Consider the following 72,089-nt stretch of genomic DNA (forward strand, 5'->3'; position numbering starts at 1 on the left):
ATACAAAAAAACTGTATGGGACTAAAAATAACTGCATGCATGTGCCGTTGGGGCAAATTCTGGCCCCAAAAGATACAAAAGAGACTTAAAAAAAAACTGCCACTTTGGAAGAGCCTGGAGGAAAAACACCGTGTTAGGAACAAAAGCAGGGTATTGCGCAAGCCCCCCTTGCAGACATCACCGCAGAGGTGAGCAAAGCACCTAAGCCACCCCTCTGGCCCAACCAATAGACACACCTCTACCCTCAAGCTTGTGCCCCTCAGGGAGCAAGCAAGGAAGGGAACATGTTGCTGGCTGTCACTGTAACCCCTTCTGTAGCAGGGCCACAGGTAAAGCCTTGCCTGAAGTTCTTGTCTGCCCTCTAGTCAATTAGTCCATTTCTGTTGACTGGGGAAGGCCAAGAACCCTGGTTGGTAATAGAGTTTGAGCCGTAGTCTGTTCCTCCGGGGCAACAGAGGCTGCCAGGAATTTCCATTTCTAGAGAGAATGAGAAATCAGGCATGTAACCAAAGACATGTGCATGTGTGCTTTAAACATGGAGAGTCTGCCGGAGAGGAGAAAAGTTATCTATCTAAATTTATGCCTGTGCCTAGGGAATGAAGGTGGTTGAAAATAAAGTCATAATGATGAAGCAACAGCTCTCACCTGTTAATATACTCAGGGATCAAGCATGATGTGGCAGAAAAGCAGTGATTTATTTCTGGATCTGTCACTCATCAGCTGTGATAATGAGCTAATGACTTTAACCCCTTGAACCTTTCATGCTTCACTTGTAAACTGGGAACATTTGCTATTTCATGGGATGGTTGTTAGAATTATATTAGAATGGGAGGGCACTCAGAAAGGAACATCATATAGTTTAGTTCAATTCAGTCATTCAGTCGTTTCCGACTCTTTGCGACCCCATGAACCGCAGCACGCCAGGCATCCCTCTCCATCACCAACTCTCAGAGTCCACCCAAACCCATGTCCACTGAGTCAGTGATGCCATCCAACCATCTCATCCTCTGTCGTCCCCTTCTCCTCCTTTCTTCAATCTTTCCCAGCATCAGGGTCTTTCCAATAGTAGGCTCTTTGCATGAGGTGGCCAAAGTATTGGAGTTTAAGCTTCAGCATCAGTCCTTCCAATGAACACCCAGGACTGATCTCCTTTAGGATGGATTGGTTGGATCTTCTTGCAGTCCAAGGGACTCTCAAGAGTCTTCTCCAACACCAGTTTAAAAGCATCAATTCTGTGCTCAGCGTTCTTTATAGCCCAACTCTCACATCCATACATGACCACCGGAAAAACCATAGCCTTGACTAGACAGACCTTTGTTGGCAAAGTAATGTCTCTGCCGTTTAATATGCTATCTAGGTTGGTCATAACTTTCCTTCCAAGGAGTAAGTGTCTTTTAATTTCATGGCTGCAATCACCAACTGCAGTGATTTTGGAGCCCAAAAAAAGTCTGACACTGTTTCCACTGTTTCCCCATCTATTTGCCATGAAGTGATGGGACCAGATGCCATGATCTTAGTTTTCTGAAAAGTTGAGCTTTAAGCCAACTTTTTCACTTTATCAGCTCCGTACATGCTCCCCCTTTCCAATAAGATATTGAGAACAGGCTTCAGTGATCTGCCTGGACTTCTCTGCATTGTCCTTCCACATGCCACACTTCCTCCACCACTCAGAGTCAGAGTTTGGCATCTTTTAAAATAAAAATTTTTATTTTGGGATACATTTAGATTTACAGAAAAGTTACAAAGATAGTGTAGAGAATTTCCATACACCCTTCAACCAGTCTCCTTAATGTTAACATAATACATAAACACGGTACATTTGTCAAAGCTAAGGGACCGATATCGGTACATTACTATTAACAAAAGCTCACAGATTTTATTTGGATTTAACTAGTTTTCTCACTAGTGTCTGGTTTCTGTTTCAGGACTCAATGTAGGTAACCACATTGCAATTAGTCATCCTATCTCCTTAGTCTCTTCTGGTCTGTGATGGTTTCTCAATTTTCCCTTGGTTTTCATGACCAAGAGTCTTGAGATTGTTGGATAGTTATTTTGTAGAACTACCTCCATTCCCTCTTCCTTTCTCTTCAGTGTGGAGAGAAGACAATGTAGAGGTGACAGACTACACTGCTGGATGTTCTAACTCCTTTTTTAGTTAAATGTTTTTTTATTTTTTATACAATTTTTAAAGGTTAGTTTCCATTTACTGTTACTGCAAAATATTATCTCTATTCCCCATGTTGTACAATACACTCTTGAGGCTATCTTTACCCGATAGTTTATACTCCTCCATTCTCTTACTGAGTCCAAGCTTGCTCTGCTCGCCACACAACAGGCCAGTAAATCTAAGAGATGAAGTATTGAGGCAAGGAATATGACTGACCCAGAAGATGGCAGACTAATGTCTCAAAACAATCATCTTATCTGGTTCTGGATGCCAGCTTCTTTAGTAGAACTGAGATGGGGGAAGGTGAGGGAATTTTTTTTAAAAGGCTATTTATCTTGCAAAGGTTCTCTAGAATGGCAAGCCTTAGGGAGAGGATGTGTTAATTTCTTCCTTCCTGCCATCCACAGTTGGACAGGGTCCTGAACAAAGGTACTTTGGGTTAATATTCAGACAGAGGGTCAGGTTTCCCCAAGGCAGGCCATTATGTACAAACAGTATCCTTTTGTGAAAAATAATAATGAGAAGCAAAAGTTAAAGAAACAGCAGATCAACATGGGCTCAATTCTTCCCTGTAATAATTCCCCCACCTCTATACTGCCCCCCCCACCCCCACAATCACTAGTTCTCTACATCTGTGAGTCCTGACTCCTCTTTATTCTACTCCAGGTTCCAGTGTTTCCTGCAAATCAGAGAACAGGATATTTCCAGATTCTTCCTGCTTGAGGCTGTTAGCAGTTCCTGGGGTTTTCCAGGTGGTTCTTTCAACCAGGACACCAGTCTCTGTCCTCAATGGGTTGAAGCCCAATATAAGCTTTCCCATACCTATCATACACCCTTTTTTCATTCATTGAAATTTTAAAATTTTTGGAGGTTCTTATCATATTTCAGTTTCTAGGGGTAAAGAAATCACTTTTTAATGGATTCTTAGCTGTTTGTTGAAATATTCACATTCTCTGATGAAATGCTTTCTTTAGCTTTTCTAGCATCTAATTCTAAAATGCTTTCTTTGCTTTAAAAGTAATAAATATGGCTAATACCAGATCATCTCTCAAATCAGGGATGGGATAGAAAATGATAAATGGTAGTAAGCAGGTAAAATTTCATTCTGTATGCTTAGGAGAGATTGCTCCCCATTCAACTCATTCTAAAATCTAAATTATCCAAGAGTCTTTGAGGCAGGAGGCAGATGACCCCCCACACCACCCCCAGAGTAAAGCAATTGGAGATTCATTCTCTACTGACCAAAACTCCAAGACAAGAATAGCAGGACAGTTACAGAAGGAGGCTGGGCCCTGTTCAGACACATATTTCTCAATCCAAAGTCAAGAGACTTCCCCAATGACACATGCACAGAAAAGGCTCCTTGCAGGCCAAAGGGGTAGCAATGTCAAGGGATGCTCTAACAAGACACCTCTTTGGAAGGATCCATCTTGGCTAAGAGATCCATGTGCACACGTGGAAGGATCCTGAGATATACCAAATATAGACTGTGAACCAGGCAAATTATAATGATTTGCCAAAGGAAAACCAAGAGAAATATCCCATAAAAGTAATTCAAACTGCCACGAGGGTGCAACTCAGGGACTCTCCCTCTGAGTCTGCCCCCGTGTGTCTATCCACACGTACTATACTCTTTTTCTTCTTAATAAGTACTTTACTTGCTTCACTACTTTCCATCTTTGTGGAAATTCTTTCCTACAAAGCCAAAGGGCCTGGACCCTTGTCACTGACCACTGGTCTAGTGGTTAGGATTTGGTGCTTTCACTGCCTCAACCAGGCCCCAATCTCTGACTGGGAACCCAAGCCCCACTCCAAACCTTTGCAGGCCAAGGCCACCCAAAATCATATCCGCTCACAAAATTAGGGTTCATTTACTCACAGTGTTTTACCCAGGGATTAATTAGGTACCAATCCTATCCTCTAGTAGTTTATGCCTCTAAACAAGAGTGCACACTCAGTCATGCCTGACTCTTTGCCACTCCATGGACTGTAGCCCACCAGACTCCTCTGTCAATGGGATTATCCTGGCAAGAATACTGGAGTGGGTTGCCATTTCCTCCTCCACAGGATCTTACCGGCCCAAGGATTGAAACTATCTCCTGAGGCTCATCCATTGGCAAGTGTATTATTTAGTAAAAGTGCCTAAAAACTAAAGTGGTATATTATTCTCTACTTTAGCAGACAAGAAGAAAGAAGAAATGTTTCATATAAAAGAGGATGGTGTTTGAGTTGAGACTTTAAGGATAAGTTGGCCTTATATATATATATATATATATATATATATATATTTTAAAGCCTGCCTGGATTATAGTTAAGATCATTGTATATGGAATCAAGCAGAACTTAGTTAAACTCCTTACTTTTAAACTAGGTACCTTGTACTAGGTACCTGGACTTTAAATGCATCAGCATCCACTCTACAAAATTGAAATGACAAGACTATCTAGAGAGGTATAAATGAGATGACATATATAAAACACTGAGCCAGTCATTTGCTCTCGAATATATCCCTTCATTGCAAGAGGTTAATTCCTGAATGCTGGGTTTCCAAGGCTCCCTTGTGACCTGGTTTCTAACTGAGTTTGCTGCTGCTGCTGCCGTCACTCCAGTCGTGTCCAAATCTGTGTGACCCCAGAGATGGCAGCCCATCAGGCTCTCCTGCCCCTGGGATTCTCCAGGCAAGAGCACTGGAGTGGGTTGCCATTTCCTTCTCCAATGCATGAAAATGAAAAGTCAAAGTGAAGTCGCTCAGTTGTGTCGGACTCCTAATGACCCCATGGACTGCAGCCTACCAGGCTCCTCCATCCATGGGATTTTCCAGGCAAGAGTACTGGAGTGGGGTGCCATTGCCTTCTCTGTCTAACTCGGTTTAGGCATTGCAAATATTGAAGAAAGATTGACCAGATCCTCTAGATGAGCTGAGGTATGATTAAATTAGTGATCTTTATTCATTAGGCAATGAGAGTAAGAAAAAAAGAAGCAAGACAATCAGCCTTGGAAAAAAGGGAAGTGAGGCAAGGAAAAACACAAAACAATGCAATACATGATCACACTGGATGACATTCACAATAAGTTTCAAAAATATAGGACAAGCCCCTCAGTCAGTGGGTTTTCTCATTAGAACTACAAGGAGGAACCTCACCTTGAAATAGTCCATGGGAGAAAAATGAAGGGAATTTATCTTTCCCACTCTCTTTTTGGGCTTGTGCCATTTGCTTATAACAACTGCTCAGAAATCTGGATCCCATGCCCTATATGTGATGTCTCATCAAATCCAAAAGTGTGTGTACAGAACAGTAACCAGCACTGGTAGGGTGCTGACTGTGAGAATAAGAAGGGTTCATGAGAATCGGAGATGGTGCACAAGATTAGTATCCAATACACATCACCCTGAAAGACAATGGTGATGGAAACTCTTCCCAGTGTACAGAACTTGAAGCAAGAACTTGTCCATTTTGCTTGAAACCAAAGATAAATTGATATATATGATGTATATGCACCACCTGATTTTGTCTTACAGATTAGCCTGTAGGTCCAGGGCTGGAAAAAAGATTGAAAGATTGATGACAACGAGTTATGGGTAGAAGTATACACTGAACGTCTAGGACAGGGCCCAGAGTGAAAATGTTTTTGTCCTATGTGAATTCCCACCAGAGGACATATAATGCAGAGAAGGCACCCAATAATCAGGTGAATAAGATAACCCATCCTGTCTAGATATTCACTGGAAGGACTGATGCTAAAGCTGAAGCTCCAGTATTTTGGTCATCTGATGCAAGCAGATGACTCATTGGAAAGGTCCCTGATGCAGGGAAAGATTTGAAGGTGAAGGAAAAGAGGGCATCAGAGGATGAGATGGCTGGACGGCATCACCTATGCAATGACCATGAACTTGGGCAAACTTCAGGGGATGATGAGGGACAGGGAGGCCTGTCATGCACGGTCCAGGAGAGCTGCAAAGAGACAGACACAACTAGGCAACTAAACAACAACAATCAGGTAAATAAGATGACCCATCCTCTGGGTGTTGATCAGCCTCTTCTCAGTCACCTGGTGCTTATTCAATGGACTCTTGTGCAAGTGTCTTATCAGTAGTGGTAAATGGATAAACGCATGGAATCCATACTCAGGCAGCGATTGTATTCCTACTGCTATAGACACCTGCACATAAAAGACCAACTCTGAGCCTGATTTTTCCCTATTTCTAAGACAATCTAGACAGTCTTTTAGTGGCATGTTAATGACATTGAAACAACAGCAATTTATCCTCACAAAATAGGTACTATTCCAGAGGCAGATTCATTTGCCATCTTATATTGCTTCTGCCAGCACCACTGTTTTTTGATTTACAACATCAAGTTCTCCAACAACATCACTTACAACCAAGAAACTGATTTTACCGTTGAAAAATTCTGATAATGTGATTGCACTATGGAATGCAGTGTTTTTACAATGTACATCATCAACCAGAAAAAGATGGTCCAATAAAAATATGAGATGCACTGCTGAAGCCTCAGGTATGGCAGCAGTTTGGAAACCCCACTCTGTAATATAAGAACATTGAACCATAAATTCTGGTGCACACCTAAGATCAACAACTAATAGGTGATGGCATTTTTTTTATAACCATTATAAACACACTCCAGAGAATAAAGAAGGGAGGTGGTTGCAGCTCCTATTTCCCTCAAACTAGTAACTCATTTACAAATCATTTTCTTTCCATCCCCCAACATAGGGCTCAGCCTTGTTCTAAGGGTCTAGTAAAGAAAGAAGTTCTTCCACCAGAGTAAAAACTCTGATTCTCATAAATAGGAATTTGCCACTACTCCCTGGCTCGTTGAGGTTTCTTGTGCTTAGTCGCCCAGTTGTGTCCGACCCTTTGAGACTCCATGGACTGTGGTGAAGTACAGAACTGTGAACGTATTTAATGGCACTGAACTACACACTTGAAAACGGTTAAGATGGTAAATGTTATACGTACTTCACCATAATTTAAAATAATAATAAAGCAACCTGAGCAAGTCCTTGGCTCAAGGATAAGTGCACAGTTGGTGCCTCAATAAATGTCAAGTCCCTTCTTACCACTCACTGGTGTGATAATGCCCTGAGGTACTGCAGAATAAATCGCCCTCCCCCTGATGTTAAAAGAATATCAAGTCTCCTGAAAAGGAATTGTTTTTGGAAGTAGGGAACAGAAGGTGGCCTTTAGAGGGGAGCTCTAGGCACCCCTGTCCATCCAAACCTCCTTAAAAGCAGCTCCCACACGAGGGCACAGCACGTAGGCCTGGGGTGATGACCAGCATCAAAGAAAGCAGCGTGGCTCCTCCACGTAGCAGATACGATGCTTCACTCTATTACACAATGAGAACACGGGAGGGAACGCAAAGCAAGGACTAAACTCTGCGGAGCTTTCACTCGCCCCAGCCTCCAAGAAGCTCCAGACTCCAGCGGCACCTCAACCCCTCCGCCTTCCTCCTCCCTTGGCCCCGCCCAGTCTCCTCCCCCTCTGCCCGCCTCCCTTTCAGATTTGCCGTGGACGGGAAATCGAAAGTGAAATAAGGAACTGGCTGCTACCAGTTCCTTATTTCACTTTCCTGGCTGCTCGAAAAGGTGAGTGAACTTAGCTAGACCGAGGTACCCCAACTCTCCCTGGGGGACCTCTCTCCCCTGCCCCGGGTCTGACAAGCCTCATCCAAGCCGTCCCCACCCCTAGAAACTTCGATCTCAGGTTTTCTTTCGCGATAGGTCTTCCTCAACCCTAACCCAGCAGTTCTTCCCCTGCAGCCTGGGAGGAGGCTGGGCTGTAAACCTGACTGGGATGTCCCCTGGAAGGAGCTCGGATTGCCCTGCTTCCGCCAACACCTGAGCTGGGAAGAAAGACCCAGGGAAACTGGGAGAACTAGGATGGCAACCTAGCTCCGGGGTGGTCCAGGGGAGCCCGGTGTGGGGGTAGGTCCGCGATCCCTGAGACTGCTGCTGCTGCTGCTAAGTCGCTTCAGTAGTGTCCGACTCTGTGAGACCCATAGACGGCAGCCCACCAGGCTCCCCTGTCCCTGGGATTCTCCAGGCAAGAATACTGGAGTGGGTTGCCATTTCCTTCTCCAATGCATGAAGGTAAAAAGTGAAAGTGAAGTCGCTCAGTCCTGTCCGACTCTGAGCGACTCCACGGACTGCAGCCTACCGGCCTCCTCCGTCCATGGGATTTTCCAGGCAAGAGTACTGGAGTGGGGTGCCATCGCCTTCTCCGATCCCTGAGATTGCTATCCCCAAAAGGCTCCCTCTGCAGGTGAGAGAGACAGGGTTGCTTAGGATATTAGAAAACTATGGGTCTATGCCCTAGAAGAAACAAAGGCGGTGCCAGATTCAGAGTAGCTGAGAAGAGCCCAGGAAGTTCTTAATAAACCACACGCTTCTGTGTGTATGCACATACATATATATACACACATATACATATGCGTATGTGTGTGTGCTCAGTAGTGTCTGACTTTTGCGACCCCATGGACTGTATGTAGGCCACCAGGCTCCTCTGTCCATGGGATTTCCCAGGTAAGATACTGAAGTGGGTTGCCATTTCCTTCTCCAGGGGATCTTCCCAACTCAGGGATCAAACCTGCTGTCTCCTGTGTCTCCTGCGTCTCCTGCATTAGCAGGTGGATTCTTTACCACTTGCACCACCTAGGAAGCCCATGTACTTAATACGGATATCCTTATAAGAATATGTAAGAATAAATATTCTTATATATATTCATGTTACCGATAATTAGATACCAATAACTCCTACCTATTGCAAAGATTGATGAGAATGTATGTGAAGCACGTAGCACCTGACACATGGAAGGAGCACAGTCAATGGTCGCTACTGTTAAGATTAGCTTCTCAACAGAGTGGAAGACCAGTGGCCTGAGGCAGAAGATCAATAGGTAAAGCCTGGATTCTGAGGGGTTAAGCAGAGATGAACATGATGAAAGTCGAATTGTAAGCAGCTGTCTCTCAGGTTCTCAATAATTTTTGCTCTCTTGGGGACTCAGTGTCCCCTTCTGTCTGACTGGATCAGTGACCCAGACTCTGGAAGAGGAGAGCTTGCTATTCAGGTTGAGGTCCTTGTCTTTTCTTGTTTTCACTCCCTCCAGTTCACCCTCTCTCATGGTTCCCTTTTCTCACCTGGCTCTTCTCTTCCCTCCCTTTCCTCTTCTCCTCCCCTCACCACAAGATCTCCCCAGCACTACTGAAGAGGAGCATCACCCCAATGGCCTCAGCCGTACCCTTGACAATGATGTGGGAGGAGGTCACGTGTTCTATCTGCCTGGATCCCATGGTGGAGCCTATGAGCATTGAATGTGGTCATAGCTTCTGCCAGGAGTGCATCTCTGAGGTCGGGAAAGAAGGGGGTAGCGTCTGTCCTGTGTGCCGACGCCACTTCCTGCTCCAGAATCTCCGGCCCAATCGACAGGTAGCCAACATGGTGGACAACCTTAGAAAAATCAGCCAGGGTGCCAAGGAGAGCCCACACGGGGAGCTGTGTGTGGTGCACAGAGAGAAAATTCACCTCTTCTGTGAGGAAGATGGGAAGGCCCTTTGCTGGGTGTGTTCCCAGTCCCAGAAACACCGTGATCATCCCATGGTCCCTATTGAGGAGGCTGCTCAGGACTACCAGGTGAGGCCTCAGCACAGAGGCAGGAACAGGTAAAAAGGAGATGGGGGCCCTGTTGACGGCTTTGTTCCCCAGAGCTGGGAATGGAAGAGAGTTACCTGTGGGGCTGGAGAAAGGATAGAGGTCTCCTGCCTTCTACGTCTTATTTAAGGGGGAAATGGCAAGCTCAGAACACTTTTCTCATTCTCCTGGAGCAGGGATGTGCTATGGGAAAATGCTTTAAGAATCTTCTTCCCTTGTGGCCTCCTGCTTAATTAGGAACAAGCAGTTTGCCCCCACCCTTTGTACCCCAACCGTGTGGCCCTATTTTGTAAGAAATATCAGGCTTTTTCCAAAACCCTGCCATCCACAGACTTCCTACCCCAAACAGACTACAGTCCTTCCTTGTCCTCTGCACTCAGGCTCTTCTAAGAACCAGTATGATCTTCCCCCCACTTCACACCACTGCACCCTACTTCTTGACCTGACTGGGTATCATCTTGCTTTCGTTCTCTGCAGGAGAAGCTTCAGGTGGCACTAAATAAACTAAGACATAAGCAGGAGTTGGCTGAGAAGCTGGAATTGGACATTGCAATGAAGAAAGCATCCTGGAAGGCAAGAGTCATATCCTGAAGGGAATCTTAGATCCAAAGCCTGGGGAGGGTCCAGCTATGCCAGTCCCTATATCTCATTCCCCAAGAACCAGCTGCCCCATAGGTCTCTTGATGGAGGGGATTAAAAGAGTGTAGAGATCAAAAAGAGCTCCCAGTCAGATGGAGAGAGAGTCTTAGGAGAAGGTGCTGAGGGACAAGATACACCCTAATGCTCCTGCTTCTTAAGCCCAGTCTCTGGAGATGACAGCACAGGGCCTCAGGGTCTGGGACAGAGGAATGCCAGGAGAGATGCCCAATGTCAAGAAATGACAAGTTGTCAAGAAATGACAGTGACTGTGAGGACCAGACTTAAGGGAACCATAAAGGCCTAAGATGGGCTTCCCTGGTGGCTCAGATGGTAAAGAGTCTGCCTGCAGTATCGGAGACCCAGGTTCAATCCCTGGATTGGGAAGATCCCCTGAAGAAGGGAATGGCTACCCACTCCAGTATTCTTGCCTGGAGAATCCCATGGACAAAGGAGCCTGGCGGGCTACAGCCCATAGAGTCACAAAGAGTTGGACATGACTAAGCAACTAACACTTTCACTTTCAAAGGCCTAAGATAGGAAAACCAGTCTGACCAGGTAGGTACTTGACCATGTCCAGCTCACTGGTCCAAAATGTAATGGAGAGCTAAAGCTTGTTCCACCCCAGGGATTAGGAGGTGGGGTGGGTCAGGGACTAGAAAGGAGCAGAAGGAGCTCATGGCCAAGAGATCCCAGAAGAGGAAGACTTGAGACCCAGAAAGCATAAGGCAGGCTGTGGTGGTATTGAGTGACCCTCCAGTTACAAGCAGGAGAGGGCAAGCATAGAATACCTCAAAGACTCCTTTTTCCCAAACTTAGGAACCAGGTTATAAGCCTGGCTTTGCAGGTTTGTTGGAGTAGGGCCAGGTGTTACTCGCTCAGTTACTAAGATATGAAGACAAAGAGGCACATTGAGGGAGCAGGGGTGACTTGAAGGAGGTTGAGGAAATCTCTGATACCACAGGCTGATGCAGCTGTGATAGGAGAGCAACTACGGTGCACCTCCCCACCGCACCCCACCAGTCCCATTCCCCTCAGGCCCAGAAGCCTCACCCACCTCCCTTCCCAGCAAAATTGTGTATGTGTGTATTCCCAGACAGAGCCAGAATGGAGTAGGAGTAGATATAGATACTTCCATTCCCAAATCTTAGGGGATTATGATTAAAAACCACCTCTTTCTTTCCATTGACACCAAAGGAGAAGGTTGAGGCGCACAAATTAAGAATTCATGAAGAGTTTGTAAGGCAGAAAAACTTCCTGGCCGAAGAGGAGCAGAAGCAACTCCAGAAGCTAGAGGAAGAGGAGAGGCAACAGCTGAGAACCCTGGGGGACACAGAGGCTAGGCTGGCCCAGCAGATCCAGGCCCTGCAGGAGCTGATCGCAGAGCTGGAGAGGAGGAGGCGGGGCTCGGCGCTGGAGCTGCTGCAGGTGAGGCCTGAGGACAGCTCCTCTCTGAGATTCAGGGAGTAACTGAAAAAAAACAGTTTTTTGTGTTCTCTGCCTCTTCAGGGCACACAGAAACTTGGTCCCTGGCATTTTCTTAAATAAACTGGAATTCAGACCTATGAGTGGTTTGCATTCAAAGCCTAGAAAGGTACAAATTAGAAAGGAATATTCCATGCAGTAATGAAAAGAAATGGACATCTCTAGTAAGTGTCTGTTCTAACACACAATCAGATTCATGATCTTGAGAACGTACCTTAATCTTTCTGAGGATCAGGTTTCTCCTATGTTAAATGGATATTATAAAATTACATATCTCAGGGCCCCAACCTTGCCACCAATTCCTTCCATAACTCTAAATTAAGTCATTTTCTTTTCCTAGACCTAATTTCTCCATTTGTAAACAAGGGCAGCAGGGAATAGGCTAAATGACAAGCAGTTCCCCAGGCTTTTTAGTTATAAATGTAACATGTTTACACTTCCATGAGCTATATATGTATAACTGTATCACTCTGCCATATACCTGAAACATTGTCAATCAACTGTATTTCAATTTTATAAAAAGAAAAAAAAAGAGGCAGAGAACACAAGGGAACTGTTCTTGGGAGAACCCCATGGGGTCTGCTCGATTTCAGTACATAAATATAAAATGCTTAGAACAGTGCCTGGCACACAGTATGTGGTTGCATAAATATTATTTAATTTTATTATCATTTATGTTATAAAATACCTACTGAATACCTGCCTCTGAGGAGGCCTTAAAAATAGCTGAGAAAAGAAGAGAAGCAAAAGGCAAAGGAGAAAAGGAACGGAGTTTCAAAGAATAGCAAGGAAAGAGAGATAAGAAATAAGAGATAAGAAAGCTTTCCTCAGTGATCAATGCAAAGAAATAGAGGAAAACAATAAAACTGGAAAGACTAGAGATCTTCAAGAAAATTAGAGATACCAAGGGAACATTTCATGCAAAGTGAAAGTAAGTGAAAGTGAAAGTCACTCAGTCGTGCCCAACTCTTTGCAACCCCATGGACTATTCAGTCCGTGGAATTCTCCAGGCCAGAATACTGGAGTGTGTAGCCTTTCCCTTCTATAGGGGATCTTCCCAACCCAGGGATCGAACCCAGGTCTCCCACATTGCAAGTGGATTCTTTACCAGCTGAGCCACAAGGGAAGCCCAAGATGGGCACAATAAAGGACAGAAACAATATGGACCTAACAGAAGCAGAAGATATTAAAAAGAGGTGGCAAGAATACACAGAAGAACTATGCAAAAAAGATCTTTATGACCCAGATAACCACAATGGTGTGATCACTCACCTAGAGCCAGACACCCTGGAATGCAAAGTCAAGTGGGCCTTATGAAGCATCACTACAAACAAAGCTAGCAAAGGTGATGGAATTCCAGTTGAGCTATTTCAAATCCTAAAAGATGATGCTGTGAAAATGGTTTACTCAATATGCCGGCAAATTTGGAAAACTCAGCAGTGACCACAGAACTGCAAAATGTCAGTTTTCATTCCAATTCCTAAAAAACGCAATGCCAAAGAATGCTCAAACTACGACACAATCACACACATCTCACACACTAGCAAAGTAATACTTAAAATTCTCCAAGCCAGGCTTCAACAGTATATGAACCATGAACTTGCAGATGTTCAAGCTGGATTTAGAAAAGGCACAGGAACTAGAGATCAAATTGCCATCATCCATTGGATCATCAAAAAGGCAAGAGAGTTCCAGAAAAACATCTACCTCTGCTTTATTGACTATGCCAAAGTCTTTGTGTAAATCACAATAAACTGTGGAAAATTCTTAAAGATATGGGAATACCAGACCACTTGACCTGCCTCCTGAGAAATCTGTATGCAGGTCAAGAAGCAACAGTTAGAACTGGACATGGGACAACAGACTGGTTCCAAATCAGGAAAGGAGTACATCAAGGCTGTATATTGTCACCCTGTTTATTTAATTTATATGCAGAATACATCATTCAAAATGCCAGGCTGGATGAAGCACAAGCTGGAATCAATTGCCAGGAGAAATATCAGTAACCTCAGATCCATAGATGATACCACCCTTATAGCAGAAAGTGAAGAACTAAAGAGCCTCTTGATGAAAGTGAAAGAGGAGAGTGAAAAAGTTGGCTTAAAGCTCAACATTCAGAAAATTAAGATCATGGCATCCGGTCCCATCACTTCATGGCAAATAGATGTGGAAACAGTGGCAGACTTTATTTTGGGGGGCTCCAAAATCACTGCAGATAGTGACTACACCATGAAATTAAAAGATGCTTGCCCCTTGGAAGAAAAGTTATGACCAACCTAGACAACGTATTAAAAAGCAGAGACATTACTTTACCAACAAAGGTCTGTCTAGTCAAACCTATGGTTTTTCCATTAGTCATGTATGGATGTGAGAGTTGGACCATAAAGAAAGCTGAGCACCTAAGAATTGATGCTTTTGAACTGTGGTGTTGAAGAAGACTCTTGAGAGTCCCTTGGACAACAAGGAGATCCAACCAGTCCATCCTAAAGAAAATCAGTCCTAAATATTCATTGGAAGGACTGATGCTGAAGCTGAAACTCCAGTACTTTCTCCACTTGATGCAAAGAACTGACTCATTTGAAAAGACCCTGATGCTGGGAAAGATTGAAGGCAGGAGGAGAAAGGGAGGAGGGGATGACAGAAGATGAGATGGTTGGATGGCATCACTGACTCAATGGACATGAGTTTGAGAAATCTCTGGGAGTTGGTGATGGACAGGAAAGCCTGACATGCTGCAGTCCATGGGGTCTTAAAAAGTCGGACACGATTGAGTGACTGAACTGAGTGACTGACCTACTGAATATAAAAACAGTAGGTTGGAAATGACAAAATGAAGCTAAAAGTAAAATAACTGAGAAAATAAAATTAAACCTTGTGCATGTTATTTTGCTCTCCCAGGAAAATAAGGACAAAGAAATGAGAATTTTAGAGAAATATTAAAATATGACTTTGTTTCTCCCTTATTTGGCCTAAGCCAGTGTTCTCATTTGGTATTACAGCTTTGATGTATATGCTAATTGCACAGATTATTGAGTTATATAGCCATCCTTGTCATTTTGCTTTTTCTATGCCTGTTTACTAATCTTTAAATGGAATATAAGTAATAGTACTTACCTAATAGGAGCTTATAAATAATTAAACAAGTTATACAAAAAAAAAAAAATCTGTTCTAAGCAATAGTAGCCATGTGTTGTTACTGCTACTTTTCCTAATTTTTGTTTTTTCTTGTTCAGTCACTAAGTTGTATCTGACTCTTAACGATTCCATGAACTGTAGCACACCAGGCTTCCCAAAGTTTGCTCAGATTCATATCCATTGAGTCAGCAATACTATCTAACCATGTCATCCTCTGCATCCCTCTTCTCTTTTTGCCTTCAATCTTTCCCAGCATCAGGGTCTCTTCCAATGAGTCGGCTCTTCGCATCAGGTCGCCAAAGTATTGGAGCTTCAGCATCAGTCCTTCCAATGAATATTCAAGATTGATTTTCTTTCGAATTGACTGATTTGATCTCCTTGCAGTCCAAAGGACTCTGAAGAGTCTTCTTCAGCAACACAATTCTAATTTATTTCATAATACTATAAATAACTGAAAATTCTTAAGTAGCACATAAAATTGTCGGCATTCAGTCCCTCATGACAATGCAATGAAGTGGCTGCTACTATTATTACCCCTATTTCATAGATGAGAGAACTTAAGGTGCAAAGAAGTTAAAAGATTTAGTGATAGACTGAAGCTAAGAAACTTAAACAAGTTCCCCTGAATAAGAGGTATTATCACCTGAGTAAGAGGTATTAAGTAGAACACACATCAATAAATTTATTTTTTAAAGTTTTTTTTGTTTTTTTTTTTTTTAATAAATTCACTGATGTGTGTTCTACTTAAAAATCATCTCACACCCAGCAATGATGAGCTTGCCTCACTTTGGGAAACTTTGGACTACGTGGTCTCAAAAGTCCCTCTGCTGTAGCATTCTGTGGTTCCTCTTTTCCCCATACCTTTTCACTGTCTCTTGGTCAGATACAGTCATGAAAAAATTTGTTTGTGTTCTCCAGTGTTCTAGCCTGGGGAATCCCAGGGACGGTGGAGCCTGGTGGGCTACCGTCTGTGGGGTCGCACAGAGTCTGACACAACTGAAGAGACTTAGCAGCAACAGCAGCAGCTTCCTCCCCCTGATTACAGGTCACACCCATGCTGGGTTTCTGCTTCCTCATCCATTTCAAGGTGGTCAGAGGCATTTTTCAGGCCTTTGTCCAGAGGCTTGGGGCAGAGCAGTGTTCTGTAGACCTCAGGGTGACATCGCTTTACCCACATGACTGAAGTCTCAGTTGTAAACTAGTGTCTCCAGAACTTACTGTCTGTTTCTTGTCTCCTCAGGAGGTGAAAAGTGTCCTGGAAAGGTAAGGAAAGGTTTTCTTCATTAGAGGAGGGGGCAGTATATATCTTAAAAAAGAGTTTTAGTTAGAAAACATGCATTGAAGTCATCCCTATCCTCCTTCCTATTCTCAAAGATCCAGTCCTCCTTAAAATATGTTCTGGTCTCGAAAGGCTAATTAATGGACATCTCAGTTGGTGAATGTCAACCCACTCCAGTATTCTTGCCTGGAAAGTCCCACAGACAGAGGAGGCTGGCGGGCTACAGTCCCTGGGGTCACAAAGAGTTGGACACGACTAAGAAACTGAACACACACGGTTGGTGAGGTGCCCGAAGTAACTGGCATGTCATATCTTCACAAAGTGAAATAACAGACAGGGAAGTTGAGTTTACAGCCTGCTGGGACTCTTTTAAAAAGTATATTACTGGTTTCAAACCTCTCTAAAAGAGCCATGGGTAAGACCCACAGCATGGGCGAGACTCCTTGAGGTTCCTCATGGAGGTGATTCAGCCTGTATCAGACACCTTGAGTTATGAAGTGAAGCAGAAGGTACTTGTGTAATGACCTAAGACCCAGAGAGACATACAGGCTGGCCAGATGACACAGATGCTCATGTAGCCATCAAGGCTTAGATAGAAACAAAATCCTACCTACTTTTGCCCTCCGTCCCTAACACAGATCCTAACACAGATTGTTGTAGTTGTTGTTGTTTAGTTGCTGAGTTGTGTCCAGGTCAGATGGTAAAGAATCCGTCTGCAATGCGGGAGACCTGGGTTCGATCCCTGGGTTGGGAAGATCCCCTGGAGAAGGGAATAGCTACCCACTCCAGTAATTTTGCCTGGAGATTTCCAAGGACAGAGGAGCCTGGCAGGCTACAGTCCATGGGGTCACAAAGAGTTGGACATGACAGCTTTCACTTCACTGTGTCCAACTCTTTGCAACCCCATGGACTGTAGCCCCAGGCTCTTCTGCCCATGGGATTTCCCATACAAGAATACTGGAATGGGTTGCCATTTCCTTCTCCAGGGAATCTTTCTGACCCAAGGGATTGAACCCATGTCTCCTGCATTGGTAAGTGGATTCTTTACCAATGCATCACCTGGGAAGACCCCCTAACACAGGAGCTGTTTGCAAATTTGCATCAGATTAAATTATCAGTCATCCATAAAGGTGGTATAGCCATTGGATTTGGGCAGGATGAGGTAGGAGTTGGAGACAGGGTCTCTAATTCTTTTTCCCCCAGGAGTGAATCCTGGAACCTGAAGGAGTTGGATGTCGCCTCCACAGACCTGAGGAATGTATTCTATGTGCCCGGGATTAAGAAGATGCTGAGGACGTGTGGAGGTGAGCACCAAGGGTGTGGGACTGGCTTGCCAAGGGAGTGAAGGGGATAAGGAGGGTGTCCAGTGCATCCCTGGGTTGGAGAGAGATGGCAGGTTAGAGTAGGTGGGGCAGGTGCAGAAATAGGGAAGGTGGTTCCCTCAAAGGTCAGGGCAGGGGTCAGAGTTGGCCAGGGGTTATCTCCTCACACAGTGAGGCTCAGGGTCACCCCTTCATCCTCATCCCCCCACTGCTGGCACAGGGTTGCTGACTCTGCACAGTCTCCCAGCCTGACTGTGGCCCTCTCTCTGCAGTACACATCACCCTGGATCCACAGACAGCCAATCCGTGGCTCATCCTTTCAGAGAATCGGAGACAAGTGAGGCTTGCAAACACCCGGCAGGAAGTGCCTGAAAATGAGGAGAGATTTGATAGTTACCCCATGGTACTGGGTGCCCAGCGCTTTGACTCCGGGAAAGTTTACTGGGAGGTAGATGTGACGGGAAAGGAAGCCTGGGACCTGGGGGTTTGTAGAGACAATGTGCGGAGGAAGGGACAGTTTTTGCTCAACTCCGACACTGGCTTTTGGATAATCTGGCTATGGAACAAACAAAAATATGAGGCTGGCACCTGCCCCCAGACTCCCCTCCACCTTCAGGTGCCTCCAAACCGAATTGGGATCTTCCTAGATTATGAGGCCAGCACTGTCTCTTTCTACAACATCACTGACCACGCCTCCCTCATCTACACCTTCTCTGAATGTGCCTTTGCTGGACCCCTGCGGCCCTTCTTCAATCCTGGTTTCAATGATAGAGGAACAAACTCAGCCCCTCTGATCCTCTGTCCACTTAAGACAGGCTGGTAGGGATCCAGATGATTCTCTCTGGACATAAGCAACCCCTCTGTTGGTTCCACTCCTCAGCCAGTGACCCTGTCTCATGTGCCCATGAACTCCAAACCACCTTTGTCTCTGCAGATGTGTCAGGATACCACAGGCAAACTGGCCCCAAGGTCACCCGCAGTCTGTGTCAAATGACCTACAGCACCAGGATTCCTGCCCTATGTTGCTTTATCATTCCCTCCATGAAATAAACTACTTGCATTTGGCCCCCAAACTCACCTGGATCAACTAAAGCATGTTTCTGCCTTCTTCATGTGACTTCAAGTTTTGCTTTTTCCTCTCCATCTCTAGGCTTTTGGTCCAATCTCTACTATGTATCTTGCAAAGTGAAAGTGAAGTCACTCAGTCATGTCTGACTCTTTGCAACCCCATGGACTGTAGCCTACCAGGCTCTTCTGTCCATGGGATTTTCCAGGCAAGAGTACTGGAGTGGGTTGCCATTTCCTTCTCCAGAGGATCTTCCCAACCCAGGGATCGAACCTGGGTCTCCCGCATTGTAGGCAGACACTTTACCATCTGAGCCACCAGGGAAGTCCCATGTATCTTGCAAAGGACTTCCTAAATAAATTGGTCTCAATCTATCCCATCATTCCTATCTTGTATACCTCGAGGATTATCTTCCCAACATACATCTGATCAAGAGTGGCTTCACAGTGCCTATAGGAAAACAGGCATTAACAGGCATTAACTTTTTAAATGAAGGCTGAATTATGCATGTCTTAGGTTGCCATGTTAAATATCTAACCAGCTATGATCCCTCATTTCCCCTGTTATCTCCCAACCACATCTTGTTGATAGTGGTGTTGGTTAAAGAACATATCAACATAAATGGCCAGTGTGATAATTTTTTGATAGAACAACTTGCCTAGGCTATAAGCCCCCAGGTTTTCAATCAAACACTAATCCAGATTGTTGCTATGAAGATATTTTTGTAGATGTCATCAAAGTCCATAATGATTTGACTTTAAATAAGGGACGTTGTCCTAGATAAGCTGGGTGGGCCTAATGTTCAATCAGGTGGAAGTCTAAGGGCGGATCTGAGGCTCCTGTGAAGAAGATAGTGCACTTGTGAATAGCAGCTTCAACTCACGCCCAAGAGTCTGAACTTCACCTTCCTCGATAATCTGCCCTGTGGATTTTATGACTTGTCTTGCCAGCCCTCCCAGATGTATAAGTGAACTTCTTATCATAAGCAAGTCTCGTAATATTTATTTCCTGTTCTCCTCCAGTTGAACCCTAACTGGTGTGAAGGCCAGGAAGGAGGTAACAGCATCACCTGATTTCAGCACACACTTTTCTTGAGTTTAAACTTTTTAAGTTGGCACAATGAAGCTCTACATGTGAACATCAGTAGGCTGCCTGAGAGCCACTGTCCTTCCAGGAAATGTGATTCCTTATCTAAAATAGAATCTCAGATTGCCCTTAGCACATATGCTAAATATTTCATGAAAAACTTAGATACTACACAAAGATGTCAGTGACCTTAAAAAAAGCTGTTGTTTTTAGGTCTGTCTTAATACTGGACTGAAAGAAGGTACTTTGATGGAAAGATAGCAACAACAGAATCCTCAGGCAAGAGACATCACAGAGCTTACTCAATTAAGTTGCCAAAGGTGACCAATGCTTTGGTTGATACACTAGAGAGAATATGGAGAATTCAATTCATCATGAATGGGATGTGCTGGGGGAGGGTTGGATTCTGTATATCCGACATGGGTCAAAGAAATATTTTTAATTAGAAGGGTAGATTATGAAATCAGCTTTTCTACTTCTCTGCTTTGGGGGTGGCCAATGTAATTGATGATGGGTTTTTCCCCCCTTCAGTTGATATGCTGATGTGAGGACACTGCCATAATGATATAAACTTAAGTAAATTTTTATTTCTCAAAATCTGAATACCTTGGCATATTGGGTTATCCTGATGTTTGCAGATATATTACACAGATGACGTACTGCCATCCCCTGCATCTCCACCAAAAAAGAATTAAATAGAGGTTTCATAGTATCTCAACTTTTATCCCCACCAATAATTAGTAATAAGTGATCCAGGTACACTCCAGCATATCACACATAAGATTATCATACTAAGTGAAGTAAGCCAGAAAAAGACAAGTATCATATGATAACACTTATATGTGAAATATTTAAAAAATGATATAAATGACCTCATATATGAAACAGAAATAGACCCACAGATATAGAAAACAAACATGGTTATTAAAGGGGGAAAGGGGGTTGGAAGAGATAAATTAAGAGTTTGGGATTAACATATATATACACTACTTTATATAAAATACATAACTGAGAACCTACTGTATAACACAGAAAACTATACTCAATATTTTGTATTAACTTATAAGGGAAAAGAATTTGAAAAAGATTAGATACATGTGCATGTATAATTGAATCACTTTGCCATTCACCTGAAACTAACACAGCACTGTAAATCAACTATGCTTCAAAAAAAATTTTTTTTAATTCTCTTGAGAAATGAGTAATTAGCCTCCAATTAAAATAATAAATTTATATTTAAAAAAGAAAAAACAAAAACAACAAAACAAAAAAAAAAGAAATGAGAGCTTTACCAGCAACAATTCTAATTTTGATTAATATTATCCTTTACAACTCAAATAATGTCTCTTGACTTTTTGATCTCCTATGATACCACAACTTCCTTTTGAAATATTGATAGAAGAAGCAGAAATTATTATAGCAAAGTTTTAAAGATAAACAAGCTAAGACAGGAAGACGTTAAAAATCTGTCCAGTGCTTACTCTTTGTCAATATTCAAAATCCTATTTATACTTTAAATTTTGGGTTCTATCACAGCCATATGATAAAAGCATGATCAAGAAATTTAAAGATTATGGTGCCCCTCACTTATTTATGAAAATATTTTATATTAAAACATTTCTTAAGGTCAAATCAGCAAATTTCAAGTATATAATACCATGTTTTAAACTATAGTCACCATACTATACATTAGATCCCCAAACTGAAAGTTTGTACCCTTCAAGCAATATCTCCATTTCCCCTACCCCTGTGCCTCTTGAAACCACCATTCTACTCTCTACTTCTGTGAGTTCAATTTTTTTTTTTTGATTCTCCATGTAAGAGAAATCATACTGTTTTTGTCTTTCTTTTTCTGGCTTATTAATTTAGCATTGCATGCAGATCCTTTACCATCTGAGCCACAAGGGAAGCCCTAGTATAAGGTACTCCAGGTTTATTCATGTTGTCAAAAGTAGTAAGATTTCCTTATTTTTATGATTGAATAATATTCCATTGTGTGTATGTACCACATTTTTCTCTTTTTTTCTCCCATCTTTATTGAGATATAACATTTTGTAAGTTTAAGGTGCACAATGTAATGATTTAATACACATATATATAGCACAATTATTACAGTAAACTTTGTTAACACATCTATCACCTCACATAGTTGTATTTGTATTAATATATGTTTGTGGTGAGAACTTTTAAAGTCTACTCTCTTAGCAACTTTCAAATATACAATGAAGTATTATTAACTATAGTCATCATGCTATATGTTACATCCTCATAAAATACTCAGCTTAATACTGAAACTTTGTACCCTTGACAACTTTTACCCATTTACCCTACCCACAGACCCTCACCTCAGGCAACTACCAATCTTTTCCCTGTTTCTATGAGTTTCTTTTTAATTCCACTTATAAATGAGATCATACAGTATTTATCTTTAGCTTATTTCATTTAGTTCAATATTTTCAAGGTTCACCCACGTTGTAACAGATGGCAAGGTTTCTTTCTTTTTATGGCTGGATAACATAAGTGTGTGTGTAATATTTTATCTATCGATTCATTTTTCAATGGACATTTAGGTTGTCTCTATGCCTTAGCTATTGTAAATAATGCTTCATTGAACATGGGAATGGATATATCTCTTTCAGATACCGATTTTGTTTTCAAATACACAGAAGTGCAATTTCTAAACCATATGATAATTCTACTTTTAATTTTTTAAGGAACATCTGTACTGTTTCCATATTGGTTCCACAAATTTACATTCCCATCAACACCACACAATGGTTCCCCTTTCTCCATATCCTTGCCAGCATTTTTCATCTCTTAACTTTTTGATAATATCCATTCTAACGGGTTGGGGGTGATGCCTCATTGTGGTTTTAACTCACATTTCCCCGGTGATGTTGAGACTCTCTACATGTTCCTATTGACGGTTTGTATGTCTTCTTCAAAAAATGTGTAATCAGGTCTTTGCCTATTATTTAGTCAGGTTATTTCTTTTTGATTGTGTGTGTGTGTTATTTTGCTATTGAGTTTTGCTAACTGAGTTTCTTTTTTTTTTTTTTTTATTTTATTTAACTTCACAATTTTGTATTGGTTTTGCCATATATCAAAATGAATCTGCCACAGGTATACATGTGTTCCCCATCCTGAACCCTCCTCCTTCCTCCCTCCTCCCTCCCCACACCATCCCTCTGGGTCGTCCCAGTGCACCAGCCCCAAGCATCCAGTATCGTGCATCGAACCTGGACTGCCAACTCGTTTCATATATGATATTATACATATTTCAATGCCATTCTCCCAAATCATCCCACCCTCACCCTCTCCCACAGAGTCCAAAAGACTGTTCTATACATCAGTGTCTCTTTTGCTGTCTCGTATACAGGATTATTGTTACCATCTTTTTAAATTCCATATATATGCGTTAGTATACTGTATTGGTGTTTTTCTTTCTGGCTTACTTCACTCTGTATAATAGGCTCCAGTTTCATCCACCTCATTAGAACTGATTCAAATGTATTCATTTTAATGGCTGAGTAATACTCCATTGTGTATATGTACCACAGCTTTCTTATCCATTCATCTGCTAAGGGACATCTAGGTTGCTTCCATGTCCTGGCTATTATAAACAGTGCTGCGATGAACATTGGGGTACATGTGTCTCTTTCAATTCTGGTTTCCTCTGTGTGTATGCCCAGCAGTGGGATTGCTGGATCATAAGGCAGTTCTATTTCCAGTTTTTTAAGGAATCTCCACACTGTTCTCCATAGTGGCTGTACTAGTTTGCATTCCCACCAACAGTGTAAGAGGGTTCCCTTTTCTCCACACCCTCTCCAGCATTTATTGTTTGTAGACTTTTGGATCGCAGCCATTCTGACTGGCATGAAATGATACCTCATAGTGGTTTGATTTGCATTTCTCTGATAATGAGTAATGAGAAAATAGAAAGAGAAATTAAGGAAACAATTCCATTCACCATTGCAATGAAAAGAATAAAATTCTTAGGAATATATCTACCTAAAGAAACTAAAGACCTATATATAGAAAACTATAAAACACTGGTGAAAGAAATCAAAGAGGACACTAATAGATGGAGAAATATACCATGTTCATGGATTGGAAGAATCAATACAGTGAAAATGAGTATACTACCCAAAGCAATTTATAGATTCAATGCAATCCCTATCAAGCTACCAACAGTATTCTTCACAGAGCTAGAACAAATAATTTCACAATTTGTATGGAAATACAAAAAACCTCGAATAGCCAAAGCTATCTTGAGAAAGAAAAATGGAACTGGAGGAATCAACCTGCCTGACTTCAGGCTCTACTACAAAGCCACAGTCATCAAGACAGTATGGTACTGGCACAGACAGAAATATAGATCAATGGAACAAAATAGAAAGCCCAGAGATAAATCCATGCACATATGAACACCTTATCTTTGACAAAGGAGGCAAGAATATACAATGGATTAAAGACAATCTCTTTAACAAGTGGTCCTGGGAAAACTGGTCAACCGCTTGTAAAAGAATGAAACTAGAGCACTTTCTAACACCATACACAAAAATAAACTCAAAATGGATTAAAGATCTAAACGTAAGACCAGAAACTATAAAACTCCTAGAGGAGAACATAGGCAAAACACTCTCCGACTTACCTCAGAGCAGGATCCTCTATGACCCACCTCCCAGAATATAGGAAATAAAAGCAAAAATAAACAAATGGGACCTAATTAAACTTAAAAGCTTCTGCACAACAAAGGAAACTATAAGCAAGGTGAAAAGACAGCCTTCAGAATGGGAGAAAATAATAGCAAATGAAGCAACTGACAAACAACTAATCTCAAAAATATACAAGCAACTCCTACAGCTCAATCCCAGAAAAATAAATGACCCAATCAAAAAATGGACCAAAGAACTAAGTAGACATTTCTGCAAAGAAGACATACAGATGGCTAACAAACACATGAAAAGATGCTCAACATCACTCATTATCAGAGAAATGCTGAGTGTCATTAGTTCCTTATATATTTGGATATCAACCCCTTAGCAGATATATGGTTTGCAAATATTTTCCCCTATTTCATAGTTACCTTTTCATTTTACTGATTGCTTCCTTTGCTGTGCAGGAGCTTATGGGGTCTTCCCAGGTGGCTCAGTAGTAAAGAATTTGCCTGTCAATGCAGGAGACACAGGAGACATGGGTTTGATCCCTGGGTCCGGACTATCCCCTAGAGGAGGAAATGGCAACCCATTCCAGTATTTTTGCCTGAAAAATCCCATTGACAAGAGGAACATGGTGGGCTACAGTCCATGGGGTCACAAAGAGTCAGACATGACTGAGCGCACATGCAGGAGCTTTTCAGTTTGATGTAGTCTTACTTCTTATTTTGTTTTTGTGTGATATCAAGAAAATCATTGCCAAGACCGGTGCCAAGAAGTTTTTCTCCATGTTTTCTTCTAAGATTTTTACAGTTTTGGGACTTAGAGTTAAGTCTTTAATTCACTTCAGGTTAACTTTTGTTTATGGTGTAAGGTAAGGGCCTAATTTCAATCTTTTGCATCTGAATATCCAATTTTCCTAACACCATTTATTAAGAGATTGTCCTTTCCTCTTTGAGAATTCTTGACATCCTTGTCAAAGATTAACTGACCAATATACAAGGGTTTATTTCTGGGCTTTTTTTTCTGTTCCACTGGTCCCATTTCTAATTCAGAATAAAAGTTTATTATACCTCAAGTGTATATATTATTAAATGAATACATATTCTGTCTAGATGTTTTAGTAGATAAGTTTATTATAGGAAATAATTCTCATTGTTTAATATGACTTAGTTTAGTTTTTATATTTCTGTTTTTCTTGGGCCCTATGTATACACTGAGAAGTCTCTAAGAGAATAAGCTAACTTCCCCAAGGTCAAACACATCACTTGTGGAAAATCCAGTACTCAAATCTAATTTTGATCCAACAGCTCATGCTCTTTCCTCAATACTACCCTTCTCAAGGTAACATAGCATTCTATCTTTCAAAATCACAACAAATCGTTTTGTTCACAGTCAACACAACCCTTACTTCATAAATCTCTACAAAGTAAGCAAAGGAATTGCAAGATCCTATGTTGATAATCATACCACCTGTCATACAAACTCAGCAGAGTTTCCACTGTGAAGACAAAGTACTAACCACACATTCTCGAATCTGCCTGGTCTTAACACCATAAATGATGGGGTTTAACATAGGAGGAGCTAACATGCAGACATTTGCAAGCAGAATGTGGATATAAGGAGGAACATGATGCTCAAACCGCTGGGCAATTATGGTAAAAATGCCAGGCAAGTAGAACATGGAAATGACACCAAGGTGGGAGCCACATGTGCCTAGGGCCTTTTGCAGAGCTCCTCGGGAGGGAAGCTGGAAGACTGCATTGAGGATGAAGATGTAGGAAACTAAGATGAGCAAGGCATCTACCACTACAGTAGAGAGAAGGACAGACAAACCATACCAGACATTAACATGAATATCAGCACAAGCAAATTTGGCAACAGCCATGTGCTCACAGTAGGTATGTGGTAGCATGTTGCTATGGCAGAAAGGCAGTCTTTTCACCAGGAACACATCTGGAAGGATCACAGAGAAACTCCTCAGGACCACAGCCAGACCAACCCTTATGATTACTGCACGACTGAGCACTGTGGTATAGCGCAATGGGTCACAGATGGCTACATAGCGGTCAAATGCCATGGCCAACAGAATTCCTGATTCAGCAATGAAGGTGGCATGGATGAAGAAGATTTGGGTGACACAACCATCAAGGGAAATCTCTCCAGCATGGAACCAGAATATGGCCAGGGCTTTGGGCACAGTGGTAGTGGACAGGATGAGGTCCGCCACACCCAGCATACAGAGGAAGAAGTACATGGGTTCATGGAGGCTGCGTTCAGTCATGATGATGAAGACAAAGAGGCTATTCCCTAGGACAGCAACAAGGTAAGAAAGAAGAAAGGGGAGGGAGATCCATGTGTGCTGGTCTTCCAGGCCAGGGATCCCCAGCAGAATGAAGAGTGAATGGCTGGGACTAGTGTGGTTGGGGGTTGCCATGCCCAGGATGAGTCATCTGGATGTTGGTGTATGGGATTTGGCAGTCATCTCTTTTCTCTTTCCAAAAAGGTGACTTGATCTGGAGTGGGGGAAATGGAAACAGATCACTTTTCTCTGGGTGAGAAGTGGAAATGGTCCTGGTTAGAAACCAGGAAACATGGGTTAAAAGTCCTTGCCATTCTATTCAACAGTTATGTTATCTTGGTAACATTACTTCCCTGCTCTGGGTCTCTCTTTTATTTGTCACTTTAAAACTAAAGTCAGGGAGAATGTAGATTAGATATTTGTAAGTGAGTTCTCCCAGCTCTAGAATGCCATAGACCTTAGCATCAGGTTGTTATAAACAGTTGAGAGCTGTGAATAACCCTGCATTTTCCACCTTATCAGAATGTGACCTACATCTCAAAAGGAAAATGGTAACTGAGTTCATTATCAATTTAACAAACCTTACTGAACACATACCATGGCTCCTGGAGGACCTCCCTGAGAAAAGTCAGACAATTAAAATATCTATACAATACAGATAGTGTATAGGAAAAGTTAAACACAGGAGCTGTGGAAACATGGAAAGCTTCCTAGAAGTTCAGAAAAGCATTTCTAAAGGTGCCAATCTGAGCTGAACCTTGAAAAATAAACAAGAGTTTGCCAAGTAGTCATGTGAGGAGGAAGAACATGAACAAAGTCACAAAGATCTGAAAGGACAAGGAGTTTGTAGGGAAATTATAATGATTCAGGGTTACTATACCCTGGAGGACATGGCAGGAAATGATAGGAAATAATGTGAGGCAGTGAAGTAGGGGTCAACTCACTGAGGGTTCTGGGTACTGATGTAAGGAGTTTAGGCTTTATGTTGAAGCAGGAAGAGCCACTGAAGGGTTTGCCGTAAGAGAGGGGCATGGTGAAGTTTGCATTTGAGGTCACTCTCTCTCTGGCTCTGCTGTGTAGGAAGGATGTGGAAGGGAGGAGGCAGGTTGGAAAACAGGGACCAGGGACAAGATCAGCTGAGAGTATCTCTGCTCTAAGGGCTGCACGTGCATTTTCTCAATCAACATAACAGGAAATGACTGTAGTCATTTTCCCATTTTACTGATGGAGAGCAAACAGAGCTTAGAGAGATTTTCATCCCCCACCCTCCACCCAAGTTCACCTGGCTAGTAAATGGTGAAGCTAGGATTTGGCTACCCACGGATGCTTTGAAAATCACACGAGATGCTTTGAAAATCACACAATGTCCACCTCACTCCACCTGGGTCCCCTTCATCAGGTGATTGCGATTTCCTGGTTCCTGGTTCAAGGAAAAAAAATCTGTTACTTCCCTTAACCATCCTCATTCCGCAAGCTACAAATTTATATTTGAATTGTCTTCTCCCTCTTTCTCCTACTCAAGGCTCAGCTCTCCATCTGTGCACTGGACCCCAACCTTCTTTCCATCAATCTGTCACTCTGGTCATTTCAAACTCTCCCTCTCTGCTGACTCCTTCTCCTTGCTGTGTCTCTTCCCCCATTCATCTCTGTTTCACAAAAGCAGGGGTGTGCTCTCTCTTCATTTATCCCCTTACCACCCTCCCAATCTTTACCCCAGGCCATTTTGCTTATAACACCTGCCAAGGTCCAGCCCCGGCTGATCCAGGGTATTCGAAGGAGAGACGGCCTAGGCGACTATTTATTTATTTATTCATCAAAGATATAAAGAATAATAGAATGAGGATAGCTCAGTAGGAAAATTCAGTGGAGAAAAGAAGCTGAGTAGCTTGGTTTACGCGGAAAATCAATATAACCCGTGACACCAGGTTAGCTCTGACCATGGAGGCCGCAGGCACCCTCTTGAATAGCAGAAGGTGCCCCACCTTAGACACCTTCTCAAGTGGGTCTTAGAAGCCCAGGCAAATAAATGGTCGCAGAGGATATCCACGCTTCAGATGGAGACTCAGCTGGAAGTTAAGGGGAAGAATGACATGGGGAGACCAAGCTTTGGTGAGCAAGGCCGGTAGCTTTATTTTCAACAGGGGCTTATATACCCTAAGTTACACATAGAGGATAATAGGGGATGCAAAGTCAGCAGTCTTTGATCCTTATCAAAAACCAGGGTTTCTTTCCTGCAAATTTATCGTATACAAATCGTTTAGGTGATTTACATCATCTTCTGGCCAGAAGGCTTATTAACATTTTATGACTCTTGACAAAGACTTATCAACAAAGACTTATTTTCCCTAAAAGTAATTATTTTAAGGTTTGGCACCATCTTCCAAAGATAAAATTGCATTCCTATAGGGTGGATGTGTAATGGGTTTACAACAAAGGAAAGAATTGATTACCTTAAGGGTCTAAAGTTACTAACACCAAGGCCACTACTTATTTTTTCTACATACCAACTATATTAATTAATACACATTCAAGGATACAATTCAGGGGATGTGAAAACTTGGCAGCAAGCATTGGCTCATCGATGAAATCTTTTACTAATTTTATTCTGACAGTTTCTAACTCTCTGAGAGGCTCTAAGCTATTTGAATATCTTAAGCTTCCCGTGCCTCTCGAGGCTGGGAGACTGTAAACAATCGTATGCATAGCTGTAGGAGTCCGGGTAAACTTGTCAGGTGAATTAGAGAGAGCGAGATGGTGGTGGGGGACAGCCCCCAGTAGTCAGAGGTGAGAGCACAAAGCAATAAAGTAGGCAGACTCTGGTTTTTTGGGGGTAGATGCTTGAGAATATCCAGGGGGGCTCCTGAGGCTCGATCCCGCCTTTGCGTATGCTGAGCCTCCTTCCTCATGACCTTTGTCACGAGTGGAATGCCTCACCAGCTCCCGGCAAACACCTAAAACTTCCTTTTCCTTTTTCAGTGCTTCTCATTGTGGTAAGTCACATATTATAAATCATACTATTTTAGCCATATCTGACTGCACGTTTCAGTGGCACTAAGTGCATCCACATTGCTGTTCAACTCTCATCATCATCCATCTCTGAATATTTTATCTTTCTAAACTGAAACTCTTCCTATTAAACACTAACTCCCCATTCCCTCCCCCACCACTCTTACCCCCAGCCCCTGGCATCTGCCAATGTTCTTTCTGAGAATTTGATTATCTAGGTACCTTGTATAAGTAGAATCAAACAGTACTTGTCTGCACCTAATGTATATTGGAATGCATTTTTTAAGGTTAACTTAATATTCCCTGTTAGTTCAGTTGGTAAAGAATCCACCTGCAATGCAGGAGACCCCAGTTCAATTCCAGGTCAGAAAGATCCCCTGGAGAAGTGATAGTCTACCCACTCCAGTATTCTTAGGCTTCCCTTGTGACTCAGCTGGTAAAGAATCTGCCTGCAATGCGGGAGACCTGGGTTTGATCCCTGGGTCAGGAAGATCCCATGGAGAAGGGAAAGGCTAACCACTCCAGTATTCTGGCCTGGAGAATTCCATGGACTGTATAATCCATGGGGTTGCAAAGAGTCGGACATGACTGAGCGATTTGCACTTAAATATATGTCCTACAAACAGATTGCATCTCTTTTTTTTCCCCCTCTACTGTACAATAGGTTCTCATTAATTGTCTGTTTTGTGCATAGTGGTGTGTATATGTCAATTCCAATCTCGTCCAGAATGAAGTAAGTCAGAAAGAGAAAAACAATATTGTATATTAATGCATATATGTGGAATCTAGAAAAATGGTACAGATGAACCTATCTGCAAATCAGAAATAGAGACATTAATATCATTAGTTAGACATTAGTATCATTAATACTTCTTTGATTATAGCAACCATTACTACTGTTAGATATATTTATTATTTCTAATTATTGTACAAAACCTATGGAATTGAAAGTATTACTAGTTCATGCAAAAAGAAACTAATCTCAGATAAGCAACAGCCCAAAGTCAAACAACCTGTTAGAGGCTAAGCTGATATTTGAGTCCCAGATTATTAGAGTCAAACCTTCCATTAGTTTTAGAAACAGACATTTTTGTTTGTTGATTACCTAACCATTTGTCTTTGGCACCCTCTCCACTCCCTTCTCATTCTCTTATTTCTCTAGAGTGTCTAAGACATGTAAACAATGTAACACAGGAAAATTTATATGGACTTTAGACCTACCTGAGTTCAATTCCAGCTCTGCTTGCTACAAATCCACATACACACATACAGTCTTCCATTCGTATTACCGTATTATCAGACACATTCATTTATACAGTCACAACATACATTATTTACTCATACAAATTTTGATGATTTACATGCTAGCACACATTTTCCCTGTTCACACAAAACAGCCCTTTACCATAAGCACACACACACACACACACACACACACACTTATAAATTTGCCTTCATATATATACCCACCCAAACTCACAGTCATTAACCCTTCAAATTCACTGTCACTTATCTAAGTCATAACTTTGCCTATCTCCATTCAGTATACTGGCTCTCCTCTCATTAAATCAGTTTCCTTAAGGAGGTGGATATTCCAAAGTTTATTCAGCCCTTGCCCCTGCTTCCAGTCTGACAGTTCTCTAATCTATGCCAGAAGGAAGAACTCTCTCTGGGAATGCGATTCACAAGATAACCTCCTGCTTCACCAGTTCCCTCTGGAATTGCCCAAATATGAGTCAGAGATGTAAAATATCAACACTGATTGGCACCCTATATCAGCAATCATCAAACTGCAGCCAGTGGGCCAAATCCTGCCCACCACCTTCTTTTATAAATAAAATGTTATTGAAACACAGCCATACCCAGTTATTTACATATTGTCTATGACTGCTTTCATGGAACAAATTGAGTAGTTGCAACAGAGGCAATGTTCAAAACTTAAAATATTTGCTGTTACTCTACAAAAACTTTTTGGTGATCTCCATTTTAAAATAATCTTGTATGATTTATTATTTATGAAGGAAAGGCAATTTTCCCAAGGTCACAGAGGAACTGAGTTAAGATTTCTTGCCTCTCATTCCACTGTTTCCACCATGCCACAAAGCTTCTGCAGGCACATTTTTGTCTGCCCTGACTCTGCTCTCAAGGGATGGAGAATTCCAAAGAGAACCTCTATTGGGTGACCAAATGGTGAAGGCAATCCCTTATTGTTTCCCATGTCTCTCATTAATAAACTCAGCATGTCCCACCTCCTTTATCCCCACCATTCCTGCCCACAGGCAGAAGGACCCAAAGAGGCACCAGGCTACCCTGGTCAGTACCAACCTACATCTCTCCTCACTCCAAACTGTCATCGTAGCCATTTGGAACCACAGACTGGAGCCATGCCCCTGCCTAGATGGCAGGGTATTCCCATAACCAGCAGACTGTGTTCAGTGGCCAGGGGATAAAGCTGGAGGAGAAACTGCAGGGCAAGTTATTTGTTCTCTGAGTATCTTTGGGGACCATGGTCTTATTTATGTTGTCTTTATTTTCCCCCAGGACCTCCTCTATTGCTGGTCTCCTCAGTGACATAACCGGAAAGTCCTTAGCCCTTCTTGTCTGAGTGCTGGAAGCCTCATGTGGAAAGTGTGCCTGATAGGTTATATGAGCTTAGGAAAGGAGTTGTGAGAAAAGATTTGGAATGAGTGTCTGACTCTTTGCAACCTCATGGACTGTAGCCTGCCAGGCTCCTCTGTCCATGAGATTTCCCAGGCAAGAATAATGGAGTGGGTTGCCATTTCCTTCTCCAATCCCAATCAGGGATTGAACCTAAGTCTTCTGTGTCTCCTGCTTGGCAGGCAGATTCTTTACCACTGAGTCACCTGGGAAGCCCTAATGAACCAATACGGATACATTATTATTAATGAAAGTCTGTAGCTTATATCAGGGTACATTCTATGTTGTATAGTTTATGGGTTTTAAAAAATGTATAGTGACATGTGTACACCATTAGAGTGCCGTTCAGAATATTTTCAAAAGCTTAAAAATACTTGCAGGCCTCCTATTTATCCCTCTTCTGTTCCCTCAGAATCTCTCAAAGCCAAGGATTTTTTTTTTTTTTACTATCTCTGTAGTTTTGCCTTTTTCCAGAATTCCATAAGATTTGTATCATACAGTATGTACCTTTACAGATCACCTTATTTTGCTTAGCATAATGCTTTTAAATTTCCCCCACATCTTTTTGTGGCTTCGTATCTCTCCTTTTTCTATTGTTGAATAATATTCCATTGTTTGGATGTACCAGAGTTTGCTTCCAAAATTTGGCAATTATGCACAAAGTTTCTGTAAATATCTGTGTGTAGGCTTTTCTGTAGACATAAGTTGTCAACTAGTTGGGTAAATACTAAGAAGCGTGGTTGCTAGATCATGTGGTAAGAGTATGTTTAGCTTTGTAAGAAATTGAAGAACTGAAGAAGCCATTTCCAAAGTGGCTTTACCATTTTCATTTCTGCCAGCAATGAGTAAGAGTCCTGTTGATCCATATTCTTAACAACATTTACTATTGTCAGGGTATCGGTTTTAGCCATTCTAATAGGTATGTAGTGGTATTTCATTGTTGTTTTAATTTTCATTTCCTTAATGAAGTATGCTGATATTGGGTATTTTTCATATCTTCATGTGACATCTCAATGGATTCTCCTCACCAGAAACAGCTACTGGTTAATTTCTCAGTGTTCCCCCCTGCCATACAATACAGTTACTGCAATTTTTTGCACAAATAATGTTTTGCATGTTCATGGCTTTGAATGCTCAACCTAACATTTCTTATTGGTGTCCAAAGAACAAACAGAGGAATTATTCCTTGATAGGAGAGACAGCTCCTCCAGCAAGATGGAAGAAAAGAATGGTGGGAGCAGATATGTGCATGTATGTGCTGAATATAGAGATGTTTTAAATTTTAGTGTCTTGAATTTCTGTGAGTTTCTTACTGATTAGTTCTGATTTAGCAGGCAAGATTTTCTGTCAAAGTTAAATAGGTAGGTTCTTGAATCAAGGTTGAAGGTTTGAATAGGGTGTGTACATGAATCATTAATTAGGTAGAATGGGAGAATGAGCTGACTTGAGCAGATGTGTAAACTTGCTGGGTTCTGTTGGTAGTCTAGGTTGATAATCATTTAATGGCACCACTCTGCTCCCCTGGTGAGTACCTAAATCTAGTTGTTAATTTGGTTTATAATAATGTGGGGGTGGATCAGAAAGAATGGAGGAAAAGATTTAAAGGATTTGAGAATACTTAGAAGAAATTTAGGGCTTCCCAGGTGGCGCAAGTAGTAAAGAACCTGCTTGCCAATGCAGGAGCCATATGAAACACAAGTCCAATCCCTGAGTCAGGAAGATCCCCTGGAGAAGGGCACAGCAACTCACTCCAGTATTCTTGCCTGGAGAATCCCATAGACAGAGGAGCCTGGCAGTTTACAGTCCATAGGTTCCCAGAATCAAACACGATTGAAACAACTTAGCAGCAGCAGCAGCAAAAGAAATTTATTATTAATATAATGAAGAGCATGGAATCTAAACTTAATTTTAAGCACACAAGGTGGGTTGGTGATTTAGAAAGAAACTTGTAGTGTTATTAGATTAACCATCCTAGCAAGGTTGAACAATAAGCTTCATTAATCCATACTTGCACAAGTACTTGTGACTAGACAGTGGGATGTTTGAATTAATGAATTCGAAAGTGGAGAAAGGAAATGGTTATGAGAGTGCATAACTACAGTGGGGTTAAGGGAAAGGCAACTGAGTTTAGGAGGAAATAGAATCAAGAGCACAGGATGAAGAATTAAGTTTTCCACGTGGACACCAAAGTCCCTATGGTACTAGTGTAATGACTTGCATGCGTTTTTGAAAGAATTGAGAGGAACTTAAGACAGCACTGAAGAGTAGAAGGGAGATAGCATGAGTCTCAAAGCAGCACTAGTCTTTAAGAACATGAATGAGCATTATTTTGGGGAAAAAAAAAAACTGGGAAATATTTAGAAATAAAAATGGCCCCCAAATGGGCTTTAAAATATGAAGAGCTTTAAAAACTTTAAAATATGAAGAGCTTCTACAAGTTCCAAATATATGGCACCAAAGTATCAATGAACAAAAATACTTAACTGGAGGATTTTGTTTTTTATCTCTGTATGATAAATCCTACAAAGGCACCTGTCTTGTTCACTCTTGTATTGCATAGTGCCTGGCATAGAGTATGTTACCAATGAAAAAATTTAACTTTGTCAAAAAAAAGAACAGTAAATAATTATTAAAGTATGGAAATTTTGCATCAATAAAAATTATATGGAAATAGAAAATAGCCATAACAATTTCTTTCTTTTGAACATTGTATATTTAAATATAATCCAGAACATATACAGAAGTTTATACATAACTATACTTATCAAAGAATATTTTCTTATTGAAGTATATTGTGTTAGTTCCAGGTGTACATTATGATTTTCAGATTATTTTCCATTATAAGTTATTACAAGATGCTGAATATTGTTGGGTCTTCCCTGCTGGCACAGATGTAAAGAATCTGCCAGCAATGTATGCGACCTGGACTCAACTCCTGGGTCGGGAAGATCCCCTGGAGAAGAGAATGGCAACCCCCTGCAGTATTCTTGCCTGGGAAATCCCATGAACAGAGGAGCCTGGCAGGCTACAGCCCAAAGGGTCATGAGTCAGACATGACTTAGTGACTAAAACACATTGGTTCATTAAATGTAACAAAGTACCACACTAATGCAGATGGTAATAAGGAAAACTCTCTGATCGAGGGAGGAGGAAAGGGGTAAGAGGTATATAGGAACTCTCTGTTCTTTCCACTCAATTTTTCTGTAAACCTAAACTTACTGTTAAAAAATATATTAATTTTTAGCAATCTTTGAAATTAAAATAGTGGATTGTTTAAGCAGCTTATTAGATAGAGCTAAAGAAATCTGATAAAGCTAGACAGTGTATTGAAGAGCAGAGACATTACTTTGATGACCAAGGTCCATAAAGTCAAAGCAATAGTTTTCCCGGTAGTCAAGTATGGATGTTAAAGTGGGATTGGGAAGAAGCCTGAGTGCCAAAGAATTGATGCTTTTGAACTGCAGTGTTAAAGAAGACTCTAGAGAGTCCCTTGGACTGCAAGGAAATCAAGCCGGTCAATCCTAAAGGAAATCAAGCCTGAATATGCATTGGAAGGACTGATGCTGAAGCTGAAGCTGAAGCTCCAATACTTTGGCCACCTGATGTGAAGAGCCAACTCATTGGAAAAGACTCTGATGCTGGGAAAGATTGAAGGCAGGAGGAGGAGACAGCAGAGGATGAGATGGTTGGATAGCATCACTGGCTCATTGAACATGAATCTGAGCAAATGCTGGGAGATACTGAAGGACAAGGAAGCCTGGTGTGCTGCAATCCATGGGGTTGCAAAGAGTTGGACATGACTTAGTGACTGAACAAGAGCAACAACAACAAAGGGATCATTAGAAATTTAAAAATAGATTAGAAAAAGGCATCCTGCACAGTGGGGGAAGGCCAGGTTAGGAGAAATTGTGAAAGTAGCACTGACATATAAACACTATCGTGTGTAAAATAGATAACCAGCAGGAAGCTGCTACATAACACGGGAAGTTTAGTTTGGTGCTTTGTAATGATCTTGAGGGGTGAAATGAGGGGGAGGAAAGGCACAAGAGGGAGGGGAAATATATATATAAATATGACTGATTCATGTTAATGTATGACAGAGAACACCACAACTCTGTAAAGCAATTATCTTCCAAAGAATAAAATAAAGGGGAAAAAAAAGGAAAAATGTATCCCAATATGACACAAAGAAATAGAGTTACAAAATAATAATGAAGGGTTAAATTTCTTGTAGAAAAGAAATAGAATATAGAGCTTTTAAAAAAAATCTTGTTTCATAAGAAATGTAATTGGACTACAGTGATCAGTTAAAATTCAAAAATTATCAGATATTATGGAAAAAATAAAATTTTATGTGGTTTAAAAGTCATAAGCTTTAAAACCATATAGGCACACAATGCTTGGGAGAAAGAATATAAAATTGTTTACTAAGAAAACACTAACCAATAGAAAACCTAATCAGTTATATTCATATTCAACTAAATAGTATACTTACAATTTCAAAACCGCTAAGATCAGTTGTTCCAGAGCGAAACTTACAAGAATTACAAGAAACTGGCAAATAATAATTACTGTGAGAAAAATAACTCTTTTCCCAATAATTGTTGAATATTTTAAATTAAAAAAAATATTTTAAATATTTAAATTGTTGAAGTTTTGAACAATACAGCTAATAAGCTTCTTCTTCCTCATTCCTTAACTCATATGACATGTTAGAAAGTTTCCAACAGTTTTATTGCATAACAAACATATTATATAATGTTACAGAAAAAAAGTTAACTATACCTGTGCAGAAAGATGTAATCATATAAAAACTGAAAAACATACTAAAATTTAATAATTACGCCTCAGTTTTCTCTTTATTGGTCATTGAAGTTTGTTTTCTTTATTTTGTTTAGTTTTGTTTATTTATTTACATAGAGTCTTGAAAATTAAATATAAATATGTATACCATAAAAAATAGAAGACAAATCTAAGACTAATAGTCAGATCTTAGATTGAAGAAAATAGACCAAGGTTAAAACAATGAAACCCACAAAGGAAAAGAATGATGGATTTGAAAATATTTAATTTCTTTCTTTAAGTAAAACAAAAGATAACCAAAGAAAGAAAATTAAAGAAATTAATATTTAAACAACCTGAAAAATACTTTCAATAAATATTAATACCTTGGGGAAGTTATATATCCTCTCTGAGCTTCAAACTACAAGTCTGTAAAAAGGAAAGAATAGAAACAATAACAAGTCTGAACTGACATGACAAATAAGGTGTAAAATGTTTTGCACAAATTCAATAAATAGTTGTTACTATTAATCCACAGAGAAATACAATATGCAATAACCACAATATAAATTCTTCAAGGTGTCTATTAATAAATTCAAAGTAAAGGAAAATGAAAAAATGATTTTACCATATCACACAGCAAATTTCTAAAAATAGAACTATTTACTAAATGCTAGTAGTGTGTTTGTTGCTCAGTCCTGTCTGACCCTGTGATCCTATGACTGTAGCCCACCAGTTTCCTCTGTCCATGGAATTTTCCAGGCAAGAATACTGGGGTGAGTTGCCATTCCCTTCTCCAGGAGATCTTCCCAACCCAGGAATCAAACCCAGGTCTCCTGCATTGCAGGCAGATTCTTTAACGTCTGAGCAACTAGGGAAGCTAGTAAGAGTGAAATAAATTTTGACATATATTTCTGACAAGAGTAAAAATTAAGAGTAACTTCTCTAGAAGCAATTTTCCAATGTGCCAGATGAGTCTAAAATCTTGATACCCTTCCTTAAGGCTAAAATCATGCAAATCTTGGGACTTCCCTGGTGGTCCAGTGGCTAAGACTCCGCACCCCTAATGCAGGGGGCTGAGTTCGCTCCCTGGTCCAGGAACTAGATGCCACATGTCACAACTAAGATATGAATATGTATGTAGTTGTAGTTGTTACAATTATATATACACACACACACACACACACACACATAAATTCTGGATGATTATACACCAAAATGTACAACAAATTTCTCTGGGTAGTAGAATCATGTGCAAGTTTAATCTTCATCTTATTACTTTTCTATAGAATATTTATTTAAAAGAAAATGTTTTCAAAAGAAGTATAAACAATATGGTCTCATGTTGTAGAGAAAGTAGTACTTCACCTTGAGATGAAGTGGTTGTAATGACCTCACTGGGTAGGTGACACCAAGCTGAGCCTTGAAAGAAATGGTGTGAATTCATTAAAAAGTCAAGAAAAGTAGAGGGCATTCCAGACAAGTGGATCATTCAGGAAAACTGTACCAAGACACCTGAAAACATGGCTGAACATGGAGAAGTTAGAGATATGCAGTTCCTTGAGACAAAATCATAGACTGTGTGAAAGTGACATGGAAATAGTTGCTGGTAAGGAAACCTGCATTTATTCTGTACCATTTTGAGGGTAATGATCTTTGAGAAACAATCCCCAAAAGTCAAAAGTTAGAAGTATAGCACCTCTTCATGCCCATCATACTTTGAGTAAGCATATGAAGAAATGAAGGTTTTACATGAGTGTCCAGAGATGTGTGAGATGTCTTGGGACTTAACAGCCCAAGACAGAAAGCCTACTTTTTTTTAATCTAATTGGGACTTAATATTACATTTGACTATTCCCAAAGTTGAACTGAATATTAATGAGTTAGACATGACTGCCAAAGAACAACCTGTCCACTCCCAAATAATAAGATGTAAGTGTCTCAGTCAATCCACAGGCATGGCTTTCAGACTGATTAGAGAGGTAAGGCTCACAGGATCAATTAAGTTGCTCCAGAGCCCATAACTCCATGAGTCATTTTTCCTACTGACTCAGTACTAGTTCTCTTGTTCACTGCTGCCAAAGTACATCTCATGAAGGATCACAATTTCTGAGAAACCAGTCTCTGTCATCCCCAAAGTCATTTCTGCTTATTAAACAATACATAAACCACTTGGTCTCATATCTGTTTCATCTTGACTCCATAAATGATGGGATTAAGCATAGGTGGAGCAAGCATGCTGATGCTGGCCAGTAGGATGTGGATGTGTAGTGGGATGTCATGTTCAAAGCTCTGAGTGAGGACTGAGAATGTGCCAGGCCCATAAAAAAGGATGATGATGCAGACATGGGAGCCACATGTGTTTAGAGGCTTTGTGACAAGCCTCTTGGGAAGCGATGAGGAAGACAGCACAGAGAATCAGAACATAGGAAACAAAAATGAGGGGAATATCTAGGATCACTGTTGACATCAAGACAAAAAATCCATACTAGATGTTTACTTGGATGGCATCACAGGCATACTTGGCCAAGACGATGTGTTCACAGAATGTATGTGGGAGGATGTTATTTCTGCAAAAGTGCAGCCTCTTCAGAAGAAATACCATGGGGAAAATTGTACAATGTGCTCCCAAGAAAACAGCCACACCAATTTTCCCTATCACAGAGTCGGTGAGTATTGTGGTATATCTCAGTGGGTAACATATTGCAATGTAGCGATCAAATGCCATAATTAGCAAGATGCTTGACTCAGAAATGAAGGAGGAATGCTGAAAGTAGAGTTGGGCAATGCAGCTACTAAGAGAGATTTCCCAACTGTCGCACCAGAAAATGGCCAATGCCTTGGGTTCTGTGGTTGAGGCAAAGACAATGTCAACTGCAGCCAGCATACAGAGGAAAAGATACATAGGTTCATGGAAGCTGCTCTTGATGAGGATGATGAAGATGAACAGACCATTTCCAAGGAGGGCAAAACATAGGAGATGAAGAAGGTGATGGAAATCCACACGTGTAGGTCTTCTCGGCCTGGAATGCCCAGCAGATAGAAGACTATATGGTTAACATCAGTGTGGTTGCAGCCATCCAGTCCTAAGACAGGCTACTGTGGACTTTTCCTGAATTTCTCCTAATAGAGACAAAGAGAAATACAAGTTATATATGTTTTTCTAGGTTTTCTGCTTAATTATATCAAATTCAGTTCAGTTCAATCACTCAGTCATGTCCAACTCTTTGTGACTCCATGATTTACAGCATGCCAGGCCTCCCTGTCGATCACCAGCTCCCAGAGTTCAGCCCAACTCTTGTCCATCGGGTCGGTGATGCCATCCAGCCATCTCATCCTATGTCATCCCCTTCTCCTCCTGCCCCCAATCCCTCCCAGCATCAGGATCTTTCCAATGAGTCAACTCTTCGCATGAGGTGGCCAAAGTACTGGAGTTTCAGCTTTAGCATCAGTCCTTCCAAAGAACACCCAGGACTGATCTCCTTTAGGATGGACTGGTTGGATGTCCTTGCAGTCCAAGGGACTCTGAAGAGTTTTCCCCAACACCACAGTTCAAAAGCATCAATTCTTCGGTGCTCAGCTTTCTTCACAGTCCAACTTTCACATCCATACATGACCACTGAAAAAACCATAGCCTTGACTAGACGGACTTTTGTTGGCAAAGTAATGTCTCTGCTTTTGAATATGCTATCTAGGTTGATCATAACTTTCCTTCCAAGGAGCAAGCATCTTTTAATTTCATGGCTGCAATCATCATCTGCAGTGATCTTGGAGCCCAAAAAAATAAAGTCTGACACTGTTTCCATTGTTTCCTCATCTATTTCCCATGAAGTGATGGGACCACATGCCATGATCTTCGTTTTCTGAATGTTGAGCTTTAAGCCAACTTTTTCACTCTCCTCTTTCACTTTCATCAAGAGGTTTTTTAGTTCCTCTTCACTTTCTGCCCTAAGGGTGGTATCATCTGCATATCTGAGGTTATTGATATTTCTCCCAGCAATCTTGATTCCAGCTTGTGCTTCTTCCAGCCCACCGTTTCTCATGATGTACTCTGCATATAAGTTAAATAAGCAGGGTGACAATATACAGCCTTAATGTACTCCTTTTCCTATTTGGAACCAGTCTGTTGTTCCATGTCCAGTTCTAACTGTTACTTCCTGACATGCATACACATTTCTCAAGAGGCAGGTCAGGTGGTCTTGGATTCCCATCTCTTTCAGAGTTTTCCACAGTTTATTGTGATCCACACAGTCAAAGGCTTTGGCATAGTCAATAAAGCAGAAATAGGTGTTTTTTCTGGAACTCTCTTGGTTTTTCCATGATCCAGTGGATGTTGGCAATTTGATCTCTGGTTCCTCTGCCTTATCTATATCCAGCTTGAACATCTGGAAGTTCACGGTTCACATACTGTTGAAGCCTGGCTTAGAGAATTTTGAGCATTATTTTACTAGCGTGTGAGATGAGTGCAATTGTGCAGTAGTTTGAACATTCTTTGGCATTGCCTTTCTTTGGGATTGGAATGAAAACGGATCTTTTCCAGTCCTGTGGCCAATGCTGAGTTTTCCAAATTTGCTGGCATATTGAGTGCAGCACTTTCACAGCATCATCTTCCAGGATTTGAAATAGCTCAACTGGGATTCCATCACCTCCACTAGCTTTGTTCGTAGTGATGCTTTCTAAGGCCCACTTGACTTCACATTCCAGGATGTCTGGCTCTAGGTGGGTGATCATGCTAAGTCACTTCAGTCATGTCTGACTCTTTGCAACTCTATGAACTCTATCCATCTCCTCTTTCTATGGGATACTCCAGGCAAGAATGCTGGAGTGGATTGCCATGTCTTCCTCCAGGGAGGGGATCTTCCCAACCTAGGGATCGAACCCACATCTCATGTCTCTGGCACTGTTAGGAAGGTTCTTTACCTCTAGCACCACCTGAGAAGCCCAATATCATATAGGAAAATCCAAATGAACTTCTTGGCCAACCCAAGAATATTAGTAACTATAGTTAAAATGATATCTATTAGATTTCTAGAAGTTATTCATCCTACATAACTGTAAAATTGTACCCTTTGTATGTGAATGTTCAGAGATGACACAAGATATCTCAAAGGATGATAATCTCAACAAAAATAGTTGAAGAAATTAAAAGCCAGAACACAGTACTCATCCATCATCTAATAAATCTAGTGATGTGAAGGATACATGAGTTTGGAAACTCACAAGTTCTGGGTAGGATGAAGTTTGCTCAGTCAAACATGACACACATTCTCTGTTGCTTTGACAGCAGAAAATATAAATTCTGAAAACTTCCTGGTGAACTTCCACTGGAAATAGAATTCACTAAGCTATTTTCTAGTATCCAGTTTACCATAGTGTTTCCACCCACCAATTCTATAGCTCGTGTCATCCATCACTACAAAAACTGAAAACTATTTTGTCCTCCAAAGTTATTTCTGCTTTGGGAAAAATATGTGGGCCATCTGCTGTTGGATTTCCTTCATCTTGTTCCCATAAATGATGGGGTTCAGCATAGGTAGAGCCAGAACGCAGACATTAGCCAACAAGATGTGAATATGAGGTGAAATGTGATGACCAAACCTCTGAGTCAGGGTTGTGAAGATGGCAGGTCCATAAAAGAGAATAATGATGCATACATGGGAGCCACACATGATGAGAGCTTTGTGACAAGCATCTTGGGAAGACATGTGGAAGCCAGTATAGAGAATTAGCATGTAAGAAACAAAAATTAGCAGGGTATTTAAAACCACTGTTGACATTAAGACAGAGAATCCATACCAGATATTCACTCAAATGTCACTACAAGCATATTTGGCCAAGCCAATGTGTTCACAATAGGTGTGTGGGATGAAATTATTTTGGCAGAAAGTCAATCTTTTCCAAAGAAATACTATAGGGAAAATCATACAATAACTTCTCAGAAAGATGATAACACCAATTTTCCAAATCAATGCATGTATAAGAATAACCGTGTATATCAATGGGTAGCATATGGCAACATAGCGGTCAAATACCATCACCAGCAAAATCCCTGACTCAGACATGAAAGTGCAATGGATGATGAAGAACTGAGTGATGCAGTGATCCAGGGAGATCTCCCCAACATGGAGCCAGAAGATGGCCAAGGCCTGAGGGATTGTGCACATGGAGAGGACAAGGTCTGTTCCAACCAGCATGCAGAGGAAGAGGTACATGGGTTCAGGGAGGCTGCACTTTGTAACAATGATAAAGATGAGGAGGTTGTTCCCCAACATAGCAAGGACATAGGAAATGAAGAAGGGGATGGAAATCCACATGTGCTGGACCTCAAGGCCAGGGATGCCCAGCAAGTGGAAGACTGTGTGACTGACACCAGCGTGGTTTAAGGTAAGCATATCTGGGGCGACTTTTAGAGACATCACCTCATACTCACAGACAGAGCAGACAGAGATGAAAATCCAGATTTTCCTGGAATATTCTTTGTGAAGTCACAAAGACTTTTGGCATATCTTGCACACTCCATCTTCTGTGAACACATGCAAATAAGAAACATGAAAAGTCAACAACATATGTTCTCTGTTTCAGTGAGTGATAGTCTCATTAAAAGATAGGCATATCTCCAGATAATCAAATAAAACATACTATTGTATATATTTCTCCTACAAACAGAGGATTATGAACATTAAGTGGAAGTCATTATATGTATCTAGAAAGATTGTAAGAAGAGGTTTCTTGAATTTGAACTTGAACTTCACCTTGGTGGTTAGTTTATTATAAGGAGAAGAATGAAAAAAGAGGAATCAATAGAGGAAAAGTGGGTATTCAGATAGAAGTATAGCATATCCATGAACACAGCTTGTTCATATCCAGGCGACTGCATAGAGGATACTGAAGAGAGCAGGATAGGTTGAAGTACTGGAGATTTGGCCTAATTGATGAATGTGAGATTTGAAATCTCTCATACACACTTATGAATTGATTCAAGAGATATTTTAAGGGGTAACATGACAGGGCCTGTGTGTCTGAGGTGAGGCACTCCTCTGGTTTATACTTTAGGGACCTAAGTTAACATGTGACTGAAATTGGAAAATAGGGCATTGACATTTGGAAGATTTTTTCAGCAGGTGGAAATATTGTCATCTGGTTCTTAGTGTTCATTCATTTATTCATTAATCTGGTCAGTAAGGAAGCAGAAACAAATTTTCAGGCACCACACTACAAATTGGAGCTATAGAAAAATAGTAATTTGCCTGAGTCCTATTGGCCTTTTGTTTGAGAGAAAACCAATCTACAAGCAGGTCCGTTGAAGAATTGGAGACAAACGTTAATTCCCCCTAACAAGTTCAGTTCAGTTCAGTCGCTCAGTTGTGTCTGACTCTTTGCAACCCCATGAATCGCAGCACGCCAAGCCTCCCTGTCCATCACCAACTCCTGGAGTTCACTCAGACTCACATTCATCGAGTCAGTGATGCCATCCAGCCATCTCATCCTCTGTCGTCCCCTTCTCCTCCTGCCCCCAATCCCTCCCAGCATCAGAGTCTTTTCCAAAGAGTCAACTCTTCGCATGAGGTGGCCAAAGTACTGGAGGTACTAACAAAGGGGTATTTTAAACTTTCTAGCTCCGTAGCTAAGTTGTATCTTATGCTTATCAAAAATACGTCTTTACTCCTGATGTTTCTTTCTGAGGAGGACAATCTACTCCAATTTGCATCCTCCACATGCTGGGAGAAAGTGTTCTGCCATCAGATTCAGTCAGCTGGCTGAGTCAAGGTACTCTCTCCTCAAGGGCACACAGCTGCTCTGGAGAAGATTCTCTGCAGCCAGAGCCGCTGACATCCCACAGGAAAACAGGTGGGATGACAGCAGAGGGATGTGAGGGCAGGTGTGTGACTCAGAGGTGATTAGGAAAGGAAACCAGAAAAATAGCAGGAAGGAAGAGGATGACACAAATCAACAAAGGCAGGACTGGGCTGGAGGGCAAATTATGAAAGCTCCAAGTAATTGGGGAAAGCGAGGAGCAAAGAAAATTTTATAAACTGGGGCCAGACAGCAATGCCAAGAAGCTCAGTGCTCAATTTCCCTGTGACATTGGTCCTCCAACCAAGTTAGAGTACCTTGGTCTGACACAAGTCCAGGAGGCTCCTGCCCTGTAGCTCTCTTGTCACACCTGCCTGAGAGGTTCCTGGTCCAATTCCTATGTCCTGTTTTAGGAGTCTAGGACAGATCTCTGTCATTGTCAGGGCTTTTAACATATTTTTAAAAAGGTCTTTTTTCTAAGTCAATATCTCTTCTGTTTTCTGATGTCTGGTTGAATTATTAGGACCCTTGTCATATATTGGATCACTTTACATTCTTTATAAACCTTCATTAACCTCAGCTGCCTATAGACTCTCCACTTCCCTTCCCAAACCTTACCCTCCACATGGGCTGTAACCAACTAGTTTGATGCCTCCGATTTTTGCCAGGCATTCTGCACATATGTTAATAGCCTCCAAGAGGCTTGTCCCCTCTGGCCTGTCTAGGACATAAGACCAGCCCAGTCTTTATCTTGGTCCTGGAACCACCCCACCCTTGGGCATTTAATTGACTCACCACCCTTTCCTGAGTCTTCAGGAACAGACATAAGACTGGTGATGAAAGTCAGTTTGTTGGGATCTGGACACTTGGCCGTTTATTTGCTGACAGGAGAGCCTTTGGGGGAAGCACTTACATCAGAGCCCCAGGGACAGCTGTCTCCACCAGCCGTGCCTCCTACCAAATGGCCGAGATCCAGTCCTCAAGTTCATCCATGCACCATGCCTCCCCTCAGCCTTTCCCCCCTGTTTCCTCTCCTGCTCTCCCCACATGCTCAGATCTTCACTTCACACTGAGTGTTCATTTTTAGGATGTTTTACAACAAAAGTCTCTCCAAGTAAAACCAGCTTTTCCACAGTCCTGTTTTAATACCTACACTGCCATTAAATATTGAGTTAATGAATATTAAGAAGAGGTGAGGGAGAGGGTGGGATGATTTGGGAGAATGGCATTGAAATATGCATAATATCATATATGAAACGAGTCGCCAGTCCAGGTTCGATGCACGGTACTGGATGCTTGGGGCTGGTACACTGGGACGACCCAGAGGGATGGTATGGGGAGGGAGGAGGGAGGAGGGTTCAGGATGGGGAACACATGTATACCTGTGGCAGATTCATTTTGATATATGGCAAAACCAATACAATATTGCAAAGTTAAATAAAATTAAATTAAAAAACAAAGAAGAGGTGGCAAGAATACACAGAAGAACTGTACAAAAAAGATCTTCACCACCCAGATAATCATGATGGTGTGATCACTCACCTAGAGCCAGACATCCTGGAATGTGAAGTCAAGTGGGCCTTAGAAAGCATCACTACGAACAAAGCTAGTGGAGGTGATGGAATTTCAGTTGAGCTATTTCAAATCCTGAAAGATGATGCTGTGAAAGTGCTGCACTAAATATACCAGCAAATTTGGAAAACTCAGCAGTGGCCACAGGACTGGAAAAGGTCAGTTTTCATTCCAATCCCTAAGAAGGCAATGCCAAAGAATGCTCAAACTACCGCACAATTGCACTCATCTCACACGCTAGTAAAGTAATGCTCAAAATTCCCCAAGCCAGGCTTCAGCAATACATGAACCATGAACTTCCAGATGTTCAAGCTGGTTTTAGAAAAGGCAGAGGAACCAGAGATCAAATTGCCAACATCTGCTGGATCATGGAAAAAGCAAGAGAGTTCCAGAAAAACATTTATTTCTGCTTTATTGACTATGCCAAAGTCTTTGACTGTATGGATCACAATCAACTGTGGAAAATTCTGAAAGAGATGGGAATACCAGACCACCTGACCTGCCTCTTGAGAAACCTATATGCAGGTCAGGAAGCAACAGTTAGAATTGGACATGGAACAACAGACTGGTTCCAAATAGGAAAAGAAAGGAGTATGTCAAGGCTGTATATTATCACCCTTCTTATTTAACTTATATGCAGAGTACATCATGAAAAATGCTGGACTGGAAGAAACACAAGCTGGAATCAAAAATCCCAGGAGAAATATCAATAACCTCAGATATGCAGATGACACCATCCTTATGGCAGAAAGTGAAGAGGAACTAAAAAGCCTCTTGATGAAAGTGAAAGAGAAGAGTGAAAAAGTTGGCTTAAAGCTCAACATTCAGAAAACGAAGATCATGGCATCCGGTCCCATCACTTCATGGGAAATAGATGGGGAAGCAGTGGAAACAGTGTCAGACTTTATTTTGGGGGGCTCCAAAATCACTGCAGATGATGACTGCAGCCATGAGATTAAAAGACGCTTACTCCTTGGAAGGAAAGTTATGACCAACCTAAACAGCATATTCAAAAGCAGAGACATTACTTTGCCAACAAAGGTCCGTCTAGTCAAGGCTATGGTTTTTCCTGTGGTCATGTATGGATGTGAGAGTTGTACTGTGAAGAAGGCTGAGTGCCGAAGAATTGATGCTTTTAAACTGTGGTGTTGGAGAAGACTGTTGAGAGTCCCTTGGACTGCAAGGAGATCCAACCAGTCCATTCTGAAGGAGATCAGCCCTGGGATTTCTTTGGAAGGAATGATGCTAAAGCTGAAACTCCAGTACTTTGGCCACCTCATTCGAAGAGTTGACTCATTGGAAAAGCCTCTGATGCTGGGAGGGATTGGGGGCAGGAGGAGAAGGGGATGACAGACGATGAGACAGCTGGATGGCATCACTGACTCGATGGATGTGAGTCTGAGTGAACTCCGGGAGTTAGTGATGGATAGGGAGGCCTGGCGTGCTGCGATTCATGGGGTAGCAAAGAGTCAGACACGACTCAGCAACTGAACTGAACTGATGCCAATCCCATACTGTTCTGATCGATACAGCTTGGTAATAGTGTTTAAAATAACTACAGAACTATAGGTAGTTGTAAAAAACGATGTAAAAAGTAGCCCCTCATACAATTCACCTAATTTTACCCAAGAGTAACATCTTGTATAACTATAGTAGAATATCTAAACAAAAAAATTGACATTAATAAAATCCACATATTTTATTTAGATGTTAAACATTTTACATGCACCTATTTCAAGGGAGTGGTTCTGGGCAATTGTATCACATATATAGGTTTGTATAAGCATCAGCACAATCAACAGAGTGTTCCTGCTGGGCTGTACTCCACAGGCTTTTGAAACCTGCGCTTGCCCAGCTTTAAGATGGAAGAAAAGAGGACTTCTCTGATAGCTCAGTTGGTAAGGAATCCACCTGCAATGTGGGAGACCTGGGTTCGATCCCTGAGTCAGGAAGATCCCCTGGAGAAGAGAAAGGCTATCCACTCCAGTATTCTGGCCTGGAGAATTCCATGGACTCTATAGTACATGGGGTCGCAAAGAGTCGGACACAACTGAGTGATTTTCACAAAATAAATAAATAAATAAAAGATGGAAGAGTCCAGAGTCAGCAACAGAGACATCAATGGTATAATGGATGGGAGACAGAAATGTCTGAAGCAAGTTCCTTGCGTGACACCCCACGGTAAGCGGGGGTGACAGGAAGAATGTGGTGGCAAACTTTGCTCCCTGGAGAAGGGGAGATTACTAGTTAGAGGGGAATTGACATCAGGTGGGCTCATTAGTTACCAGGAAACCAGGAAAGGGGAATGTCCCCTCACTGTCCCTTTGATAAGAACAACAACTATCTGGGGCCTGGGGAAAGTACGTAGGAAGGTCAGTTGTATGAGTAGGGTGTAGGTAAAGAGGCACTGGTTGGGCAGGGGATGTACAGAGAATAGAGGAGGCTGACATGGCATCTTGCTGGAGACCCAGAAATTAGACTCATTTCCCAGTGAGGCCAGTGTTGTGGCTCAGTCCTCGAAAAAATTTCCGTTTACGAGGACTGGGGAGGAAATGTAAGGCATCTAACAGTCACAATACAGGAGACATCATGACAAGCAAAATATGAGCAGTAATCACATCTGAGATAATACTACACCCACCGTGGTTTTTTGTCCTGGTCTGCAATAATAGTCAGAAAATTCAAGTTTTCAGTAAAACCGGAACATTTGCAAAATCATATATATATAAGAGCCACCTCTGAACCACAGCTACTCCACTTTGAATTTCAAATGCGTTCCCTTCCTCAATGACCAAAGCAGCTGTACAATGCATGTCTGAAAGGCCACAAAACAGGATGCTCTGGTCAGCAAAATTTAAGTTAAGCTATGCAGAAGCCAGAATGACTTTCCCAGACCTCAGTAGAGCAGAGGTTTCCACCATTTCCCCTTTTGACTAAAAACCTTCCAATAGAAAACACTTCTGATCAGAATATTAATTCAGAGACGCTGGGGTGCTGACTGCTACACCAGGTTCAGATCATGTTCATCGGTGCTAAACCTCCTTTATATTCACCCAGTCATTCATGTTGGGAGAAAACTAATCAGAATGCATGAGGCTGAGACATATGTTAATGAGGAAACACTTTAGAGGCCATACATTTGTTTTAACTTTTTATTTTGTGTTGAGGTATAGCCAATTAATAATGCTGTGATAGTTTCAAGTACAGTGAAGGGACTCAGTCATACATATACATGTATCCATTCTCCCCCAAACTCCCCTCCCATCCAGGCTGCCACATAACATTGAACAGAGTTCCATGTGTTATACAGTAGGTCCTTGTTAGTTATCCACTGTAAATATAGAAGTGTCTACAAGTCGATCCCAAACTCCCTAACTATCCCTTCTCCCCATCCATCCCCCCAGAAATCATAAATTTGTTCTCTAAGTCTGTGAGTCTCTTTCTGTTTTGTATATAAGTTCGTGTCATTTCTTTTTAGATTTCACATATAAAGAATGTCAGACGATATTTCTCCTTCTCTGAAATTACCTCACTCATTATGACAATCTCTAGGTCCATCCATGTTGCTGCAAACGGCATTCTTTCATTCCTTTTAATGGCTGAGTAATATATACATATCACATTTTTTATCCATTCCTCTGTTGATGGACATTTAGGTTTCTTCCATGTCTTGGCTATTGTAAACAGTGCTGCATTGAACATTGGGGTACATGCATTCTCTCTGATGTTTTTCTCTAGATATATGCCCAGCAGTGGGATTGCAGGGTCATATGGTCGCTGCATTTTTACTTTTTTAAGGAACTTCTGTACTATTCTTTATAGTGACTGTACCAATTTACATTCCCACCAATGGTTTAGAAGGGTTCCTTTCTCTGCACACCCTCTCTAGCATTTATTATTTGTAGAGTTTTTTATGATAGCCATTCTGACTGGTGTGAGGTAATATCTCATCATAGTTTTGATTTGCATTTCTCTAGTAATTAGCAATATTGAGCATCTTTTCATGTGTTATACATGTTATGCCATACACAGCAGCAGCAGCAAGTCTCATGTTCCTTTGAGGTGGAACAGTTTTTTGAGTGTGCTCAGAATCAGGGCGACCTTAAGCTTTGTGAGGGTTTCACAAAACCTTGTGAAACATTGGTGAACAGGTTAGCTTAATCAAGAAGTTCCAATCAAAGATGTGAAAAATCATTTCTCATGCCCACATTGGTTTAACATTACAAATATAATTGATAGTGAAGATTTAAAGTGTGAAACCACCAGGTAAACCTCTCCTCAATCATTAATAACTTTTGTGCTTCCTCGGGATTGCTGAGGAAGAGAGTTTTCTCATTCTATGGAAGTTCATTGAGATGGTATTGAGTTTGGGGCTACACAGATGTTTGTGGTCTCTTAAACATACTTTTCTGATGTCACTGGTGTGAATTCATTAGAATAAAATGTTTTTCTTTCCAAAAATATTTTGTCAAAATTTGACAAATATAAACTGTATATAAAGTATACAATCAGATGATTTGATATATAAATATATCAAATATACATACACATATATAGCAAAATAATACAATCAAGTTAATGAACATATTCATCACCCTTTTCATAGGTGCAAGTTGTGTATGTATATGTATATGAGTGTGTGTGGTGAGAAAACATAATATCAACTCTTAAGTTAACAAATTTCAAATATACAATATAGGATTATTAAATATAGAAACAATGCTATCCATTAGGCTCCAGAAGTTATTCACCCTGCCCAACTGACAAATTGTACCCTTTTTATGTGATTGTCCAAGGATGTCACAAGACATCTCAAAGAGTGGGAAACTCAGTCAGGAATGGTTGAAGAAATTCAAAACCAGAAATCAGTACTCATTTCATCTTTTACCAAACCAAGCTAATGACATGAAGGATACATGATTTAGAAGTTCACAGGCTCTGTGTAGGACACACCATCTCAGTCAAACATTGTACTACTCTCTGTTGCTTTGACAGCAGAAGATATAAACTCTGAAACCTACCTTGTGACCTCCCCTGGAAACAGAATTCACCGAGACATTTATGTTTCAGTTTATCGATAGTGTTTCCACTCACCACATCTGTAGTCCATATCATGAACAGCTAAAGATGATGAAAAGTCTGTTCCTCCTTTGGCGTTATTTCTGCTTCAGAAAAAATATGTGAGCTACCTGCTCCCGGATTTGCTTGGTCTTGATCCCGTAAATGATAGGGTTCAGCATAGGTGGAGCCAGAACACAGACATTAGCCAACAAGATGTGAATATGAGGTGGAATGTGATGACCAAACCTCTGAGTCAGGATCGTGAAGATGGCAGGTCCATAAAAGAGAATGATGATGCAGACATGAGAGCCACATGTGTTGAGAGCCTTGTGGCGAGCGTCTTGGGAAGACATGTGGAAGACAGCATGGAGAATCAGCACATAGGAAATAAAAATTAGCAGGGCGTCTAAAACCACTGTTGACATTAGGACGAAGAGTCCATACCAGATGTTCACTCGAATGTCATTACAAGCATATTTGGCCAAGCCAATGTGTTCACAAAAGGTGTGGGGTATGATGTTATTTTGGCAGAAATTCAATCTTTTCAAAAGGAATACTATGGGGGAAATTGTACAGTAACTTCTCAGAAAGATGGTAACTCCTATTTTCCCAATCAGTGTGTGTGTAAGAATAGTGCTGTATCTTAGTGGAAAGCATATGGCAATGTAGCGGTCAAATGCCATCACCAGCAAGATCCCTGACTCAGACATGAAAGTGCTGTGTGTGATGAAGAACTGAGTGATGCAGCGATCCAGGGAGATCTCCCCAGCATGGAACCAGAAGATGGCCAAGGCCTGAGGGACTGTGCACGTAGAGAGGACAATGTCTGCTCCAGCCAGCATGCAGAGGAAGAGGTACATGGGTTCATGAAGGCTGCGCTTTGTGAAGATAATGCAGATGACCAGACTGTTTCCAAAGAGGGCAACAGCATAAGAAATGAAGAAGGGGATGGAGATCCATATGTGCTGGTCCTCAAGGCCAGGGATGCCCAGCAAGCGGAAGACTTTGTGGCTAACACCGGTGTGATTTAAAGTCATCATGTCTAGAAATACCACTGAATACATCACTTCCTATTCACACACAGAGATAAAAACACAGATTTTCCTAATCTTGGTGAAAGCAGCAGATTTTGGCATGTTCTGTACTTCTGCCTTCTTGGAACATGCAAATAATAAGACATATACAAAGGTGAATAGGATATGTTCTGTAGCCTCAAATGCTACTCTAGTTAAAGAATATACAGGTTTCCAATGGGTCAAATAAAAAGATATTACTGTATGTCTTTTCCTACCAATAGATGGGTATCAATATACAGCAGGGACCATGGTACATCTCTGGGAAGGCAGTAGCAAGATTGTAATTGAACTTGACATTAAGGAGTTTATCATATAGCAAAGAAAGAAAAGAAAAAGATGTGTTCTTGAAACATTTTCAGGCAGGGTGGCTTAGGCATAGAGAATACTGGAGAAGGTATGGGAGGATTTGTACAGGAAGATTTCTCCTCATTGTGAAGGACATTTATCACAGCTTTACATTTAGACTTAACCATTTACATGGGGAGCAGCCATTAGATGTCATGAAGTTATCAGTTTAGAACAGTTGATCTAGTTTTTAAAATTATCTATGGAGGTTTACGGGAACAATAGTTGATGAGACAGGATTCTAAATAGCCAATGGTGTTCCTGGAGTAAAATGGATCTGAACCTAACAGTCAAGGGAGAATTAAACTAATACCTATTATGCATATGCTTTATGCCAGCAGCTGCAGTCATCACTTGATATATGGTACTTTATATATTTTTGCACTGCCATGTTGACTATCCATTCAAGGAACTGGATACTATCTCCATTTCACTCTTAAGGAATATGAGACTCAGCAAATGTGAATTATTTGCCAAATATCCCAAGGAAATAATTAATAGATATGAGATTTGAAAATTGTCCGTTTACCACATACAGGAACCTCACTGGTGAAGAGGGTCAAAAGACCTTAAGAGGTCCCATTGACAAGGCCTGTGTGCCTGGGGTGAGGCACTCCTCCAGCTTACATCTTAGAAAACTAAGTGTAGAAATGACTGAAATTGAAAAAAGAAAGGTATCACTTCTCAGAATGAGGAGGGAGGGCTGCCTGATATTTAGTCTTTTTGCATGCAGAAATTGAACATTTATTTCTTAGTACACTTTGATTCATTGATTAAATCAGTTATTCAGGTAACATATTTTGAGCAAAAACTATTTTCAGCCACCATATCACTAACCAGGGATAGAGGGGGGAAATGGGAATTTTTTAGAGTCTTATAATATATACTTATGGTTTAAAGAGGGGCAAATTGTAAATAGACAGGTTTTAAGAACTGGAAACAAATATGAATTCCTTCTATTGAATGAGTATCTTAAAATATTTGTCTCATAGGATTGATCTTATACTCACTATAAACATTATTATTTTCAACTCCAGTTACCCTGGATGCTTCTAATTTTCCTATTTGGGGAGGAAAATCAACTCCTATAACCATGGCTGGGTGCCGGGAGAAAACGTTCTGTCATTAGAGTGATCAGTCATCAGTTGGCCTCGGGTCTAAAACTGTTGGGCTTCTCAGGTGGCTGTAGTGGTAACGAATCTGCTTGCTAATGCGGGAGATATAAGATATGTGGGGTTCGATCCCTCAGTCAGGAAGATATCCTGGAGGAGGGCATGGCTACTTCAATATTCTTGCCTGGAGAATCCCCATGGACAGAGAAGCCTGGCAGGCTAGAGTCCATAGGGTCACAAAGAGTCAGACATGACTGAAGCAACTTAGCATGTACACTGAAACTGTTTCCCATTGAGCACATGCTCCTCTCTGAGATTCTCTCCAGTGAGGGCAGCAGGTCTCTTGCAGGAAGTGGAAAATCAGAGAGCAAGGGGAGAGCACCAAATAGAAACGATGGTACTTGTGAGTCCCACAGCCTGATTAAAAAAAAAAAAAGGAAAATAGATAAAGGCATGAAGGAAGAAGTCAGGAAAGACAAATCAACAAGGTAGGGCTTCAGTGGAAAGTGAAAGTCGCTCAGTTGTGCCCAACTCTTTGTGACCCCATGGACTATATAATTCTCCAGGCCAGAATACTAGAGTGGGTAGCCTTTCCCTTCTCCAGCAGATCTTCCTGACCTAGGAATTGAACCAGGCTCTCCTCCATTGCAGGCAGATTCTTTACCGAGTTATCAGGGAAGCCCTAGAGCATTGCAAAAGTTCACCACAGCCAGGAAGTGGAGACAGGGACTAAGAGGGAAATATTTAAAGTCAGAGCCATAGAAAGAAGCCAGAAATCTAGGGTTAGGGAGTTTGCCTATGGGACTGGTGTCCCGATGGAGTGACTTCAGTCTGAAACAAGTTAATTCTTAACACCCTACTCAAATGCCTCCTCCTATTTCTTACACACAGGCAAGTCTCCCTGGCAGCTCCCCAAAGCTCCTTCCCACACCCTGCCTGGGGAAATCCCACACAGATCCTTCTCATTTTCAACATCTTTCTCATATTTTGCCAAGAGTGATCTACAGTAAGACCATTTGTTTTCTATTTATTATGTCAAGCCTAATTCTATGGCACCTGTTATTTAATGAATGATATCTCCTTTTCTAAGGCAGAGAAAAGGCAGAGGAACCAGAGATCAAATTGCCAACATTCACTGGATCATCAAAAAGCAGGGGAGTTCCAGAAAAACATATACTTCTGCTTTATTGACTACACCAAAACCTTTGATTGTGTGGATCACAACAAACTGTGGAAAATTCTTAAAGAGATGAGAATACCAGACCACCTCACCTGCCTCCTGAGAAACCTGTATGCAAATCAAGACGCAACAGTTAGAATTAGACATGAAACAATAGTCTGGTTCCAAATAGGGAAAGTAGCGCATCAAGGCTGTATATTGTCACCCTGTTTATTTAACTTATATGCAGAGTACATCATGAGGAATGCTGGGCTGGATGAAGCACAACCTGGAATCAAGGCTGCCAGGAGAAATATCAGTAACCTCAGATACGCAGATGACACCACACATGTCAGAAGCAAAGAACTGAAGTTGATGAAAGTGAAGAGCAGAGTCAAAAAGTTGGCTTAAAACTCAACATTCAAAAACCTAAGATCGTGGCATCTGGTCCCATCACTTCATGACAAATAGATGGGGAAACAATGTAAACAGTAACAGACTTTATTTTGGGGCTCCAAAATCACTGCAGATGGTGACTGCAGCCATGAAATTAAAAGATGCTTGCTCCATAGAAGAAAAGGCATGACCAACCTAGACAGCATATTAAAAAGCAGAGGCATTACTTTGCTGACAAAGGTCCGTCTAGTCAAAGCTATGGTTTTTCCAGTAGTCATGTTTGGATGTGAGAGTTGGACTATAAAGAAAGCTGAGCACCAAAGAATTTATGCTTTGAACTGTGGTGTTGGAGAAGATTCTTGAGTCCCTTGGACTGCAAGGAGATCAAACCAGTCAATCCTAAAGGAAATCAACCCTGCATATTCATTGGAAGGACTGATGCTGAAGCTGAAGCTCCAGTACTTTGACAACCTGATGTGAAGAACTGACTAATTTGGAAAAGACCCTGATGCTGGCAAAGACTGAGGGCAAGAGGAGAAGGGGGCAACAGAGGAGGAGATGGTTGGACACCATTACCAACTCGATGGACATGAGTTTGAGAAAGCTCCAGGAGTTAGTGATAGACAGGGAAGCCTGGCATGCTGCAATCCATGGGATTACAAAGAGTTAGACATGACTGAGTGACTGAACTGAACTGATCTGCTAATTTGCTAACTTTTAGTAACTTCACCTGGTTCATATACTCTCAACCTCCCTTTCCAGATCTCACCCTTCACTTCTGCTAGAAGTGCCTCTGTTTAGTATCATTCCACACATATTAACATCCTCCAAGGGTCCTGCCCCTCTAGGCTGTTTAGGACATAACACCTGCCCAGTCCTTACCTTGATCCTTAAACCGTCTCTACCTGTAGACTTCTAATCACTCCCTGGCCTTAGGATGAATCCTCAGGAACAGATGTTCAATGGGATATATAAGTCAGCTAGTTGCATGGCAGGATTTGGGCTGTTTATTCTCCTTGATGTGAGCCCTTGAGAGCAGCACTTATCCCAGGACTCCAGGGACAGAACTGTCTCCACCAGCCTCACCCTCTTCCCAAACCAGGGACAGAACTGTCTCCACCAGCCTCACCCTCTTCCCAAATGTGCTGTCTCTAAGACATCTTCACATCTTCTTCACTTCCTCCTGCTCCTTTTCTCTCTCTTACTTCTTTCAGATGCTCTGATAAAGAAACGGTTTTTCACCTAAGCTAGTGTTTAAAAAAAAAATCAAGGGCATATAAATTTAATGTGATAAATGCTGTTTTGATAAACTGAAATGAGGCTGTCAATGTGAGTCTAGTGCTAAACCCTGTAGCTCAGATTCTCTTGAGTTTAGCAAGCCTCATCAACTCTGTCCCCTATGGTAACTCATCACGACTTTTCTCTATTCTAATTACTGTAAAAGTAGGATGTCATTTTGTCCTTTATCTTGCACTGGACATCATTTACATGTGAATTCTGCCTGCGTTCTCTTCTCCTTTGAAAATTTCAAGTAAAATAATAATTGCTACTTGGCTCCACTGTGTTCATAAACACAAATGATAACCCTGAGTTTGCCTACTAATGAAAATTACCCTTAAGCTTATCTGTACTTGGTACATTTTTAAAAAACAATATAAAGTTTTTATTTTATATTGGGGTATAGTGGATTAACAGTTTTGTGATAGTTTCAGGTGAACAGTGAAGGGATTGTGTTAAATCTATTTTCAATAAAAATATGAAGCTTACAGTTAATATGTATCAGCAATTTTTGACATTTCTTCTTCATGAAATAGCTTGAAATTGAAAATGTTAGTTGCTCAGTCATGTCTGGCTCTTTCCGACCCCATCAACTATAGCTCACCAGGCTCCTCTGTCCATGGAATTCTCCAGGCAAGAATACTGGAGAAGCTAGCTCTTCCCCTCTCCAGGGGATCTTCCCAACCCAGGAATTGAACCCAGGTCTCCTGCATTGCAGACAGACTTGGTATTTACCACCTGAGCCACCAGGGAAGCCCATGAAATAGTTTACACTAAAGTTATACCCATCCTCAGCTTTTCCATGAGTTTCAAATTTCAGAGACTTGAATAATGATATTGTTGCCTAAGGATATATAATTGTATGTACTTAGTGCTTAACAGACCACATGTAAATCAAAATAATTTTGACATGCTCATATTTGCCTGCCTCCTTTGGCTACACTCAAGATTTTCCCCTCAATCTTGCTTTTTATATCAATATTCATGGGCCTAGGCATAGCTTCTTGTTTTTATGCTCCTTGAGGTTGGCTGAATCTTTGGATCTGTAAATATCTTTTAACGAGTTTGGAAATGTTCCACAATTCTTTCTCCAAAAAAATATTTTCAGTCCCATTCTTTCTCTTATTTTATTTGAAACCCCAGCTCCACATTAGATATTTTGACATTTTTCCCTCAGTAGAAGGGGAAGAGTGTGACAGAAGATGAGATGGTTGGATGGCATCACCAATTCAATAAACATGAACTTGGGCAAACTCTGGGAGATGGTGAGGAACAGGGAGGCCTAGTGTGTTGCAGTCCCTGGAGTCACAAAGGGTTGGACATGACTTAGTGACTGAACAACAACAACAGCAAAGTCACCCAGGACTTGGTGCCATTGTTCATCAGAACCAAGAATATTTCACTACCCAGGAGTAAGGAACCACTTTTCACAGAAGCACAGTACTCAACAAATGAATGCTTTTAGCATGAAGAAAGTTCTCATTAGGAAAAAATGCTTTTCTCCATGGAAGCCATTTGTCTTCAACAATAAGAAACCAAGGCACTCATTTTGTAATAGGCTTCCCTGGTGGCTCAGACAGTAAAGAACCTGCCTGCAATGCAGGAAACCCGTGTTCGACTCCTGGATCTGTAAGATCCCCTGGAGGAGGAAATGGCAGCCCACTCCAGTATTCTAGCCTGGGGAATTCCATGGACAGAGGAGCCTGACAAGCTAACTTCCATGGGGTAGCAAAGAGCCAGACACGACCTAGCAACTTTCACTTTCACTTTGTAATATGCATTCCTTACCACAAATGAGACGACGCTTTTCTTTAAATTTGAAGGTTTATTTCATTTTGTTACATTTAATGAGTTATTTGATTGAACAAATCGTGCCAGAATTTTAGTAATAAATACAATTCATTATGCACCCTGAGTTTCTATTAAAGTTCGCATTAGAAAAGGACATCCGATCTTAAAAATAAAAATATTTTGAAGTTCAAACATTCAATACAAACCTAGCTCACTAAAAAAAAATAAATAAATAAATCACATTTATACACATGCCAGAAAAGCAAAAGGATTGTTATCACTATAAATGGATAAAACAGACACTGTTTTTCATTTTCTGAAATATCCTTCGACAGTTCACTTGTCCAGCAACCTATTATGAGCCTTGGTTTGTTGATCATTAAAATGGAGTCACTGAGGTTGACTTCTTTGCAGAGACGTGTGAACACTAAATTATTCCTTGGAAGGCAAGTCTCCACACTATTCAAACTCAAATTGAAGGGACTTTGATGCCTACTTACAGTTCGTGTTCTGTTTGCCATGAAACCTTTTTATCCTCCACTTCTTGCCTGAGTGGGATGCACCTGAAAAAAAAATCATACAGACAGCTTTTAGTACAAAAGAACTTTGAAGACCCTTCTCAGAGAAAATATCCACTAGCCCAAAAGTCTGTACTAAAGTTCTTACTGACAAGGGAGCTGAAAATCACCTAAGATCTTCAGTAGAATAGACTGTGTGCAGAAAGCTCCTTCCTGTTTTCTGCTTTGCTGCCGGGAGCAGCTCAGCCAGACTGCTCTGCATGTCATCAGCCTGCTGGAGACCCTGGTAGAGCTCACAGGTGATTGAAGCACCAAGGCTGGCTGCCTTCAGCGTGTCCTTTATATCCAAGTTGATCACATGCACAGGCTGCCAGGGCTTCTGTTCTCTATCACACAGGTCTTTCACCACCATTTTATACACTCTCCCAGCACAGGTGAAGATGACATCAAAGGGATCTGTGCACTCTTGAAATCGTTCTGGACAAGGCTTAATTATCTCATTTCTCCCCAGTGTGTGAAACACCCCACTGCTGCTATAGCATACCTGGTCTTTGAGGAGAAGGTCTTTGCACATCTATTCATATGTGGTGGAGAAATCATAGACCACAGGGAGGATGCCAGTCCTGGGAGTGTCATACAGGATCCCACTCCAAAAGACCTGACATTGAATCCTTTCTTCTTGAGGATGCTGTGGGCTTCCATGCTCTTGTTCATGTTGCTCATACAGACCAAGCCATGCTGAATGGGGAGGAGGGCATGATGGTGGCCACTTGAGACTCCAGCTGCATGGGTGGGCTTCAGGGCCCAAGGGAACTCTGAAACCAGGGAGATGGGCACCTGAGTCCAGCTCTTGTAACTAGTATAGTGTCAAAGAAGAGACAAGATTTATATGCAGTCATCACCCTGAAGTGGGTAGAGAACTCTTGATTGATGAGTGGGTTAACTCTTGAATGATTGGGTTTGGATAGTGGATTTAGACTAGAGAACTAGATTCAGTCATCTGAACAATCTGGTGTTAAATTATCTTTAACAACTAATTCTGGGCAAGGGTGTCACTACCCTGTGGCTGTGTTTTGAAATCTCCACTTATAAAAGAAATGCAAAAAGGCAAAATGGTTGTCTGAGGAGGCCTTACAAATAGCTGTGAAAAGAAGAGAAGCAAAAGGCAAAGGAGAAAAGGAAAGATATACCCATTTGAATGCAGAGTTCCATAGAATAGCAAAGAGAGATAAGAAAGCCTGCTTCAGTGATCAATGCAAAGAAATAGAGGAAAACAACAGAATGGGAAAGACTAGAGATCTCTTCAAGAAAATTAGAGATACCAAGGGAACATTTCATGCAAAGATGGGCACAATAAAGGACAGAAACGGTATGGACCTAACAGAAGCAGAAGATATTAAGAAGAGGTGGCAAGAATACACAGAAGACCTATACAAAAAAAGACCTTCATGACCCAGCTAATCACAATAGTGTGATCACTCACCTAGAGCCAGGCATCCTAGAATGTGAAGTCAAGTGGGCCTTAGGAAGCATCACTACAAACAGAGCTAGTGGAGGTGATGGAATTTCAGTTGAGCTATTTCAAATCCTAAAAGATGATGCTGTAAAGTGCTACACTCACTATGCCAGCAAATTTGGAAAACTCAGCAGTGGCCACAGGACTGGAAAAGGTCAGTTTTCATTCCAATCCCAAAGAAAGGCAATGCCAAAGAATGCTCAAACTACCATACAATTGTACTCTCATTTCACACGCTAGCAAAGTAATGCTCAAAATTCTCCAAGCCAGGCTTCAACGATACATGAACTGTTAACTTCCAGATGTTTAAGCTGGATTTAGAAAAGGCAGAAGAACCAGAGATCAGATTGCCAACATCCACTGGATCATCAAAAAAGCAAGAGAGTTCCAGAAAAATAACTATTTCTGCTTTATTGACTACACCAAAGCCTTTGACTGTGTGGATCACAACAAACTGTGGAAGATTCTGAAAGAGATGGGAATACCAGACCACCTGACCTGCCTCCTGAGAAATCTGTATGCAGGTCAATAAGCAAAAGTTAGAACTGGACATGGAACAATAGTCTGGTTCCAAATCGGGAAAGGAGTACATCAAGGCTGTATATTGTCACCCTGCTTATTTAACTTATATGCACAGTACATCATGAGAAATGCTGGACTGGATGAAGCACAAGCTGCAATCAAGATTGCTGGGAGAAATATCAATAACCTCAGATATGCAGATGACACCATGCTTATGGCAGAAAGTGAAGAACTAAGAGCCTCTTGATGAAGGTGAAAGATGAGAGTGAAAAAGTTGGCTTAAAGCTCAACATTCAGAAAACTAAGATAAGAGCATCTGGTCCCATCACTTCATGGCAAACAGATGGGGAAATAATGGAAACAGTGAAGACTTTATTTTGGGGGGCTCCAAAATCACTGCAGATGGTGACTGCAGTCATGAAATTAAAAGACGCTTACTCCTTGTGAGAACAGTTATTACCAACCTAGACAGCATGTTAAAAAATATAGACATTACTTTGCCAACAAAAGTCTGTCTAGTCAAAACTATGGTTTATCCAGTATTCATGTATGGATGTGAGAGTGGGACTATAAAGAAAGCTGAGCACCGAAGAATTGATGCTTTTAAACTGTGGTGTTGGGGAAGACTCTTGGGAATCCCTTGGACAGCAAGGAGATCCAACCAGTCCATCCTAAAGGAAATCAGTCCTGAATATTCATTGGAAGGACTGGGGCTGAAACTCCAATACTTTGGCCACCTGATGCGAAGAACTGACTCATTGGAAAAGACCCTGATGCTGGGAAAGATGGAAGGTGGGTGGAGAAGGGGATGACAGAGGTTGAGATGGTTGGATGGCATCACCGACTGAATGGACATGAGTTTGAGTAAACTCCAGGAGTTGGTAATGGCCAGGGAGGCCTGGGGTGCTGCAGTCTATGGGATTGCAAGAGTTGGACATGACTGAGTGACTGAACTGAACTGAACTTATGATATTAGGCAAAATGCCCAGACTATTCCAAAGCTTGTCATCAACCCTTCCAGTGACCCGAGAACATGCATATGAAACATGTTTGAAATTTCCAAGCTTACACTTCATTCAATTACAAGAATTGTTCCATATTTCTTTCCTACAACTGATGCTCTAGAATTGTAATTGTGTTAAATCACAGGAAGATACACATAGTTTTGCCCATAAAGTAATAAAATTATTCACCTGTGTAAAAAGGAAACTCCTGGAAAACATCCCTGCAGATAATATTTCAGGAGTTCCAAGAATACCACCTACCCTCCATTTGATTTTCTCGAATTCATGACGATTCTCCAGGGACTGGAGCAGCCACCATTAACTTTCTCATGTCTTCAAGTAGAGAGCTGTCTGACCATTCTATACTGAAATATAGTCATTTTTAGTTCCATTCCTTTGTTAGATTGCAGAATTAACAGAGCAAAGCATATTGATCTAAAAATTATGAACAAGACATCAAACAATAAGGACAGTCCTGTTCCTTCAAAATGGTGCAAGAGAAACATTCATTTTGTACATCACAGATTTTATGTCCCTGTTCCTCCAAAAGTTAGAGTGATTGTCATATTCATAGTCCTACCTTAGAAAACACACTTGGTCTTCTCAAAGTGTGAATCTCAGACCCAGGGCATTAACACCAACCTGGAATGTGTGAGAAAGGCAACTTTGGACCCCAGACCACCAAATCAGAAACTCTGGGAGTGGAGACCAGAGGTCTGTCATGCACAAAGCCCTTCAGATGATTGCGATGTACACCATGACTTGAGAGCAACTGCCTCAAAGCAGGAGTTTCTGAGCCTTGACTGGAACTTGGAAGTCCCTGGGAATTTGTACAAAGAATAGCTTCAAGGATACAAGGGAAGCAGAACATTTGTAAGATAAAAGTCTTACAAACACCAGGCATAAATGGAAAAGCAGTCACAACTTAAATATAGTGTGAAATTTTATTACAGTCAGTGACCCAGACTTGAAGGGATCCTATAAGTCATGAAGAACTAGATCTTGGGCATGAACTGAATAGAGCAAATGGAAATGGATCAGGGCCTTATGGGCCTTCCCTGCCAGGTCCTCATTCAGCCTTTGTCTGTGAAAACAACTTTAGTCAAAAAATAACCTTAGGAACTTCCCTGGTAGTTCAGTGGTTAAGAGTTTCTCTGCCTGTGCAGGGGGCACAGGTTTGATCCCTGGTCCAGGAAGATTCAACATGCCACAGGACAATATAACCCATTGGCCACAACTACTAAGCTGGCGTGCTGCAATTACTGAAGCCTGCCCACCTAGAGCTGGTGCTTCAAACCAAGAGAAACCTGCACACTGCAAGGAAGAAAATCCACACAGAGCATGGAAGACCCAGCACATTCAAAAATAAAGAAAAAGAATAAGCTTAATCACAGAAGTGAGAAAAGGCAGAAACAAAGGAAAACTGTCTAACAAAACTAAATAATAGTTTAGTCACTAAGGATAGTTAAGTATCTTTAGTTCTCCCTTAAGTGCTGTAGATAATATTCTGAGACATATCCTGTGAGCTATCTTGTAGATACTGAAACACATGCCCCGTGGGTTAACTACACAATGACTAGGCATTTGCCATGACATTTGCTGTTTTTGTTGTTTAGTCGCTAAGTTGCTAAGACTCTTTTGCGACTTTGTGGACAGTAGCTGCCAGGCTTCTCTGTCCATGGGATTTTTCAGTCAAGAGTATTGGAATGGGTTGCCATTTCCTTCTCCAGGGAACCTGCCTGACCCAGGGAATGAACCTGTGTCTCTTGCATTGCAGGCAGATTCTTTACCACTGAGCCACCAGACTGGCCCCATCCATGACATTAGCTTCCACAATTTTGAAATTGCTCATAAAAGGAACAAACCAACCATAGAACTGAAGATTAACTGAACTTAAAAAATCAAGATGATGCAGATCAAATCAGCTCATGACCAATGTCAAGATGACTATCATAGTTGTTTCTGCATGTAGCCCCCTCTGTCTATAAAAACTCTTGCCTACTGATTGTCAGAGAGGCAGAGTCAGTCTTTGGAGAGGAGTCTGTCCTTTTCCCTGAACTACACTCCCCTGCCCCCTCCACCTGGTTGCCAGGATCAAAATAAACTTTCCTTTCCACTAAACTTGCCTCTTTATTGGCTTTTGAGCAGTAAGCAGCCAGAACCCACTTTCAGTTACAAAACTCTAATCAAAATCAGAGGGGAGGACTATGTTTCGAAAGGATTTAGGAAACACTTTAAGCCAATCTTGAAGACTAATGCACAAATTGGTGTCATTTAATGTGACCAAGGTAAAGGGAGGAAGCCGAGAGTCAGCCATGGTTTGCTCTCTTCTTCAGTAGAAGCAGACCGTGTGCAGAAAGCTCCTTCCTATTTTCCTCTCCACTGCCAGGAGCAGCTCAGCCAGACTGCCTTCCATGTCCTCTGCCTGCTGGAGGCGTTCACAGAGCTCACAGATGATCAGAGACCCAAGGGTGGCGTCCTCCGTGTTGTCGTCCATATTCACGTTGATCATATACACAGGCTGGCAAGTCTCCTGCTCTCGGACCCACAGCTCTTCTATCACCCGGTCATAGACTCTCTCCTCGCAGGTGAAGATGACATCAAAGCGATCTCTGCACTCTTGAAATCTTTCCGGGCGAGGCTTGATTCTCTCGTTTCTTCCCAAGATGTGCAAGATGCCATTGCTGGTATAGCGTTCTCGGTCTATGCGCACAAGGTCCTTGCGCATCTGTTCATACGTGGTGGAGAAATCATAAACCACAGGGAGGTTGCGCGCAGTTCCTGGGAGCCTGACTCGAGACCCAGCTCCAAAAGACCTGACACTGAAACCTTTCTTCCTGAGAATGCTGTGGGCCTCCATGCTCCTGTTCATGTTGCTCATGCAGACCACAGCCACCTTGAGGGGGGAGAAGGACATGGCTGGGACCACCTGGGACTCCAAGCAGATAAGCGGAATTCAGAGGCTGAGGGGACTCTGAAACTTGGGAGAGGATGGCCTGGGCCCAGCTCTTCCAGAGTATTAGTGTCAAAAAACAGAGAACGTTTTTATACGGAGGCACTAGCCCTACATGAGTGGAGATCTCTTCATTGGTGATTGGGTTAAATCTTGAGTGACTGGGGTTTTGTTTTGTTTTTCTGGTATAAAGTTTATTGAATTATATTTACATATGTACACATATCCATAGGGAACATATCCACAGAAACTCAAGAGCCCCCTCAGGCCACCTTTTAGCTTGAGTGATTGGGTTTGGATAGTGGATACTGAACAGAGAACATAACCCAATCACCAGAACAATCCAGTGATTAAATCACCCAACTTCTACCTCAAACTTGTGCCTACCCCCAACAGCCATCACAGAGCATTTTGCAATCTCCAGTTAACCCCTTCATTGCTTGTGCATATAGTGCTAGTTTTGTATTTAGGCAAAGTCAATAGGCTACTCACAGACTTGAAATTTTCAAGCCTATACCTAATTTAATGACACAAAACATCACTATGGCTATTCTATATCTTTTTCTCATATTGTTGATACTTCAGAAGGGTAACTGTGTTAAACTGTAGGAAGATATCCATATTTCTGCTCCTAAATTTATAAGATTATTCACCAGAGTCAAATCAACCTCTGGAAACATTTCTTTTTTTTAATTTAAATTTATTTATTTTAATTGGAGGCTAATTACTTTAAAATATTGTATTGGTTTTGCCATACATCAACATGAATCTGCCACGGATGTACACATGTTGCCCATCCTGAATTCCCCTCCCACCGCCCTCCCTATACCATCCCTCTGGGTCATCCCAGTGCACCAACCCCAAGCATCCTGTATCCTGCATCGAACCTGGACTGGCATTTTTCACAAGTTACAAAGAACACTTTTCTTTTTGCCCATTGACATTTTTTCAATTCATAATGATTCTAGAGAGAGTTGATAAAACTCAATGTCCTTTAACACATCTCAAGTACTGCTCTGAGCACTCCCTCAGTTCAGTTCAGTTCAGTCACTCAATCATGTCTAATTCTTTGCGACCCCATGAATCACAGCACGCCAGGCCTCCCTGTCCATCACCAACTCCCGGAGTCCACTCAAACTCACGTCCATCGAGTCAGTGATGCCATCCAGCCATCTCATCCTCTGTCGTCCCCTTCTCCTCCTGCCCCCAATCCCTCCCAGCATCAGAGTCTTTTCCAATGAGTCAACTCTTTGCATGAGGTGGCCAAAGTATTGGAGTTTCAGTTTGAGCATAAGTCCTTCCAGTGAACACACAGGACTGATCTCTCTTAGGATGGACTAGCTGGACCTCCTTGCAGTCCAAGGGATTCTCAAGAGTCTTCTCCAACACCACAATTCAAAAGCATCAATTCTTCGGTGCTCAGCTTTCTTCACAGTACAACTCTCACATCCATACATGACCTCTGGAAAAACCATAGCCTTGACTAGATGGACCTTTGTTGGCAAAGTAATATCTCTGCTTTTTAATATGCTGTCTATAGTTGGTCACAACTTTTCTTCCAAGGAGTAAGTGTCTTTTAATTTCATGGCTGCAACCACCATCTGCAGTGATTTTGGAGCCAAAAAAATAATAAAGTCTGACACTGTTTCCACTGTTTCCCCATCTATTTCCCATGAAGTGAGACCAGATGCCATGATCTTAGTTCTCTGAATGTTGAGTTTTAAGCCAACTTTTTCACTCTCCTCTTTCACTTTCATCAAGAGGCTTTTGAGTTCCTCTTCATTTTCTGCCATAAGAGTGGTGCCATCTGCATATCTGAGGTTATTGATATTTCTCCTGGGATTCTTGATTCCAGCTTGTGCTTCTTCCAGTCCAGCATTTCTCATGATGTACTTTGCATAGAAGTTAAATAAGCAGGGTGACAATATACAGCCTTGATGTACTCCTTTTCCTATTCAGAACCAGTCTGTTGTCCCATGTCCAGTTCTAACTGTTGCTTCCTGATCTGTATATAGGTTTCTCAAGAAGCAAGTCAGGTGGTCTGGTATTCCCATCTCTTTCAGAGTTTTCCACAGTTGATTGTGATCCACACAGTCAAAGGCTTTGGCATAGTCAATAAAGCAGAAATAGGTGTTTTTCTGGAACTCTCTTGCCTTTTTGATGATCCAGTGGATGTTGGCAATTTGATCTCTGGTTCCCCTGCCTTTTCTAAAACCAGCTTGAACATCTGGAAGTTCATGGTTCATGTATTGCTGAAACCTGGCTTGGAGAATTTTGAGCATTACTTTACTAGCATGTGAGTTGAGTGCAATTGTGTGGTAGTTTGAGCATTCTTTGGCATTGCCTTTCTTTGGGATTGGAATGAAAACTGACCTTTTCCAGTCCTGTGGCCACTGCTGAGTTTTCCAAATTTGCTGGCATATTTAGTGAAGCACTTTCACAGCATCATCTTCCAGGATTTGAAATAGCTCAACTGGAATTCCATCACCTCCACTAGCTTTGTTCGTAGTGATGCTTCCTAAGGCTCACTTGACTTCACATTTCAGGATGTCTGGCTCTAGGTGAGTGATCAGGATATAAAACATTTAAGTACTTCTTTTATAACCATATGCATAATTGATTAATCCAATAACAGAGACAAAAATTGCGAATAAGACACTGACCAGGAAGATGATCCTTGTACTGCAAAAGGGTGCAAGAGAAATAGCTAATTGTTAATTGATTCAATCTGATTGTTAATGTATCTCATCATGAGAAAAGCAGAAGTGATTAGATCAAATTAACCACTAAATCTCAGCAACACTGTGGCCACCCAATGAGAGTAATTTTTTTCTGTCTTACACACTATTATTTAATTCCCTACATTTGTATTTAGTTTTTTAACACCAAAAACATTTTTTATTGGGGTATAGCTGATTAAAATGTTGTGACGCTTTCAGGTGAACAGTGAAGGGACTCAGCCATATATATACATATATCCATTCTCCCTCTCCCCTCCAGGCTGACACATAACATTGAACAGAGTTCCAAGTGCTATACAATTGGTTTTTGCTGGTTATCTTTTTGAAATATAGCAGTGTGTACAGGACCTTCCCAAAGTCCTTAACTATCCCTTCCCCCCTCCTCCCCCCTGCCCCCCGGCAACCAAGAATTCATTTTCTAAGTCTGTGAGTCTCTGTCTGCTTTGTAAGTAAGTTCATTTGTATCATTTCTTTTTAGATTCCAGATATAAGGTATGCCATATGATATTTTTCCTTCTCTATCTGACTTACTTCACTCAGTATGACAATCTCTGTCCATCTATATTGCTGCAAATGGAATTATTTCATTATTTTTAATGACTGGATAATATTTCATTATATATATGTATATATATTATACACACACACACACACACCCCACATGATCTTTATCCATTCCTCTGTCGATGGACTTTTAGATTGTTTCCATGTCTTGGCTATTGTAAACAGTGCTGCAATGAATATTGGGGTGTGTATATCTTTTGGGGCCATGTTTTTCTCTGGATATATGCCCAGGATTGGGACTGCAGAGTCATATTGTAGCTCTGGGCTTCCCTTGTGGCTCAGCGGGTAAAAAATCTGCCTGCAGTGCTGGAGACCTGGGTGCAATCCCTGGGTTGGGAAGATACTCTGGAGAAGGGAAGGGCAACCCACTTCAGTATTCTTGCCTGAAAGATTCCATGGACAGAGGAGCCTGGCAGGCTATAGTCCATGGGGTCTCAAAGAGTTGAGGCTGAGCAACTAACACTGTGGTAGCTCTATTTTTAATTTTTAAAGGAACCTCCATACTATTCTCCATAGTGCTGTGCCAATTTACATTCCCACAAACAGTGCAGGAGGGTTCCCTTCTCTTCATACTCTCTCCAGCATTTGTTTGTGGATTTTTTTTTTTTTTTTGATGATAGCCATTCTGACCAGTGTGAGGGAATATCTCATTGTAGTTTTGATTTGCATTTCTCTATTTTTTTTAATTTTTTTTCAATTCATTTATTTTTATTGGAGGCTAATTACTTTACAATATTGTATTGGTTTTGCCATACATCAACATGAATCTGCCACAGGTGTACATGTGTTCCCAATCCTGAATCCCCCTCCCACCTCCCTCCCCATACCATCCCTCTGGGTCATCCCAGGGCACCAGCCCCAAGCATCCTGTATCCTGCATTGAACCTGGACTGGTGATTCATTTCTTATATGATATTATATATGTTTCAATGGCATTCTTGAACATCTTTCCATGCATCTTTTGGCCATCTGTATGTCCTCTTTAGAGAAATGTCTGTTTCAGTCTTCTGCCCATTTTTTGAGTGAGTTTTTTTGTTTTGATGCTATTAAGTGTCATAAGCTGTTTTTAAATTTTGGAAACTAATCCCTTATCAGTCACATCATTTGCAAATATGTTTCCCAGTCTTTGGATTGTCTTTTTGTTTTGTTTATTGTTTCCTTTGCTGTGCAAAAGCCTTTAAGTATGTCCCATTTATTTTTGCTTTTATTTCCATTATTCTAGGAGATGGGTTGAAAAAGATGCTGGTGTGATCCACATTAACAAATTGAAAAATAAAAACCATATGATTATCTCAATAGATGCAGAGAAAGCCTTTGACAAAATTCAACATCCATTTATGATAAAAACTCTCCAGAAAGCAGGAATAGAAGGAACATACCTCAACATAATAAAAGCTATATATGACAAACCTACAGCAAACATTATCCTCAATGGTGAAAAATTGAAAGCATTTCCTCTAAAGTCAGGAACAAGACAAGGGTGCCCACTTTCACCATTACTATTCAACATAGTTTTGGAAGTTTTGGCCACAGCAATCAGAGCAGAAAAAGAAATAAAAGGAATCCAAATTGGAAAAGAAGAAGTAAAACTCTCACTATTTGCAGATGACATGATCCTCTACATAGAAAACCCTAAAGACTCCACCAGAAAATTACTAGAAATAATCAATGACTATAGTAAAGTTGCAGGATATAAAATCAACACACAGAAATCCCTTGCAGTCCTATACACTAATAATGAGAAAACAGAAAGAGAAATTAAGGAAACAATTCCATTCACCATTGCAACAGAAAGAATAAAATACTTAGGAATATATCTACCTAAAGAAACTAAAGACCTATATATGAAAACTATAAAACACTGGTGAAAGAAATCAAAGAGGACACTAATAGATGGAGAAATATACCATGTTCATGGATTGGAAGAATCAATATAGTGAAAATGAGTATACTACCCAAAGCAATTTATAGATTCAATGCAATCCCTATCAAGCTACCAACAGTATTCTTCACAGAGCTAGAACAAATAATTTCACAATTTGTATGGAAATACAAAAAACCTCGAATAGCCAAAGCGATCTTGAGAAAGAAGAATGGAACTGGAGGAATCAACCTACCTGACTTCAGGCTCTACTACAAAGCCACAGTCATCAAGACAGTATGGTACTGGCACAAAGACAGAAATATTGATCAATGGAATAAAATAGAAAGCCCAGAGATAAATCCACGCACATATGGACACCTTATCTTTGACAAAGGAGGCAAGAATATACAATGGATTAAAGACAATCTCTTTAACAAGTGGTGCTGGGAAAACTGGTCAACCACTTGTAAAAGAATGAAACTAGACCACTTTCTAACACCATACACAAAAATAAACTCAAAATGGATTAAAGATCTAAACATAAGACCAGAAACTATAAAACTCCTAGAGGAGAACATAGGCAAAACACTCTCCGACATACATCACAGAAGGATCCTCTATGACCCACCTCCCAGAATATTGGAAATAAAAGCAAAAATAAACAAATGGGACCTAATTAACCTTAAAAGCTTCTGCACATCAAAGGAAACTATTAGCAAGGTGAAAAGACAGCCTTCAGAATGGGAGAAAATAATAGCAAATGAAGCAACCGACAAACAACTAATCTCAAAAATATACAAGCAACTCCTACAGCTCAACTCCAGAAAAATAAACGACCCAATCAAAAAATGGGCCAAAGAACTAAATAGACATTTCTACAAAGAAGACATACAGATGGCTAACAAACACATGAAAAGATGCTCAACATCACTCATTATCAGAGAAATGCAAATCAAAACCACTATGAGGTACCATTTCACACCAGTCAGAATGGCTGTGATCCAAAAGTCTACAAACAATAAATGCTGGAGAGGGTGTGGAGAAAAGGGAACCCTCTTACACTGTTGGTGGGAATGCAAACTAGTACAGCCACTATGGAGAACAGTGTGGAGATTCCTTAAAAAACTGGAAATAGAACTGCCTTATGATCCAGCAATCCCAATGCTGGGTATACATACTGAGGAAACCAGAAGGGAAAGAGACACGTGTACCCCAATGTTCATCGCAGCACTGTTTATAATAGCCAGGACATGGAAGCAACCTAGATGTCCATCAGCAGATGAATGGATAAAGAAAGCAGTGGTACATATACACAATGGAGTATTACTCAGCCATTAAAAAGAATACATTTGAATCAGTTCTAATGAGGTGGATGAAACTGGAGCCTATTATACAGAGTGAAGTAAGCCAGAAGGAAAAACATAAATACAGTATACTAACGCATATATATGGAATTTAGAAAGATGGTAACAATAACCCTGTGTACGAGACAGCAAAAGTGATGCTGATGTATGGAACAGTCTTATGGACTCTGTGGGAGAGGGAGAGGGTGGGAAGATTTGGGAGAGT

General features: G+C 41.2%; 4 protein-coding genes and 3 pseudogenes across 6 annotated transcripts; 1 reads left to right on the plus strand and 6 right to left on the minus strand.

Annotated features, from left to right (window-relative positions):
• The first annotated feature begins 7,670 nt into the window (after positions 1-7,670).
• Positions 7,671-20,451, plus strand: TRIM21 (tripartite motif containing 21). Of its 3 annotated transcripts, XM_061380653.1 has the most exons (8): positions 7,692-7,777; positions 8,282-8,453; positions 9,378-9,821; positions 10,317-10,418; positions 11,679-11,903; positions 16,336-16,358; positions 17,578-17,678; positions 17,969-20,451. In XM_061380653.1, the coding sequence occupies exons 2-8, from the start codon at positions 8,364-8,366 to the stop codon at positions 18,517-18,519; spliced, it is 1,536 nt and encodes a 511-aa protein (XP_061236637.1). In that variant the 5' UTR covers positions 7,692-7,777; positions 8,282-8,363; the 3' UTR covers positions 18,520-20,451. The 3 variants fall into 3 exon arrangements, with proteins under 3 accessions (XP_061236638.1, XP_061236637.1, XP_061236636.1); XM_061380654.1 differs by lacking the exon at positions 8,282-8,453 and having other exon boundaries at positions 7,671-7,777; XM_061380652.1 differs by lacking the exon at positions 7,692-7,777 and having other exon boundaries at positions 7,784-8,453.
• A 5,541-nt stretch (positions 20,452-25,992) lies between these two features.
• Positions 25,993-26,987, minus strand: LOC133261374 (olfactory receptor 52B4-like). Its single transcript, XM_061439867.1, has one exon. The coding sequence runs from the start codon at positions 26,941-26,943 to the stop codon at positions 25,993-25,995; it is 951 nt and encodes a 316-aa protein (XP_061295851.1). The 5' UTR covers positions 26,944-26,987.
• A 12,406-nt stretch (positions 26,988-39,393) lies between these two features.
• LOC133261029 (olfactory receptor 52B4-like) lies at positions 39,394-42,665 on the minus strand (annotated as a pseudogene).
• A 36-nt stretch (positions 42,666-42,701) lies between these two features.
• LOC133261030 (olfactory receptor 52B4-like) lies at positions 42,702-43,759 on the minus strand (annotated as a pseudogene).
• Positions 43,760-51,776: 8,017 nt separating this feature from the next.
• On the minus strand, positions 51,777-52,815 carry LOC133261375 (olfactory receptor 52B4-like). The gene has a single exon (XM_061439868.1). It carries the CDS (start codon positions 52,743-52,745, stop codon positions 51,777-51,779), a length of 969 nt encoding a protein of 322 aa, XP_061295852.1. The 5' UTR covers positions 52,746-52,815.
• Positions 52,816-59,522: 6,707 nt separating this feature from the next.
• Positions 59,523-62,685, minus strand: LOC133261031 (RNA polymerase II subunit A C-terminal domain phosphatase SSU72 like protein 6-like; annotated as a pseudogene).
• Positions 62,686-64,707: 2,022 nt separating this feature from the next.
• Positions 64,708-65,391, minus strand: LOC133261376 (RNA polymerase II subunit A C-terminal domain phosphatase SSU72 like protein 3-like). The gene has a single exon (XM_061439869.1). The coding sequence runs from the start codon at positions 65,313-65,315 to the stop codon at positions 64,731-64,733; it is 585 nt and encodes a 194-aa protein (XP_061295853.1). The 5' UTR covers positions 65,316-65,391; the 3' UTR covers positions 64,708-64,730.
• Positions 65,392-72,089: the final 6,698 nt, after the last annotated feature.

The sequence above is a fragment of the Bos javanicus genome, chromosome 15 (genome assembly GCF_032452875.1).
Source record: "Bos javanicus breed banteng chromosome 15, ARS-OSU_banteng_1.0, whole genome shotgun sequence".
In the NCBI taxonomy this organism is placed as follows: domain Eukaryota; kingdom Metazoa; phylum Chordata; class Mammalia; order Artiodactyla; family Bovidae; genus Bos; species Bos javanicus.

What these genes read in the sequence shown, in the direction of transcription:
- LOC133261374 (XM_061439867.1), bottom strand. Translation starts at nt 26,943, where the DNA reads ATGGCAACCCCCAACCACACTAGTCCCAGCCATTCACTCTTCATTCTG.
- TRIM21 (XM_061380653.1), top strand. Translation starts at nt 8,364, where the DNA reads ATGGGATTTTCCAGGCAAGAGTACTGGAGTGGGGTGCCATCGCCTTCT. An exon ending in GTGAAAAGTGTCCTGGAAAG is followed by an intron (nt 16,359 to 17,577) that starts GTAAGGAAAGGT and finishes TTTTTCCCCCAG; the next exon opens with GAGTGAATCCTGGAACCTGA. An exon ending in GATGCTGAGGACGTGTGGAG is followed by an intron (nt 17,679 to 17,968) that starts GTGAGCACCAAG and finishes CTCTCTCTGCAG; the next exon opens with TACACATCACCCTGGATCCA.
- LOC133261376 (XM_061439869.1), bottom strand. Translation starts at nt 65,315, where the DNA reads ATGTCCTTCTCCCCCCTCAAGGTGGCTGTGGTCTGCATGAGCAACATG.
- LOC133261375 (XM_061439868.1), bottom strand. Translation starts at nt 52,745, where the DNA reads ATGTATTCAGTGGTATTTCTAGACATGATGACTTTAAATCACACCGGT.